The sequence below is a fragment of the Malus sylvestris genome, chromosome 5 (genome assembly GCF_916048215.2).
Source record: "Malus sylvestris chromosome 5, drMalSylv7.2, whole genome shotgun sequence".
Lineage (NCBI taxonomy): Eukaryota > Viridiplantae > Streptophyta > Magnoliopsida > Rosales > Rosaceae > Malus > Malus sylvestris.
In genome coordinates, this window is record NC_062264.1 from 8,095,379 (window position 1) to 8,165,617 (window position 70,239).

A 70,239-nucleotide genomic window follows, 5' to 3' on the forward strand; every position below is an offset into this window, starting at 1 on the left:
CTTTCCCTTTCTCTCTCGATGTAGGATTCAGTCTCAACAAAAACAATTTTAGGAAAGCCAAGGCAATTTATGGGCAAGCAAGGCAACTATTCTTCAAAGTCATTTATAATTACGAGACTTGCTTGGTGAGGTTGTGAGAGATTAGAACAACTTACATGATACAAACACATCGCTACTGGTTATGTGCCAATAAAAAAAAGATATGTTCACAAAACTTACACGTCACAAGGTGCCATCGTGAGCGTATCCATACCGAGTAAGTCCTAGGTAGAAAAGGGTCTCCCAACACAATATTCCCCCGTGTGAGATTGACAGATCTAAACCTCCCCCAAATAAAAGGTCCCTTTGCCATTTTACCTTTCAAGCAAGAGGTCTCAGCGGGACTGTCCGGTCACAGATTCCACAATGCATCAGGGGTCGTGGACCAACCCACTACATCTTACTGGTGTACAAACTAAAAATAGACCCGCAAAGTCAAATTGCAGCATTCGGAGGGTGCATGCAGATTGTAATCTAACACAAAAAATTCAAAAATAACAGAGCACATTTGCAACCATTATATTTCATAATCACAACAGACCGGATAATCGTTATACATTACAGTAAAGTTATCTAACCCAAAAACTTCTCCTCTATAGTCTGTACAGAGTCGACGAAGCAGAAAAACTTTCCCTTTCAACTCACAGTGGTTGTAGTCTGGTGAATCTCATCATATATGCCAGTTTCCTCATTGAACGAGTACCTATATTTGACAGAAACACGTATCAGGTTGCAAGACACATCAATGGCAATTACATGAACCAAGCTAACTAACCCATTGACCTCCTCTCACTTCTATTCCAATCATTCATAAGATTGTGCTTGGTCAAGACAAACTTTCATTAAAATCAGATTAAAAACGATGCCATCTTTTACTATTATTCCCAACATTATCACTAAATCCAGAAAGTTGCCGGTTGCTATGTCATGTCTTGTGTTGTTATAACTTGTAGTTGTTAAGCCATGGTCTGACCAATACAACCAACGACATATAAAGATATTATTCAAATGGAATTTACATCACATCTCAGACGCTGATGGCTCGTTTGGTGTCTAAGATTGGAGTGGATTGGGCAAATCTCAGACACTAATTGGGCGGTTTAAGAATTTAACGGACATAAGCGAGAAACTTTTGACACTTAATATACAGACTATCTAAAGATATGAGAATGAACCGGGACACATCCAAGTAAAAGTAACAACCAGTACAATGAGTTATCCACCAAAAAAAGGACACTGCGCAAAGAATAGAGAGCAATATATACAAAAAATTCTATAACACAAGGATAAATTTTATTTACCATAGCCCTGATGAAGCGGAGCAATAGAGTCCTGTAGATGGGTCATAATAATATCCCAAACTGCTGCTGTAATAGTACCTAGAAAGATTAAACGAACTCGGGTTATTCCAAAATACCCACAGAAAAAATTATTTCAAAATATACTGTTCATATAAGACTCCCAGTTCAGATAGCTATTTGCAGTCTTACTGATAAAAAAAGGAAAACTTAACTATTTAGCATCACGGAAAACCAACTGAGCAAGGGATCACTAGTGGGACCAGTGGGCCAGTTGTAATCAGAACATTATGTTTTCAATTTCATAAACACAAATAATGGCATCATTATATAAGAAGTAAAATTTGAAATTAATTAATAGAATAAGAACTCTTAAATACACAAGTGAACAACAAATAATATTTAGTAACCAAAGGATTACTAAAACACAGGCTTATGTACGCAATAGTTATGCTACTATCATTAATTAAATCATATATGGTGGAAGTCAAAGGATCCGTCATTGTAAATTTTTCTAGACTGCACTACAAACTTCCGTACTTGAAGTCCTCCGCATATATATTGACTTCTTGAGGTATTGTTTATTCATGTTTCCAGACTCTCCAACAAGAGAACAATTCCCTACATACAAAAGAATAAATGCCATCTAGCAAACCATTTCAATTAGTCCCCAATCCATCCCTCACAGAGAGCACTTCTCCACAAGGTCTACTTAGAATAGATGACTACTGTATATCTATTATGTGAGAAGTAGGGTATACATATTGCATATACACACAGAAGACAGAAAACAATATTTGGGAGAGGAGAGAGAGAGAGAGAGAGAGAGTACCCAGAAGACTCATCAAACACATAATCATTTTGCAAAACTCCATCTGGAAAAATGTAAAATAAAATTATTAAGCAGTTGCTATGCCAATATGTCAATTTTCCAAAATCAACATTACAAAGCTTACTCTCTGAATAATTGTTTAGGTTGTTCGATGACGGTGAGCTGACACAATAAGAATTAGGGCCAGAAATCACATTACTTCCTTCAGAAGGTTTAGCAATTGCATGTTCATCATCTTCTGCAAACATATCAAATGCATCATCACCATTACTTGAGATTTCTACAGTGGTTGCGTTGGAACTGGATGTGGCCACAGCAGTTTCCGGTAGTATTGAAGAGGGTGCTCCAGGATTTGTTACATCAGAGGAGGACTCCCACTCCATGCTGAGAACAGATCTCTCTTGATATGCACTAATAGATGTGGGTTCCCTTCTTGCCCGAGCTAAACTCTCATATCCTTCTGAAAAAGAGAGTTGGAAATTATAATTACGAATAAGTAGCATAGCTAGGTTCTAATAGATTGCTGGTTATTTTAGATTCAGTTATTTTAGATTCATTCACATAATGTGTGACTGTTTCATGATTTTATCACTTTGCGGTTGCAGCTGTGCAGTCAAGTTTGTCCAGTGGACAACTTGGCCCTTGTGGTGTAATGTTTCTTTAATTAACAAAAGCTTAATTCTTATATAAAAAAATAATAATGAACAAAAAAGGAGAAGAGCCCACCCCCTTTCTTTTCTTTTATTATTACTTTTCAAATTTTTACATTTGTATTTTTTTTTTTTTTTTTGCACATAGAACTAATGTAAAATAGAATTAAACAATGAATTCAGGGTTTACTGGTTTAATATCAATGAATAATCTAAAACCCCAAGAAAATCCAATCCAAGGAAATATGTATGTATGACCTGGTGACAAATCACCATAACATGGAATGTGCACTAGCATGCGCTAAAATTAGACAAGGAAGCAGACAAGGATTCATAGCTATGTTAAGGCACGCAATCACCCAACCAAAGTCACAGCAGAAAGAACGCAACTACAACCTCTCCTCAAAATTGAATTAAGATCGGAAAATGGAACATGAATCCAAGATTAAAAGTTTGGATAGAACAAGAAAATTCATAACTAACTTCAGAAATGTTAAAGGTGAACCATTTACAGACCTGCCTCACGCTCAAAAATCTCCTTCTTCTCATGATAAACATCTGCAGAACAAAACTTTAACAATAAGCACTTGCAAAAGAAGACACTGGTTCCTTACTAAAGGTTTATGGACTAAATTTGAGGACTGAACAATCACGCATGACAGATTGTCTAATACTTATGCAATTTTTATCTAAACCCAGAAGCAAAATGAACTTAACTGGATTCACCGTTATCCATCAGGTTCATGGCATCTTCAGTTAACTGGTCAAATACTATCTTCGTTTCAGCTGACATCTTCTCCTTCTTGTTTTTAGGTGTTCCCTTCAATCTTCTCAAAGCGTGTAGAACCTGTTGTAATAGAAATTTTTACTTTAATGATGCTTCCAGTGCTGGGGAATCAAAATAATAACTGTCATTTTAGTGCAAATGAAGTCGCCAAAACCAATGTGAATTATTTATAACAATCTTTTATGCATTTCATACAAGCACCCCTACATATTCCCATCTCCACTTCTGCATGTGTGCTGTAAACGTACCATTTCCTAGAACCTGATATTACCAAGCATAAGGCCCCTACATTTGAGGACCAACTTTTCATGCTTTACAATGTGTACAATATATATAACTGAGCACCAGATTAGTAAATAGTAAATAGTAAATTCAATTCATAGCTATTTGATTTAGATTTACTAATTTGTAGCTACTGATAAAAATTATATTTTTTGTAATTAATGTTAAAACCATAGGATCAACCATATAAAGTGTTATTAGCCTTGGAGTTGGCCAAATGAACTTAGGCCTGGGCTTCCACTGAGGATACTTGTTTTCAAACTAAGCTATAGCTACTCTATCAAAAAGCCCTAAAATTGAACCTGCTCATAAAACAACTGCATTAAACCAGAACTACCCAACACAAATCCTAAATAATTCAAAAATAAACTTTGTAAATCCATCAAGTTTTCCATCATTGGTCTTCAATTTTCTACGAGCATGTATGCATCAGCTTTATGCAACAAAACGATTAGTGACCAATTAGAGCAAGTACACATACAAAAGAAAATTGTACTTCTCATAGTGCATCATATTTCATACACCAAATGCATGTGTTTAAATGCCAGGATATGGTGCGAAGATACACAAATGCTCAAGCTACATCAATTTAGTGATTCGGAAATTTCACCTTTGTCAAGTTAATCAATTCCAAAGCTAAATCAGAAATTAGAACAGAATAACTCATAAAATAGCACATCAAATAATCAATTCTCAAATAACACAGGCAATGTTAGATTTAGTAATACACAAACTTAAAATTTTAAATAAAAAGCTTAATTCAAAGAACTAGTAAGATGAATGAGAGTTTACCGTTTCTCCTGGTTCAAGCACATCAGCAATACGTCTTTTTATCTTCCCAATGTCATCAGAAGATAAATCTTGGACATCATCATAATCTTTTGTTACTACAACGTCTTTTCCAGCATATTTTGTAGCAACTTCAACACTATCAAGCCATGCATCCTACAACATTAAGATATAGAAACTGAAGACATAACTAAATCTGTCCTTCACACTAAAAGTCAGCAACCCACAGTGCAAACCCTATTTCATGTCATCGATCCAAAGCCAAGGACTGGTTCGATGCCATCGATCCAGGACAATAGCTTTGGATTGCAGTTGAGCTGTTACAGCTTTGTTAAAGCTTTGTTAAAGATTTGTTGTTTGAATGTTTCTTTTACTGAATCAAGTAATTCAACTGAATTAATCAGAAAGAGATGAAAGCCAATAAAAATACTTACAGGCATAGCAAATCAGTAAACTCCAAGAACCTAATTGTACGAGATACCCCTCTAGCATTAACTACCCAGAGAATGTTTATTGCCAAAAATGATAAACATGTTTACCTTGACTTCATTTTTATTGGCATATTCAACGAAATTTCCATTTGCATCAAAATAACCTTCTTCCCTCTCCTTGTTCAAGTTGAAAGGTTCAATTCGAATCCCATCCTCAACAAAGTCCTCATAATCCTGCCAAAATATACCCTAATCATTGGCTATCGTTTCCATTGATCCAATTAACAGAAGTATCCGGCAATCATCTCGAATGACAAAAGTGCTGCCAATTAAGAAAAGAACCATTCCAAATTACAGATGTACTCAATTAATTTAACCAAGAACACGCATGGCACCGCCGCTATTAAGAAGCAGCAACATATAAAGTTTCCACAAATCAGTTAAATTGCGTGATTCGCATCTTAAGCCGCGACACTGAACAGTTGCTGCATCAAGCAAAAATTTTAGCCGGAGTAGCCACTACACAAATGAAAATTCGAAACTCATTTGGGATGCAACCAAATGTAGTTGATACATATTAAAACTCGAAAACCCGAAGCAAAAGGTGAGTAATTTGTGTAGAGCGTGGTGTGTGTGTGTATATAAATATGCACAGAAAGCTGAAAGAATATGAAAGAATCGAAAGGAGTGGAGGAAGAATGGACCTTGTAAGTAACTTCGGCAGCAGAGACATCGCTGACAACGCCTGCAGCGTCTTCAGTGAAGAGCTCAGTTGTGATTTGGCTGCGGCGCTTGGCACGCTCTTTGGCGGCGGCCCGAGGGTCCGTCGCCGCCGCCGCCGGAGTCGGCCCAATGGCCTCAGCAGGTATGGATTTGAGTGCCGTTTCATCTTCCGGCCTCGCCTTCTTCCCCTTGGGGAACCTAACCCTCTTTCGCCTGCACGCACATTTCCAACCTCACTCAGAAACAACACCCGCAACTAAATAAATAAATATTCCCTACGCCTACGCTTACGCCGGAGGTTTGCCGGAGCTGTCGTCTTCGAAGAAGGGACGTTTCAAATTCCGATTGCCTTCCATTGAAATTTGAAACCGAACCCTGCCAGGCCAATCGATCGTACGAGCCAAATTACGGTTACCTGGGTACCCACCCAGAGAGAGCGACACGAGGAGGGGGGTAGGGTACTGACTCGGGTCGGGTTTTCCCTACTCGGACTCTGGGCTGGTCGACAGGATTAATACTGCTCCATTTTTAATGGGCCAAGCCTTGCAGCCCACAAATGTGCTCCTCTAATCTCTCTCTCTCTCTCTCTAAAGTCCTCTACTCTCTCTCTCTCTCTCTCTCTCTCTATCTCTCTCTGTGAGTGAGTCGAAATGGGAGCATTAGCTGGTTTCTCAGCCCCTCTGAGCTTTTCATTGGCTTCTCGCCGGAGTAGTAACTCATCATCTCTTCCTTTATTGCCTCTCAGTCGCAGGTACGAACAACCAGTTTTTCAAAAAAAAATTTAATGCAAGCGATATTCTACATTAATTTACGCTAATTACTAAAAGGAGCGGAGGGTTTGACCTCGGGACGCAGTTTAATCTTCAGTTTTAATTTTCGTTTTTGCATAGTAATATTTGTTTATTGGTTGTTCATGTTTTGCTGGTGGTGGTGCAGAAACTCAACGCCCAAGTCCACAGTGTCTGCCTTGCACAGTCCGTATGGCGATTCTTTAGCAACTGGTAAAAATTAAATTCCATACCCAGTTGTTCAAAATTCAGTTCAATGCTTGAGCTTAATCCGTAATTTCGGTCATTTTTTTTGAATAATTTATGACTATGTACATGTATTTGGCTATTTATTTAGAGTTTATATTCAGTTTTGCAGACTAGTTTAAATTCCAAACGTATTGCTCTTTCCAGGGTTATCTAGCAGCACTTGTGGGTCACCTCTAAAGCTTGACGGCAACGATTTTGGTGATACTAGTACAAGGTCTATAACTTTCTGCCCTTTTGCATAACTTATAGAATTTGTTTTCGATTCTATTTCAAGTGTGTTTTCAGACTATATTTGTATTGGTTTTCACATGATATTGTTTTTGTGACCCGGTAATTTTATCTTGGAAAATGATTTTCACAAACCCCATTTCAATCCGAAAATAATCCTATCAATCTCTGTCCTACTTAAGGCTGTTGAATTCTACTCCCCCAATATGTTGCATGATGTTTTTTTATTATGTTTAGATGGGATTTTAAGTCTATGAATTTTTTTTAGTTATGGTGCAATAGAAGCCAAAAAGGGGAATCCACCCATACTCCCAGCTGTGATGACCCCAGGTGGACCATTAGATCTCTCGTCTGTATTATTCAGGAACCGTATAATCTTCATTGGGCAGCCAGTCACTTCAGCGGTGGCTCAACGAGTCATATCCCAGCTTGTGACTTTGGCTACTATTGATGAGAATTCAGATATACTGGTGAGCTTACACTTTCTCCGCTCCTCTTCTCCACCCCTCTTTCAATTGATTCACCATGGCTAAAGTTTTAATATGTCAAAGTCAGTTTCTTTCAAAGATTCTGACTTTGTTCTGTATCATTTCAGGTGTATTTGAACTGCCCTGGTGGGAGTACATACTCTGTTTTGGCAATTTATGACTGCATGTCTTGGGTAATGTCATGAAGCTTCGTTATCTTTCAGGGTTTTTTTGTTCCAATTTTATCACATTTCTTTGCTTGTGGATAAAAAAAAACAATTTTATGGCAACAGAGACAATAAAACAACATAGGAAAAGGAGTGTTCAAGTACAATAGTAAACAAAATAACAGAAATGCAAGAGGGAATCAAACCCCTCCTAAATTGCAAAAACATCTTCCAGGACTCTCTAGGACTTATGCAATGAGCAAGTTAATAGCCACAGTTAATGGATTTTGAATATCAAGAAATTTAAAACACCCAAGTCCACAACAACAACAACAACAACAACAAAGCCTTTTCCCACTAAGTGGGGTCGGCTATATGAATCCTAGAACGCCATTGCGCTCGGTTTTGTGTCATGTCCTCCGTTAGATCCAAGTACTCTAAGTCTTTTCTTAGAGTCTCTTCCAAAGTTTTCCTAGGTCTTCCTCTACCCCTTCGGCCCTGAACCTCTGTCCCGTAGTCACATCTTCGAACCGGAGCGTCAGTCGGCCTTCTTTGCACATGTCCAAATCACCGGAGCCGATTTTCTCTCATCTTTCCTACAATTTCGGCTACTCCTACTTTACCTCGGATATCTTCATTCCCAATCTTATCCTTTCTCGTGTGCCCACACATCCCACAAAGCATCCTCATCTCCGCTACACCCATTTATGTTCTTGGATGTTGAATATAGTATAAATTCACTGTTCATGGATGTTGAATATTTCCTCACTTGGTTACAAAATCATGTTGCTGCAATCTGACTGGTTATGTTCTTCTGTATTGTATTGATAACCTAGCATATTGGGACATTTAATCTGGTATTGGATCGAGCTATTATTATATTTTCATTGCAGTTAATGATGATACTAGCATAATATAATGGTAGTTCAGTCCAATAATTCACAATTAAAAGTTCCGAATCTTCTGTGGTTTCGAAATCATGGAGAAATTATAAACATAGAGTGCACCAAAGAAGAAATAGTTTTATTTATAAATTAAGTTCCGTTTGCACTAAATAATTTTTTTATGTTATCAGATCAAACCTAAGGTAGGAACGGTATGTTTTGGAGTAGCGGCAAGCCAAGGAGCACTTCTTCTTGCTGGGGGAGAAAAGGGAATGCGCTATGCAATGCCAAATGCACGGATCATGATACACCAACCACAGAGTGGATGTGGGGTATGAATCAACTTTTTTTTGGTATAGCTTGCCTATTTTGTTATAAGAATATGCTTATAATAGGGTAGGATAATGTGAATTAATGGGCTATATGATAAGTAAAAGTGCATTGTATTTTGATGGTCTATTATCCTAGTTGGCACTAAAGTCCTTCCTACCTTGTGCTGTTATCAGTTTTGGTTATGGAGAAGACCTAACTTCTTTTTGTACCATATGGTAATTAATTCTGTAGTATCATTAAGAATATAAAATTCAAAGTTTGGTAATGAATAATGATATAGAAATCTCAAAGTGCAGTTACATGAGAGGGATTTGCAAATCCCATCTTGGAAGTTGTCATTTACAAAATCCCTCATGTATGCCTTTGCAATGTTCATGTCGTTTTTTTCTTTCTAATCCCTTCTATTTAACATTTTATGGTCCATTCCTTACTAACTTCTCCATCCCTTGGGAATTGGAAATCCCTCACCTAAATACAGTCCAAATGTTCTTTTCGATCCTTGCATTTGCATCACAACATTAATTTAGCAAGCATTTTGGTATGTTGGATTCAAGGACTCTAGATTACTTGTAAAACATTTTTTACATTTTCATCACTCCACAATGCATGCATTTAAGAATATAGAAATTGGAATGGCTATGGTAGGTTGGATTCTAGGATTGTAGATTGCATTTCCACCGTTCCACTAACTTTTAGTATGGACATTCGAGAAAATGGAACTTGATTACATTTCTTTTCATATTATACTGATCAGGAAAAAAAAAACCGATTATATATTTGTGTTAAATTGAAGTTCGAGTAAAATGTTTTCATATTAACAGATCCCTTAGAATCGTGTATGCAATGTGGCCCAGGTTTCCATTTTTCTTATGTTCAATTCTGATTGATATTATTGACCATGAAGCATGTTATTTCTTAGTCCTAGAACTAATGCCTTTGAAAATTCTTAAATGTTCTTTTTTATCGTTGCATTTGCTTGAGATGATAAATATTTTGGTGGCTTCAGTAGGCCCTTAGATGATGATGGAAACACTGAATTCTGTATCCTCTTATTATTGGTTCTACCAAGCGTTTGGTTACGTATGATGGTTCAGTACTAAAGGTGTTTGTGAGTTTGACCAAATTGTTCCATCAAAACGTAGATGTATTTTTGAAAGTGTGAAGGTCTCCAACAAAAAAATAAATACAAGTGTGAAGAAGGAATACTACCGTGAGAACATAACTTCTTGTTTTAGTTTCTGTATTCAATCTGTTTAAATACCTCTATATTATGTTACATAACCAGCAAAGGTCTCATAACTGCATGAATTTTTGGTCAATAATCTCATATCCAATTTGTGACTTAATCTAGTTTTAATATCCGTTTTTGTTTCTTGCCCTATTTTCTTCTGTAATCATAACTGCATGAATTTTCATAGTAATATGCTAATTCATGTATTTATGGTTGATTTTTCCATGTATTTTGAAACAAATTGAAAGTATGAGACATTAACACTATTAGTTTCAAATTCTTAGATTGTTTGTGAATTATTTTCCGTAAATTAAAATAATTTCTTATATACTAATTACTACATGATCCGTTTTGTTTTAAATCCATGGATTGATTTTTGCATTATCTTATTGTAGGGCCACGTGGAAGATGTGAGGCGGCAAGTGAATGAAGCAGTTCAAACTCGCCATGTCAGTCTCTTCTCCTCCTTTAGTTATATTCTTGAAATTTTTTCTGGATATATATTAATGTTGCAGCCTAATTGATTTCAATCAAACTGAGCAGAATAATCAATTCTGTTATAATAATTTTTCTAATCAAGTCAAAGTTGAAATCTTATAGACATTTACAAATTGAAGGTGTGCGCTGAGACCTGTTGCTGCACAGGGCTACTAGGGAAACTTGAATTAGATTCAACCCTATTCGGGACTGGGTTGTTGCAAATAAATTAATTGCATAAGTTGCAACTTCATTTAATGACATACCAACCTTAGGATCCAAGGAAATCTCGTTTTGTTGGTATTTCCTAAAATTTTAATATTTTATAGTGTTACAAGTTGCATGCGGGTGTTGAGAGCTGTTGATTCGCAGTGCTACTTGGACAACTTAAATTTAGGTTCAGCCCTGTTCGAGGATTCACTGTGCCATTAGTTTAGTCTTCATTTGTTGACAGACAAACCTTGGTCATCAAGGGCTGTTAATGGTAGATAACAAATCCGTGATCACCTTTTTGAATATGCATGGATCTATTGTCAGCTAAAGCACGTACAATAAAGAGCGTCTCTAAGAACACTTACTGCTCCAAAAACTCAAAAAGCGTTCTCCGAACCTTTGAGAAAATATGTACTACTCAGACCCTGCATGGGCAGGATCCTCATCCACTGGACAGCTCCTTTTAATGTTTCAAAGAATATGCATCTGTGATTATTGCTTTTCGAGTTCCAGGAAATTGAGATTTAGGGTTCTATCAATACCGTGCTCAACATGCAATCATTACAGCTATTTGTTCGTTTTATTCATGAAATTTATGACTTCCGTCTGCTCCAGTATAATTCTTTTAATTGGTCTTGTGTTGTGATAAATTTGATGCAGAAAGTTGACAAAATGTATGTTGCATTTACTGGACAATCTCTAGAGAAAGTACAACAGTACACAGAGAGGGATCGTTTCTTATCTGTTTCTGAAGTAACGTTGCTAACTCATCTCTCAAATTTCTTGTTCTGTGTATCGAGTGCATAATTTGTGACCCGTGTAGAGTTACAGAAGTACCATAACCCTCTTTTAACCAAATTACCTTTTCAATTTCCCTCAGTTAGTACCTATATCGAGCTTCAACTATTATTAACCCTTTTATTTATTGTGTTTTAAATTGCAGGCTATGGAATTTGGGCTTATTGACGGCGTGTTGGAAACCGAGTATTGATTCCAAATTTGTACCGTATGTTTTGAGTTAAAATTTCAATGTTCGTTGTTAAATTGCTCATGTGAGCTGCTGCTGCTGCTGCATTTGCAAAACGATCAGTCATCGGTTATCCAATTGATTTGGTTCCAATTCTGCTTCACTTCACTTGAGATGTTTTGGAGATCACCCCTCTACTTCCCACTTTCCCCTTCTATATATTCTGTTCACAGATAAGAGAGAATCTGTATAAAGAAGGAGCCAGCAGGAATTGCGAATTGGTAAAATGTTGATTCTGTTAATAACGTTAAGAAAGTTGAGGTTCCATATCATAAAATCAATTGGTAACGTGGAAAGTGGCTCAAATTACTTAACAGGCACATACAAGGTACATTCTTTTCCCGGTAAGGGTTTACACTCTTAATATCGCAACATGATGGATGTTTCCTGCTCGCTTAAAGACTTGGTAAGTCAGTCGTACAAACGCATAGAAGGTTTTTAACATGCAAAGATACTGTATAAAAGGAAAAATTGAAGGAATTAAAGATGTATATCTTTATATATCGCAACATAATGGACGTCTCCTGCACGGTTAAAGACTTCATTTCCTTCCGTGATGGGGATTTATACTCTAAATCCGTCCTCTCACTCGTGATGAATTTTCATATGAAAGTTGAGGTTCCACCGTACTTAAAACCAGTTGGCAATAAAGCCAATAGCCAAACTCGTTAAAAGCGCATGCAAAGTTCATTTTTTCTCGATGCGGGATTTATACTCTCAACCCAACTAATTGTGTATCATCTAAAATGCTAAGAGAACTCCGTGTGTGCGCGTGTGTCTATATATATACAGAGAGAGAGAGAGAGAGAGAGAGAGAGAGAGAGAGCAACCAGGGCCAAGGCATTTCAAATTCCTTGCAATAAATTTTAACAAAACACACAATTTCCTCTCCGTTACGAGAACAAAAATGGCTACGCTTGTAGTACCACAACCGGTCCCTCCGGTGGCTGAAGACTGTGAGAAGCTTCATAGAGCTATGCAAGGTCTCTCTCTCTCTCTCTCTCCCCCTCCCTCCCTCACATTGGCCTTGAATGTGATCCTACAAACATGTTCTACATGGAAGGATCCAAAGCATTCCAACAAAAATTGATTGTCGACAAATACCGTGGTTAATTGTGTTGGATCTGTTTCCTGTCGATTTTCTATGTTAATTATACGTCCAAAGTCAGATTTTGTTTTGATCTATGTTATTTCTTCTTTTATTTAGATCCAAGTAATTTACTTCTCTTTTTGTTTTCTTCTGTTCATTATACTCCAGCGTTAATTGGGAATACGATAACTTTTAATGAATATACAAATTAACTACATAATGAGTCTTGGCAAAGGACATTCTGTATTAAATAGGGAGCATCATCAAACTAAATTATAGATCGAGATTAGTGAACATCTAATTCAAAATTTCGATTTATATCTCTTAACTACTTATGAAAACATTGTCGAGCAAGCCAACATGAGTAGTTAGTGTTGTAATAAGTTACCAATTGTTTAGCGCTTGAGCACTCCTATATATATATATATATATATATCTCGCCTTCAATACATTGTGGATCGATATGTTTGTCAATAAAACTGGCTAAAAGTGCAGTACATTATTAATTTTAAAAGAAATAATTTCTGATATATATCCATGCTGGTGCAGGATGGGGAACAGATGAGAATACTGTTATAAACATATTGACTCATAGGAACGGTAAGCAACGTTGTTTGATTCGACAAACTTATGCTGAGAAATATGGAATGGAGTTATCCAAAGCTCTAGAAGACGAACTTTCTGGGGACTTTCTGGTGATGACTTGCTAGCCCTCCATACATGCTTTCTCTCTAGTTCAATTAATGGGCTTAATCAGTCATTAACTTTCTAATCAAGTAGTTGTGTGGCTATATATGCAGAGGGCAATGCTTCTGTGGACACCGCATCCTGCTGAACGTGATGCATGGCTAGCTAATGAAGCGCTAATCTTGAAGGACAACTCCGGCCATCGTCACTATGTAATAATGGAAATCGCTTGTACAAGAACATCCCGAGATCTTTTCGAGGTGAGAGAAGATTACCATTCCCGCTACAAGAGATCTCTCGAAGGAGATGTTGCTTTTCACACAACTGGAGACTTTCGCAAGGTAATTGTGTTTACATTTAAAAGGTAACACCAACCTACGATTGCTAGCAGTTTGACAACATAAGATGATAATTCTATACATCATACTACGCGTTATTGCAGAATTATACTAATTTTTACAGTTTTACCCTGGTGGGCAGCTGTTGGTACCTCTTGTGAGTGCTTACAGGTACGAGGGAGCTGAGGTAGATATGACATTGGTAAACCTAGAGGCTACCATACTTCATGAGAAAATATCTGAGAAGGCTTATAATCATGAGGAGATCATCAGAATTCTAACCACAAGGAGCAAGGCACAACTGAATGCAACACTCCAACACTATAACGACCAATTTGGCCATCCTATTAACAAGGTACATACGTGTGGGTACATATATAGATGGCGGATCTATGACACCGCAAATTTAAAACCAGTTATGACAGAAGTATTCAATGAATGATTGAGAATTAAAAACTGTAACTTTTTCAAACTGAAATAATTATATGTTGATGATAACTTATAATTCACTTTATCATTCTACTTTAGTTTTTCACATTTTCCTTAATTAGCAAGATTTTTTATATTGAGTATTACCCTAGCCATTCTATAAGCACTATATTTTTCCTTTCTACTACACCATTTTCTGTGTGGTGTGATGGGAGCAAAGAACTCATGTTAGACTCCATGATTCTCACAAAAGTCTTGAAACTCTGAAATTTCAAACTCAGTTCGATGATCAGATCAAATTCTACCAAGACTGTTATGACTAGACACTTGTTCGTGCAAATAACTTTAAACTGATCAAATGTATCATTCTTTTCCCTAAGAAATTCTACCCATGTAACTCAGAGAAGTCATTTACCGTGACGCAAACATACTTCTCTACTTCATTATAGGTTATTGTTATATGAATTTGGTTAGGCATTTGTATGATAGATCATTGTGTGGGATACTTTGTTGGAAGCTAACCAGCTCCTGGTGTCGGGGAGTCGAAGGCAGCAAGATACTCCCGAGCAAAAGGATGTCATTTGCATCGAAGAAGAAGAAAGAGAATGAAGGGTTCTAGTCTCCAACGGCTAGTTTTGTTTTTAAATGTTTGTGTAAGTGTGTGAGTGACAAGTGTACACTCCAGATTAAATCACTTAACCCCAAATGAAGGGTTAGGATGTAATCTGGAGTAGTAAGGCTTAATGGTTGTTAAAGCCTCTTGTCAATCACCTTTTTAGATAAGTATGGGTGATGGAAATGCACCATACTCTTGTGTAATGTACACACTACTTATTCAATCAAGTCTGCTGCATTATTTTGCACATCAGAAATCAATCTCCAAGTTCTTTTTCAATTCTCTACTATCCTACCCAAGAAACCGATTCAAACACTCAATCAAAAACACAAAATAAACAAATTTTATCATGGCCTCAGAGCTTTGTTACTGATCTTACAACTTTCGGGGCGTAATCTGTGCAAGATAAGATCTTTGGGAGCACCAACGTAGTGTCTTCTATAACAACAATCAACAAACAATTCTGGAAATGAAAGGATCCAGCAGTAGCAGTGAGCTAAAAGCTCCAGTCTTTGATGGGGAGAATTATGATTTTTGGAGAATAAGAATGACAACCATTTTCAAATCCTATGATCTATGGGATATGGTTCAACATGGGTATGAACTACCTGAGATGGAGATCGATGCTCTAGAGGAGGATCTCACAGAAACACAACTCAAAACACTGAAGCAGAATCGGATGGAGGATGCTAGAGCACTTGGAATCATTCAAGGTGCTGTCTCAGACACCATTTTTCCGAGGATAGCAAATGAAGAGACTGCAAAGGGAGCTTGGGAAGTTTTACAGCAAGAATACAGAGGAGACACCAAAGTTAGAAAGGTAAAACTTCAGTCCCTTAGAAGAGATTTTGAGTATACAAGAATGAGGGAAAATGAGCTGTTAAAAGACTACTTCACTAGGCTGTTTGATGTTGTAAACAAGATGAAAACATATGGTGAGGAACTGCCTAATGAAAGAATTGTCCAAAAACTGTTGATTAGTTTGACTAAACCCTATGATTCAATAGTGAGTGTTATAGAAGAAACCAAAGACACTGAAACTCTCAGTGTACAAGATGTGATGGCATCCTTAAGAGCTTTTGATCAAATGCTCGAGAGGCATGCTGACTCTGCACCTGAGAAAGCCTTTCAAACACTCAATGTTGGATCTAGTAGTCAAGCCAGTGCAAGCAATCAGAAACCACAGTGGAAGGGCAAAAGCAAGAAATGGGAAGGAAAAGGGTATCACAACTCAAGACCTAACCAAGGCAGCAACACCAATGTAGGTCCAAGAACCAAGCAACAATGCAAGCACTGTGATAAATTCCACCTTGGAGAGTGTTGGTTCAAGGACAAGCCTAGATGCCACAAATGCAACAGGTTTGGGCACATTATGAATGACTGCAGATCAAAGAATGTGCAACAAGTAAACTGTGCAAATCAAGTGGAAGAAGAAGCAAATGTGTTTTGTGCTTTCAATGCAAAAATGGAGAGAAACAATGAAGTGTGGTACATTGACAGTGGCTGCAGCAACCACATGACTGCACATGAGTCTTTACTTATTGACATCGACACAAACTTCACTGGAAAAGTGAAAATGGGAGATGGAAACATTGTCAAAGCCACTGGAAGAGGAACTCTGGTTATCAACACCAAGAAAGGAAGAAGATGTATAAGGGAGGTGATGCTAGTGCCTGGATTGGATGAGAATCTACTTAGTGTGGGTCAAATGATGGAGCATGGCTATTTCCTACTCTTTGGGGGAACTGTGGTTGAGATCTATGATGACAGATCCCTATCAAACTTGGTGACCAAAGTGGAAGTGAAAAACATAAGCTTTCCACTTGTGCTGAAGTACTTAGAAGAAGTGGCAAAGAAAGCAAGTGTGACAAGTTCTATGAAACTATGGCACAAGAGACTTGGTCATTTAAACATGACAAGCTTGCAAAATCTGCAAAAGGATGAAATGGTGCAAGGTATACCAAAAATGGATCAATGCAATGAAATTTGTGAAGGGTGTGTGTTTGGCAAGCATCACAGAGATTCATTTGAAGCTGGAAAGGCTTGGAGGGCAACAAAGCCACTCGAATTGATTCACTCAGATGTGTGTGAACCAATGAGAACAACAACAATCAGTGGAAACAGGTATTTCCTAACCTTCATTGATGATTATTCACGGATGTGTTGGGTGTATTTCATGAGGTTCAAGTCTGAGGTATTCACAATATTCAAGAAGTTTAAGGCAATGGTGGAATTGCAAAGTGGATACCAAATCAAATGACTAAGAAGTGATAGGGGAGGTGAGTACACCTCACATGAGTTCACTGTATTCTGTGAAGATGTAGGGTTGGAGAAGCAACTCACTGTGGCATATTCACCACAACAGAATGGGATTGCAGAAAGGAAGAATAGGACTATAGTCGAAATGGCTAAGTCTAAGATGCATGAGAAGAACATGCCTTATAAATTTTGGGGTGAAGCTGTGAACACCTCAGTGTATCTGTTGAATAGGTGTCCTACTAAGGAATTGGAGAAGAAGACTCCATTTGAAGTGTTCAGTGGAAGGAAGCCTTCTGTGAAGCATCTGAGAGTGTTTGGCTCAGTGTGCTACAATCTCATCCCTCATCAACTAAGGCACAAGTTGGAGAAATCAAGTAACAAGGGTGTTTTTGTAGGCTATGGTACCAATGAGAAAGGATACAGAGTTTATAATGTGTTGACTCAAAAGATAATCCTATCAAGGGATGTTATCTTTGATGAAGACTCAATGTGGAACTGGGATACAATGGTAGAGGAAAATGACAGTGTCTCTTTACAAATTGACCTAAACAAAAGGCAAACAAGGGAGCCTATAGAGACCTCAGTTCAAGAAGAAGTCACAGATAATGGTGACATACAAGGGACTCCACAGCAAGCTACTATGAGTCCACAATCAAGTCAATCACAGACAACAACTCCTAGTTCAACTCCAGTAAGATTGAGAAATCTGGATGAGATTTATGCTACATGTAATTACTGTGTAGTAGAACCAGAAACGTATGAAGAAGCTGAGAAAGGCAAAGCTTGGAAGAAAGCAATGAAGGAAGAGCTTGAAATGATAGAAAAGAATGACACTTGGGAACTTGTAAATCGACCAAGTGAGAAGCCTGTGATTGGTGTAAAATGGGTGTACAAAGTGAAGCTAAATCTAGATGGTTCTGTGCAAAAGAACAAGGCCAGGTTAGTGGCCAAAGGTTACTCACAGAAACCTGGTGTAGACTTCAATGAAACCTTTCCTCCAGTAGCAAGGTTAGACACCATAAGGACCTTGATAGCACTAGCAGCCAAGAAGGGTTGGAAGCTGCATCAATTGGATGTTAAATCTGCATTTCTAAATGGAGTGCTAGAGGATGAGGTGTTTGTGGAACAACCTTAAGGGTTCACAAGTCAAGAGTTTCCAGAAAAAGTGTACAAGTTAAGGAAGGCTCTTTATGGCCTAAAACAAGCTCCAAGAGCTTGGTACAGTGAGATTGATTCCTATTTCATTGAGAAAGGATTTCAGAAAAGTCCTAGTGAAGCTACACTCTACACCAAGACAGAAAGCAACAACAAGACACTCATTGTCTCAATCTATGTAGATGATGTTGTCTACACTGGAAATGATGCTGCAATGATGGAAGAGTTCAAGGAAGAAATGATGAAGAGGTATGAGATGACTGACCTAGGCCTCTTGCATCATTTTCTTGGCATTGGGGTAATTCAAAAAGCAAGTAGCATCTTTATTCATCAAAAGAAGTATGCTGAAACTTTGCTTGAGAAGTTTGGTTTGAAGGGTTGCAAACCAGTTTCTACACCCTTAATTGCAAATGAGAAGCTCAAGAAGGAGGATGGAAGTGAACCTGCAGATGCTAGTCTCTATAAAAGCATTGTTGGCAGTCTATTGTATCTAACTGCAACAAGGTCGGATCTGATGTTCTCAGCAAGCCTACTTTCTAGGTTTATGCAGAATCCTAGCAAGATACATATGGGCACAGCTAAGAGAGTGCTAAGATATGTACAAGGAACTCTTGATTATGGGATCAAATATGAGATGGGAAAGTCATCTATTCTAATTGGATTCTGTGACAGTGACTGGGGTGGCAGTGAGGATGATAGTAAAAGCACATCGGGCTATGCTTTCACTTTCGGATCAGGGGTATTTTCATGGGCCTCTGTGAAGCAACAAAGTGTTGCACTGTCCACAGCCGAGGCAGAGTATGTGAGTGCATCAAAAGCTACAGCTCAAGCTATTTGGCTAAGGTTCATACTTAAAGATTTTGGCGAATTGCAAGTTGAAGCCACACCACTTCTGTGTGACAACACCTCTGCAATTGCCATGACTAAAAACCCAGTATTTCATCAGAGAACAAAACACATCAAGAGAATATATCATTTCATCAAAGAAGCATTGCAGGACAACACAATCAAGCTAATCTATTGCAGCACAGAAGATCAGATCGCAGACATATTCACAAAAGCACTACCGAATGAGAGATTCAATTACCTGAGGGGTTTGCTCGGATTGACTCCCAGAAGCAGTTTAGAAGGGAGTGTTGGAAGCTAACCAGCTCCTGGAGTCGGGGAGTCGAAGGCAGCAAGATACTCCCGAGCAAAAGAATGTCATCTGCATCGAAGAAGAAGAAAGAGAATGAAGGGTTCTAGTCTCCAACAACTAGTTTTGTTTTTAAATGTTTGTGTAAGTGTGTGAGTGACAAGTGTACACTCCAGATTAAATCACTTAACCCCAAATGAAGGGTTAGGATGTAATCTGGAGTAGTAAGGCTTAATGGTTGTTAAAGCCTCTTGTCAATCACCTTTTTAGATAAGTATGGGTGATGGAAATGCACCATACTCTTGTGTAATGTACACACTACTTATTCAATCAAGTCTGCTGCATTATTTTGCACATCAGAAATCAATCTCCAAGTTCTTTTTCAATTCTCTACTATCCTACCCAAGAAACCGATTCAAACACTCAATCAAAAACACAAAATAAACAAATTTTATCATACTTGGGACCTGGCGAATAGACGGTTTCGATCTTCAAACTTTGCAATCCCTGATATAATTGAGTATATGCTTAATCAGTTAATTGCATGCATGTTTGGTTATAACTAGCAGTATTTGACTGTTAATCAGTCATAGAATTAAAATTAGAGGATCGATTAGATATTAATATGGGCTAGCTGCATATATACGCATCCATGCAGGACCTGAAGAAAAACCCAAAGGATGAATACCTTAGGTTATTACGAGCCAGCATAAAATGCTTGACGTGCTCTGAAAAGTACTTTGAGAAAGCTCTGCGACTGTCAATGAAAGGCCTTGGAACCACGGAGGAGATTCTGACGAGAGTTATAGTGACTCGAGCAGAGGTCGACATGAAGAAGATAATGGAACAGTACCAGCTCAAGAATGGTGTCTCCTTGGCTCAGGATATTAAGGGTGATACTTCTGGTGACTATTTGGCCACCTTGCTTTCCTTGATTGATCATCATGCATGATACAGATGCCAACCATGGACCGCTTAACTTGCATGCATACTTGAATTCTGTTGATTAAAAAATAAATTATAATTATTATTTATTAATAAATGGTGTAATAATGAATAAGTTTTCAAAACGCAAACATTGTTACTTTTCTATTAATATTCTTCTTCTTTCTATTCTGAATGAAGCTAAAAATAATTGTGGAAACTGATTTCCATCATCCAAGGAGGAAATCAATCGTGGATTAGAGACAAAGCCACATGGACCGTAGGAAAGATAAAAAGTTTTTAGAGTTTGTAGGGTGAAAAACAAAATTTTTACGGACTTAAAACATGCAAACAACCTTCCTTCGAGATCTTTAATGGTTTGATGTATTCACTTGTTTTTAAAATAAATAATTATACCTCTGGGAGCACTACCTTGATTTTCATCACTTTTGTTCACCCTGAGTGAGGGTCTTCTTCCTTTCTTTGTATGCTCCACCACCAAGGACCACAAGACACCCTTTGTAGATTTTCAATTGCACCAAGTTAACCCATCGATGGATTCGGTTGCCTACGTACTTCGTTTTCAACAAGGATCAAACGCCATAGTTCACCTCTAGAACTAAGGTGAGGGTGGAGAAAGAGTAAGAGTGTAAGCTAGGACATAGTCAAGGGAAAGGAACAGCTATAATGTTGGTGCTAGTGTTTGTGTTTTCTTCTAATTTTCTCTCTACTTGGGTCTTAGAGAGAAAACTCTCTCTCTTTTCTTTCTCACTTAGTCCATAAGGTCTAAGAGAAGTGTGCTTCATAGATTTAGTGATCGTTTCGTTTTTGTGACATATCCGATATTTTAATAGATCGTGTCGTGTCAAAGTCGCTAAAATGAACAGGTAATATGATCCGACCCGAACTTGACCCGTTAAACTTAACGGGTAATATGACCTGACTCGCTTCCCGTTAAAGAAAATATATTTTACTTCAATAATCAAATGAACACTTCATACTAAATTAGTATCTACTTACCCCATGCATTGTCACATAAATATATTTCAAAACATAAAAATACATTTGTATTTCAAGTACATACCTCAAAATAAGAGTCTCATGAAAAAACATTAGTACACTACTACAAAATATTAAATGTACATGGATATGGATATGCAAATTGCAAATGATGTGGAGCATTTCTCAAAAGTCAGAACCTTGACAATGGCAACCCTAAGTTCTAAATTCTAAATTCTAATCATGAAATACCAAATTTTACAAATCTTAACTTGAAATTATACAATCCTAAAATCTACGAAACCCTAATTTATTCTTGAATTGGAAGATATTACAATCAAATTCAAGAAATTGCTTGAACTTAGGAGGATTGGTGGTCAAATATGAATGTTGGCTGGGAATTTGTATCTCGATTCGTAAACCTTGCAGTTGGGTTATGAGTAAAATCAATGGTGCTGGTCGTGATTCATCACTAGTGTGGTGGTGCATGATAATAGTGACTTGGATGACGAAATTAGATACGCATGTGGTTGTTAGGACCACATGGTTGGGCCTATCATCCACCATCAAGCCCGCTCTTCAAAGCCCTTGACTTGGTTTTGTTCCTTTTGGCCCATGCCTCTTTAGCTAGGGTTTCTCTTCTAGCTTGAATATAAATAATGTAATGTGTTTGTTGAAAGGATATGAATGAATGAACTTTCCTTTCCTTTTCTTTGATTTCTCATCCCTTCCCTTCCCTCTTCAAGCTCTTGAACTGATTGGGCCTACCAATTAGTATCAGAGCCTATCACTCCATAGGCAAAAACACGTCTGCTACTACCTCTGACCCCGACGCCATAGCAGCAGCCATGGATGTTCAGCACGAGCACCTTCGTACCTAGGTTGAGGATGTTTGTGATGCTCTCTTCTCCATGGAAACCCAACACGCCTCCTTCCAAAAGACAATCGACCAGATGAACACCTCCAACACCGCATTTCAAAACGCCATGACCACATAGTTTGCAGCCTTTCAATCCTTGCTGCTGGATGAACTGCATATCCTCAAATCTGCCCACCCACCTCCCCCCACCTCTACCACCACCTCACCCAGTAACCTTATTCCCCCGCACCCTACCACAACCAACCCTCAGCCTTCCTTCCGTTCCCTCTTCACCTCACCTATACTCTCCAAAGCCTAGTCACAGTTCAACCACCCTTCCAAGGCTACCACTCACTGCAACCCACACTCCCCCATACTGGCCCTAAACCCATCCACACACCAACCATCCCTACTTCCTTGTCCCTACTTCTTAACACCCACCCATCCATTATATCCCTTTTGACTACCTACCAACACCTTTTCTCCATTCTCTCGGGCCTTCCCCCACCATGCCCAATCAACCAAAAAATTACCCTTTTACCAAATACCACATCCATCAATGTCCGGCCCTACCAGTATCCCCATTCCTAAAAAGTAGAAATTGAGAAGCAAGTGCAAGAACTCCTCGACTCGAGTGTCATCCGTAACAGTCACAGCCCTTTTTCCTCTCCCGTCCTCTTTGTCAAAAAAAAAATGACGATACTTGGCGCCTCTGCCTTGATTACAGAGCCTTGAATGCCGCCACTATAAAGGACCATTTCCCAATCCCGGTTATTGATGAATTGCTTGCTGAACTACATGGTGCAATAGTCTTTTCTAAGCTAGACCTCTGCTCCGCATACCACCAGATCTGAATGCACTCTGAGGACGTTGCCAAGGCAACCTTTCAAACTCATGACGACCATTTCGAGTTCTTGATCATGCCATTTGGTTTATCCAATGCCCCATCAACTTTTCCAGCATTGATGAATTACATCTTCAAACCTTACTTGCATAAGTTTGTCTTAGTGTTTTTTTTTATGATATACTCGTCTATAATCCTTCATTGCCCACTCACCTCTCCCATTTGGAGACTGTTTTTCAAGTCTTGTCCACTCACAACATGCACGTCAAGCTCAGTAAATGTTCTTTTGGTCAAGCTAAGGTGGATTATTTGGGACACTTTATTTCGGGAAAAGGAGTAGCTGTAGACAATACCAAAATTCAGGCAATAGTTGATTGGCCTTCACTAGCCACCATCAAAAGCCTTCGGGGTTTTTTAGGTTTAACTGGCTACTATCGGAAATTCATCCGTCATTATAGATTAATAGCCAAGCCACTTACCAATATGCTCCAACAAGGAAATTTCTCGTGGACTAAGGACTCATTGGGTGCCTTCGACAAGCTCAAGCACGCTTTAATCTCAACATCAGTCCTTGCACTGCCAGATTTCACTAAGCAGTTTGTGGTGGAAACAGATGCTTTAGGACTTGGTATAGGGGTTGTCCTATGTCAAGAAGGGTATCCCGCTTCACCTCTCTACATATGACAACGAAATGTTCGCCGTCGTATTCGCTATGCAAAATTGGTGACCTTACTTACTTGGTCAGCAGTTTCGTATTGTCACTGATCACAAACCACTTAAACACTTTCTTAAGCAGCACATTACTACCCCCCAACAACATAAATGGCTTGTGAAGTTATTGGGGGTATAACTATTCTGTCGAGTATAGGCCCAGCGCGCTGAATAGAGGTCTAGATGCCCTCTCCCGCAAGAATGAGTTGTTGTTACTCATGGGTTTATCTTCTCCCATTTTTTATTGCATTCCTGACCTGCAACATTCATATGACATTGACCCGCAAGTCCAAACCCTCTCGTCTTCTCTGAATCAGACGCCCAACGTTGTCATACGCGGTTTTTTCTCGAGTTAATGGAGTGCTCCATTACAAACAGCGTGTCTTTGTCCCTGCTGCATCCAGTGGCGTCCACAGATCCTACAAGAGTTTCAATTTTCCTTGCAAGGGGGTCACTCGGGTTTTCTATGCACTTGCCACCGTGTATCGAGGAACTTCCTCTGACCTGGTGTTCGTAAAGATGTCAAGACCTTTGTTTCCTTCTGCCATGAATGTTAATGACAAAACAACGAGACGGTCCATCTGCCGAGCTTATTACAACCACTGCCTATTCCCAATGGGATTTGGCAGGATATAGCTCTTGATTTTGTGGAGGGTTTGCCATTTTCTAACGGTTACACCGTTATCCTAGTAGTCGTCGACAGATTGACTAAATATGCTGACTTCCTAATCAAACACCCCTATACTATAACTTCCATTGTAGACACTTCATTAAAGAGATCTTCTGTCTCCATGGCATGCCTAAGTCTATTGTATCTGATCGTGATCCCACATTCGTAAGTCACTTTTGGCAAGAGTTTTTCAAGCAACAAGGCAGCAAACTCTGTCACAGCTTAGCATACCACCCTCAATCTGATGGCCAATCAGAAGTTTTAAACAGAACTTTAAAGCACTTCCTCAGGTGCTTCTCGGCTGATCGACCTCACTAATGGGCATCGCTACTACCTTGGGCTGAATGGTGGTACAACACTACCTTCCAATCTGCAATCAAAATGTCACCCTTCCAGGCGTTGTATGGTATGCCTCATCCATCCATTCACACCTACATGCCTGGCACTACCGCTGTCCACTCTGTCGGCCAAGCCTTGTAGGACCGTGACTAATTACTCCGTCTCTTATGTGCTAACCTGCATCTAGCACATAATCGAATGAAACAAACTTACGATAAAGGTCGTACAGAGCGAGAATTCAATGTCGGTGAGTAGGTATACCTCAAACTTTAGTCGTATCACCAGCAATCAGTTGCTACTCGGCAGTTCAACAAGCTTGCACCAAAATTCTATGGACCATTCCAGGTACAGGCTCGCATTGGCTCCGTCGCGTATTGCCTCACTCTTCCTCCTGACTCCAAGATCCACCCTATCTTCCATGTGTCTCTGCTCAAGAAACAAATTGGCATTAACATCTCCCCTAACCTCACTCTGCCACCCATTGATTCCACAGGCTTCTTGCATTGGCAACCCGAGAAAATTTTGGATCAAGGCATGTACAAAAAAAGGAATGCCGCGATAACGAAATGGCTTATCCAATGGTCAGGTTTTCCAGTTGAGGATGCCACCTGGGACGAAGCCGATGAGATTCTCGCCCGCTACCCACAATTTGCGACCTGAGGACAAGTCTTGTTTCAAGGGGGAGTTGTTAGGACCACATGTTTGGGCCTATCAGCCACCAGCAAGCCCGCTCTTCAAAGCCCTTGACTTGGTTTTGTTACTCTTGGCCCATGCCTCTTTAGCTAGGGTTTCTCTTCTAGCTTGAATATAAATAATGTAATGTGTCAGTTGAAAGGATATGAATGAATGAATGAATGAACTTTCATTTCCTTTTCTTTGATTTCTCTTCCCTTCCCTTTTCTAAATTTCCTGCATTATTTACAATTTTTACCAATTCAAGATCTTGAACCGATTGGGCCTACCAGTGGTCTTGGTAGTGGCTGGACGGAGACAGAAAGATGGCAATCGGAAAGAGAGAATAAGCGTCGAAAGCTGAGACAGAGAGAATACAAAGAGAGTTGGTACTAGGAGTTTGGACACTGGCTGACAGAGTTATGATATAAAGTGAAAGGTATCAAAACAATTCAATGGTAAGGATTTAATCTCACTTATATGAGATTAATTTTAAGGAAAACTAATGAAAATGACTTGAAAACTTTGAGTTTTAACGATAAGGAAAAAATAAAAGGTAAAATGAATAGTACCAGGATTGACTTTTTAGTGTAAAAATGTAGTTTTTCGTTAAAGTTAACAGTACCGGAAGCTTTTCATTAAAATTTCCTTAATTTTATAGGTATTGTAGTTAAGGTCTTTTAGTAGCTGAAAGTTACCAAATTAACATATCTTCACAACTTGAAATAGGTAACCCATATGCATGTGTGGATAGGGTGTTGGATTAACGAGTCGTAGAAAAAGTTTCCCAATGTCTCAACCTCTATTTTAAGATGATTGGAAGACATCTTTTAATGTGAGTCTTGCCAGCAAAGAAAAATTACAACTTCCACAAGAAGTTGTAACTCTTCTAAGCTTCCCCCATGCATGTGGTCTCCTTGTGGATAGGGTGTTGGGTTTTCACCCATGCGTCCCGGATTCGAAATTACAACTTCTTGTGGATAGGGTGGACTGACATGGCGAAACAAACAGTTGGTCATTTTTGTAAATACGTTTAACTTTGGTAGCATTCAATTATTTCTTAATACAGTTTGACCTAAAACAACTACGAAACAGTTATTAGGGCCACCAAAGTTCAACTTATTTATAAAAATGTCATCGCCTCTTTTTTTTCCTTCTTATTATTAGTAAAAGTTCATCAGGTATTTTTGGCTTAAAATAAAGTTTGAGGGTCTATTCATTAGTTTTCGGATTTAACTTGGCTCCTCAATGGATGAGGAGTTCCTCCTCAATTCACTACGTGACCGATTTACAAACTTCATACTTATGATCAGAACTGTTATAATATAATTCACTTTGTAAAAGTCATCTCTGCAAAAAATCAATAAAATATGAGATCGTTTAGTCATCAAACTGCATAAAACAGATGGACATATTCGATAAAAGAATTATGAACTATCAATCTATTTGTTACAATTAATTGACTAAACAACCTTCATTTTTAAGGAAAACTAATAAAAAGTCTTGAAAAGTTTTAGTTTTAATAAAAAAAATCATGTTATAAGTTTTGTTTAATGATTAGTACAAGGCCCATTATTAAAGCAATCCAACTAAAAATGGCCCAACTATAATAAATTATGATTTGTCGATTTTACCTCTAATTTTTTTAGATTGAGTTCCAAATTTTCGTCATTAATGGAGTTCATCGTTGTTTTGCAGACCTTCTTCTTTTTCTTTGAAACAAAAATATAGATTCTCATGCTATTTAATTTATATTTTGTATTATTTCGTTGAAAAGTGATTGTCATTATTATTCATAGTGTATTCGTGGTACTATTTTTCAATTTTTTTTCGTCAATGGAGTTCATCGTTTATTTCTCTAGAAAATAAATTTGAGATATGCATGCTATTCAATAATAACGACAGGTCACTATTTCTGGATTGTAAAAATAAACTGTTTCTGGATCCAAATGAAATAGACACATTGTTTCTTAATTGTAAGCTAGAAAAGAAATAGTGAAAAATTTCTGGATTGTAAAAATAAACTGTTTCTGGATCCAAATGAAATAGACACACTGTTTCTTAATTGTAAGCTAGAAAAGAAATAGTGAAATTCACTGTATTTGGATTCAAAGCAAAATAAGCACCATGTTTCTTAAATATAATCAACTAGTGTATGAAAGAAAATAAACAGTCAAAGGTTAAAACATAGACTGTTTTTGGAATCTAAGTCACTATTTTTGGAATCTAAGTCATTGTTTCTGAAATTTAAGTCACTGTTTCTGGATTTTGGTTATTTTCTTTCCAGATACAATGTATGTTTGTGCACAGACAAAACAAACACTGTATCTAATTTTTTTTTTTTCCAGAAACAATGTTATGTTTTGGGTTCTCCGGAAACAGTTTTATGTTTTGGTTCTTTTTTTGTTTTTTTCCGGACACTTTTTCGCCGATTTCTGCCATTAAACTTCTGAACTTGTTTTGGCGGCTTTGTTCTGATGAATGCTTTCTTTTTGAACTTTGATTTGAACTTTGATTTGGTTGTTTTTGAAATTGGGGAATTCGATTTGATAGGAAGACAAGAAGTTATTATGCCAGTTTCGTGCTGAGTTGAGGTTAGTGAAGAGTCAGGACAATATCGAATCATTTATGGGTATTTACGGAAATGTAGATTTGTAGCGGGTTGGGCTTGTAAGTTTGACCCGTGGACAATAATCTTTGATGATTTTTTATTAAACTTTGGGCCCTTTTGGTTAAAAAAACATTTTGGGATGGTTTTTTATTAAATATTTGTTGGCCCAAGCTCTTTTTATTAAAGCTCCCTAATTTTTATTGATTTTTTTGTCGAGATGATATTTACAAAATAATAAATAATATGAACGATTCCGATTATAGACACGAAATTTTGAGAATCAACCACTAAATGAATAGAGGAGGTGGCACTCCTCATTTTGAGGAGCCAAGCCTATCTCTTACTTTCCTATAAATTCTAGGCTTATTTATTGATTTGATAGTTTTTGAAATGGGAGAATTCGATTTGATAGGAAAACAAGAAGTTATTATGGCGGTTTCATGCTGGGTTGACATTGATGAAGAGTCAGGACAATATCGAATCATTTAGGGATATTTACGGAAATGTAGATTTGTAGCGGGTTTAGCTTGTAAGTTTGACCCGTGGACAATAGTTTTGGATGGTTTTTTTATTAAACTTTGAACCCTTTTGGTTAAAAAACATTTTGGGATGGTTTTTTATTAAATATTTGTTGGCCCAAACCCTTTTTATTAAAACTTCCTATTTTTTATTTTTTATTTTTTGTCAAGATGATATTTACAAAATAATAAATAATATGTATAATTCCGTTTATAGACACTAAATTTTGAGAATCGGCCACTAAATGAATGGAGGAGGCGGCTCCTCATTTTGAGGAGCCAAGCCTATCTCTTACTTTCCTATAAATTCTAGGCTTATTTATTGGTTTGGCCTGAAACTAGATTTGTCTCAATTGCCTCATGGATTCCCAAAATGGAACCATTTCACCCCATTTTTGTCAATGTTGTCTCATCTCATGGACGTTAAAATGAAAGGGCAGTATGGACATTTCACGGGAAAATCAATAAATAAGCCAAAATTTTATGGCTGGACGAATTTGATGGTTCCACATGCAAGAAAAAAATCAGTTTGTATAACTAGTAAGTTAACTTGCAAAAAGCTAAACTGAACAAAATGAATCTACCATTACACCTTACTAATTTTCACATATTTGCCAATAATCTGTGATCACGACAACACTTGAGAGAGAATAGAGAGAAACTGATTCAATGACCATCTAATTGTCAACCATGTGTCCCAGAATTGGAGCAGCAAATATCCAAATGCCCGATTTCACCCAAATTTTCCAGCTTCGATCTTTTTCTTAATTGCTCTTTGACCATAATATATAAACGAATCTATAAGTCCTGCAATGGTAAATATACCTAGAACAAAGTCGAGATTTTTATCACTCGTTAGAAGTCTTCAAGTATAAACATTACCACAAAAAGATTGCACAGTACTGTCATTACATACATGCATATATTCTGAACTTTGAACCAAATGGTTATACTAAGTGCATAATGGTTTTGAGGACTTTGTCAAATACTGTGTTAATTTCTTCGACATACATCAATGCATGTCAGAATGGACTAGATTACCTCCAATTATGGCACAAATATGGGTCATGAAGTGTAAAAACGGAACATGTTCTTCTTTGAATGTGACCTGCAACAACGATAAAACGTAAGGATGGTTTGCAATACAAGGCAGCTCATACTAGTGTTCATCTCGGTAACATGATTATGTGCTACTTTTTAAACTGAAGATATAAACCTGACAAATTGTGTTATTTTTCACAGTATGTACACTCTTCTTCTTTGTTCAAATCTAGATGAGGTTGATTTTTTAGAGGCTAAAAGAATATGCTCAATGTAAACTTACACTAGAAACCAGAAGTTCCACCCCCCAACGTATTCGGGGAGAATAGTTCAAATGCACTAGATATGGTGCATACATAGGGTTCCACACCTCTAACAATCCTACAGGTTTTTGAGTGTGGCATGACAGCCATTTTTATATTGCTTCATCACTTATTTTGAGTCTTGTCGATGTGCTCGCATCTCAATTTCCAGTCCCAGTCTTATCCTTAACAAGGAAAAGAAAAACCAACGGATATATTTTCAGTTAAGAAAATAAATTAATAATAAGATGAAGGGAAGAGCATTCTCAGGATAAAAAGTATATTTTCTGCAGGGGTTCATCAATCAGCCCATAGTTTTTTCCCCATACTCGTAGATTCTCCATCTAATAAGTTAGTCCCAGGTATGAGCTTCACCTCTTCACTTACGTCACAATCTCTATTAATGGTAATAGTTGTTGGCCTAAAAGTTGTGATTCTCGTTAAAGAGTTATGAGGAGTTCCATAGATAAGATACCCCTCGAACAAACTAGATACAATTTCCTTGTTGCTCTCACCCTCCATGTCTATATATTACTATCATCAATATTCCTCTCCTACTAATTTTGCATTCTACTCCATGGGAAATCGATCAAGACTTGAATTCTCATTTGTCGTTGACGTGCACAACTAACCAGAAATTCTGTTGCATCTTAAAGTTGTATGCACTGCCATAACTTGCACATACAGAGGCGCCTATGGCTTTAGGACATCTACATCACTTTAATTTTGGTTCACGGCTAGAATCCCTATTCCTTTTGTCTATTAATTTGTTGAGCAAATAGATAATACTCCAATATATTTAACACCTTCACATTTATTAAACCCAATATCACCTCTCCCGTTCTAAAACAATGAAAATCATCATCTCCCAATAAACAAAGGTGAAAGGAGTAACTTGCACATGAGGCTCACATGATGCCTTTTGGACGAAGAATCGATCAAAATTTTCAAATTTTGGGCTAAATTTCTAACTGGCTTCACCGCAAGGGTTTAATGTCAATTGTTTTACCACTTGAGCCGTCTTCAGACCACAAGGAAGGATTATAAACTTTGACCTAAGTTAATAGGGGTGACAAGACAAAGTTAACCTCAACATGAGGCTCACATGCATCCTTTAGATGAAGAATCGACAAAAATTTCAAATTTTGGGCTAATTATTGACGGGCTTCATCACAAGGGGTTTAAATGCCAATTTCTGTACCCCATAAGCTATTTTGAGACTAGAATATAATCACAGGGATGACTTATGCAATTTGGCCTTTTTGTTTTCATGGTTAACCCTTCTTGCTTCCACAAACATAGAAGGTTTTCACCATGGAAGTCTAAATTTTCATCTGACTGCGAAAGAGATTATTCTATTATTTTATGTAATTACCGGAGAGAAGGAAAGCGCAAAAACACAAAAACCCAAAATCTGACCAAGAAAAATGGGCACACCAGTATAATTATCAACACTAATCCGATTTAGAACAATACACTAGATGTGGACCAAGAAACACACCTTAATTGGAGAAAGATCATAAAAGAAGAAAACTCCTGGAAGCATTTGAGAGTGTCCCAGCTCCGAACTCTTATAATGCTCTGTCACAGAGTACTATACCATACAAATTCAACTACACATCAGGGCATGATTTGTCATCGGATCAAAGAGATTCAACAAGCTTAAAAGTACCTGATTTGAGAAAATTGTACGGCCTATAATATTGGTGTATATCGTAGGGACCACCTGAAAAGTAGAAACTAAGTGTCTTAAATATCCTTGCTGATTGATAACTACTTTTAAAGAAACAGTACAAAAACTGATTCCATAAAAGATTTAGTCTGAGAAAGCCATGAAATTCCAGAAGTCATTCAAAACAGTTCCTGGTAAGAATAACCATGTAGCAAATGCCGAATTAATTTACTGATAATACCAACCTTGATGAAATACTGGTATACACCACTTGGTCTTTCCTGCGTCCATTGTACACTGAATATGCAGTAAGAATATAACATAAAAGATTTGAATTGCAACAATATTTCACTACTGAAGAACACCCATTCCATAAAAATCAATCAAGTCTTGCAATAGTACTTCCCTCTGCAATATATGGTATTATAGCAATACCATATGATTTGTATTTGACAACAAATTAACAATATCTATTAAACTACATCTTAAAAGAAATTCCATATTTTGAAGTTGATGCCAATGAGATTTCTTCAATTTATAAATAGCTAGGGACGGGAAGAAAGAAACAATTACCCATCAAGGGGATTTTGCACGCCAGGAAAGTAGTCACCGAAAGCTAATCTGTTTATCTTGTGACTTATCTGTATCATGAAAAATGAATCTGAAATTGTTGGCATATGTTTATTACTTGAAAACAACAAAGAAAATTAAAACCATAGAAAAATGGCAAAACTTATATTATTTTCTTTGCTACCAAAGGAAATAAAATGTTCCTTACATTGTAACTATCTGTCGGGAAAGCCAGCAAATCATGCAAATGAACATTAGACTGGTGAAAACTCTTTCCAGGTATAAAATGAAAATTTCCAGCCACTTTGTTAACTTCAAGGGATCCTTCAATATTACATCCTTCACCATCTTCATCTTTGACCTTTTGAATAAAACCTTCCCGTTCGCACTGCAAACAGAAAGGACATTGAAGATTAATATCAACATAATGCCACAGAAACATCAATATCTGTCCAAATTTGGGAGTAAAGGTGTTCAACAGATGGCCGTCAAGACCAGCCCTATAGTTCTTCATGTCCTGCTCGGGCCAGCTTTTAACAATGCCCGATTAACTTACACCTAAAACCTAGCCCCACCTGCGGCCCGGTTCAATCCGGGCCGTGCTGGCCCTTAAAGAGCCCGCCTGTTTACCTGTTAACTTAAAATATTGATGTTAAAACATTATCTAGTCTTAATGAGAGATAAAGTCTCTCATTGCTTATCCATATTAAATATGTTATATAAATTTTTGGTGGATGTCAGTACAGACTACAGATATCGAAGTTAATTCAATGAATAAGTGCAGTGCGGGTGTAAGACTCATTGTATTCGGTAACTGACACAGTCAGTTAAGAAACAGGTTGGAAGCACAGGTTGAAGCAAAATCAACATGCCACCTCTAGAGAGAAAAAGTAACTTCCAACTTTGTGACCTTTTCTCAAACTTTTCGCCATGGATCCGACAACCACACCCACCCAACCCAACCCTCCCCCGACAAAGGGAGTCCCAACCGCTTTATCAGCCAAGAGCCGACACCACACCCCCAGGAAGTCACCCACCTCTCCACCTTACTATGATCAACAATGAGCACTTGGCTTTATTCACCCTTAAGCCTGAGTTCCCACAAAAGCTGTCCACAACCAATAAGAGATTCTCCCAGACCATACCCTTGGGAGCAAGAAAAAAGACCATGATGTCCTCAAACTATCCCCTCAATCACTTGAGACTCCAACTCTTTGAAGTAATCTACTCATAACATCTGCCATAAGGTTGAACAATAAAGGGGACAAAAGGTCCCTCTTGAGGTAAATTTTGAATCTAAACATCTAAAATTCTTAGTGTTACAGATCAAAGCACTTAAAATCATAAGGCATATTTTCTCCCTGCGTATCTTCTTTCTCTTAGTCTTTCTTCTATCTCGGTCTTCCTCTAGATTTCTGTTCTAATCCTCTGTCTTCTCTTGGATTGTCCTCAGCCTTTCTATTTATTTCTATCCTCTAGTTCTAAATTCTAAATTCTGGTTAATTGTTCTACATGAATGGCATTCAATTTTTGGAACACGAATCACACAAAGAAAAATCAGAAGTTTCTATGACCTAACCTGGTCTATCAACTCTGCATTCGTCAGTGCCCAACCTTTTTTCCTATATGCATCACGAACTTCATCGCACGAGTTGCAACAATCATCATCAGACTGCATAAGAAAGAAAAAGGAAGAGATTAAGGGACAATGGAAGAATATACTTTGCTCGTTGATGCATGCTTCAAGATTACTAATTCTCTAATCAGTTTAACTAAAACAGACCTACAAAAATATGAAATAACAAAACAAGAACATTTGATCAAATGTTAATGAATCAAGCATGTAGGAAATTTATGAATAAGGCAATAATTTGCATTCATGTACATGTGTTAAGGAAGTAAAGTTGAACAAAACCAACTTGTTTAACAGATTTGGTAAGCAATGCCACCTTTCTGAATCTACATCCTCTACACTAAAAAATAAATTTACTGGTCATGCTAACTCCTAAGGACTCGTGCACATATGCACTCTTCCAACATGGCATTATCGAAATGAATTTTCAGTTTGCAATATAGAATCTTTATAACTTGCATTATGATTAGGTTTCATAATGGAGATTTAACAGAAATTGAGCTTTTGAACAGTTCCTTAGGAATACATTGCCCCCTGACAGCTTTCACAGTATTGGAACTGGATCCCAAGGTTAATGGAATTTTCTGGAAAAAAATATTTAGAAGGAAAGAACAAGTAGGAAACACTAGGTGTCCTATGAAACCACTAATCACACACACAATAAGCCTGTTAGGCACTCAAAGAGTTCTCTCTGGGTTTGTTTTTGCACTTCTTTCTGGGCATCTGTACCTGCAGAGTGTAGAGAGCTTCAAAATTGGTTGCAGATCATCAGCGACCTAATATGGTGTCCCTAGCATTATTGTTCAAAATAAAAAAGAACTATTATTAACACAAGGAATGGAAGAAAATCATTTATACCGTTTCTGCTCCAAAGCACGATCCACAATATTTTTCATTATGTTCAAGCCTTCCACCATGCCTTTGCAAGGGTTTCTCAATCTGCATTAGAGAATGAAAATGAATAAATAAATAAAAGGAACAGTGAATCCCAATCAAACAAGGAATAAGAAACATAATATTCTGTTTCGTACCCTTATTTGCTTCCCACCCAAAAAAATTAACAAGGATTGCAACATAAAATAGTATGTATTATCTACTTTTATTTCTTCCATTTATGAAGGGGTGATCAGGTTCTTTTCCTCTTCTTTCGTTTTCACTGATGGGTCTTGTTGCTATGGGTCTGTTTTTAGCTCTCTTTTAATAGGTGTTTTCTTGTGCACTAATCATGCAACAAAGGTGAACAAACTTGCAAAAGCAGTAAGTTTACCAAAAAAATGGGACATGAGTGCCAGATGCGTTACTAATTCAAATCTGTAGTTCACATGCTTTGTCAAACTCTACCCAACATAAAAGAACCTAAAAATTCAAACATCAACATAAAAGAACCTAAAAATTCAAGCAATGGTGCACTAGCACGTGCTATGATGAAGGGATATACGGAATATTTACAAAGACAGCCAAGCATCTACTAGAAAGCTGTGTGAAAGTATCAGAATCACATGATTAATTAAAACTATGGCTGATGGTGAATGCCTGGTAATTCTGTTCTAGCTGCAGCCACAAAGAACCATGCATCCAAAGACATTATACTCAGATTATCAGAAATACGGATAAAAATTTTGTTTTATTTGTATCTGTGTGAACGTTATGAAAAGCTTTCTGTACGTCTAGTCTTCTACAAGTTTTTGTCAAAAGCACAAAACCTGAACAGAGAGTAAAAACCAAGTCATACTATTATGTTTACCAAATTATTTCCCAGAAAGAAATAGGGGTTCAAACATGTACTATATGCAACCACTACTTTCTGAAGAGAAATGGCACAAAATGTGTTCCACAAACCTTTGGTGCACCAATTCCATCCTTCTTAGCTTCTATTACATTACCATGCGCATCAATTCGTTTCTTGACTATATGGTGTCGCTGCAAGTAGATGCACAGTAACTTGTAAATTAATGAAATAAATGAGCATGACATTCAAGAAAGCTGGTCACTAGCGCTATGATTGTGATAAAAATCAACGATAGGCATGTTCCTAACACAATTGAAATTATCAAGGAAAATCAATTATCATCAAGAAGCAGCTGCCTGCGGTACATACTATGTCAAAATGCTGCTCTCCGCTAATATCCATTGTGTCAAGACTGAGTAATGAGCATCGGATAGCAGGAAAAGTTACATCAAACTGCAGTTTCAAACAAGAAACAGAGAATTAATAAATCTACAACCATTAACAATTATGCGACTATATTTTACATGCAAAAGAACTACTCCATGTAAACCTAGGACAGAGGTAAACCTATGAACATAACATGTAAGATGGTGTTCTACAAAACTATAACTAGCAAAAGAAGCTTAATTTAATCCCTGAAGTTATTGAAAATGAATATTTTGACATTTATCACCCAAGAAGAGAGCGGGGAGGAAGAAAGGGAGGATTACATTGATATGTAGGGTTTCTCCTCTTGAAGCATCTACAAGAAGCTTTGACTCTGTAACAGTGTGGAGGTATAGTCCTGCAGGCACAAACAAGTAAAAGATTTTATATAGTTTACAAAGATTGAAGAGAGCAGAAGGCATGATCATAATAAGCACTCGAGCATTCGCATACACTAGAGCAGTAACACGATTTCTATCGTGCTGTTTTTCTTATATACTTTTGATCCGTTGATTCATCACTGGCATTGGGTAGTGCTTACTATCAAGGAAATCGACTTGCGAGTTAAGAAAAATCACAGGAAGTATGAAAGGTTATATTAAGGCGGTCCTCCAGCATCATCTACTTCATCAAGTTATCAAGAAATCTATTGACGGTGGCGACGTGAGGTATAACTATGAATCCATTAGCATTATCCCCTAAGTTTTATGCTCTACAAATCGCATAAATCAAGTGAACAAAGTATTTTCTTTTTGTTCTAACGCAATTGAATTGTCCTAAAAAACCCCAAAACAATATCATTCAAGCCAACAGATGAAACCCAAAACAATACAATTCAATTTCTGAACTTGTAAAAAAACAGGAGAGAAAAAGCAAAATGAAGAAAAAGGGTTGGTTGAAAAGGCATAGAATTACATACTGAGCTCGGAGAAGAAAAGGAAGAGCATGAGGAGGGAAGAGGCGAGGGTAATGATGCCACCGGAGAGTGTACGGCTGAAGAAATCGTCATTGATTTTAGGGTAGGCGTCCAAACTCCTCAGCTTCTCAAGGATACCACCGCCCCTGCCCATTCGCTTCTCTCTCTCTCTCTCTCTATCTGCCTGCCCTGTCTATCACGCCACAACAAGGAAGGAAGGAAGGAAGATGCGATTCGGGTATTTTGGTTGAGCAATTCAATTCAGCAGAGGCGACCGGACCAGAGTCAGAGAGAGGGCCGGTTGACAAATTTTAATTTAAATTGTCCCCGGCTATACGTATGTTTGTTGACCAATACAGACTGCAATTGTTCGAAAGGTTTATATTTTCTCGTATTGCCAGACGATAACATGTTAGAGAGATTCGAACTCACATTATATGGTGCAAGAATAATACTCATGTTCAACATTGTAGTAGAAGGCCCTTGTGCCAAGCCAATATAAATAAATTGAAAATCATTCAATTTAGGTAAATGATTTTGAGTGATTGTATAATAATTCATTAAAGGTGAAATTCTTATCTTGCACTCTAAGGAGGGTGTATTGAATTGAGAATTTGAGGGATTTTAATTTTTTTTAATGAATTTAGGGGTATTCAATCAGAATTTTAAGCAATTATCTAAAATTCAACATGTATTCAATCAGGAATTTAATATAGTTTATTAAAATCCTTAGAAATCCAGCTTTATATGACAAATCCCAACCCAGAATGTCCACATGAACTCCGAATCGAACTATGTTGGCCGACACCAGGAGGATGACGAAGCCATAAAATGTAATGATATGAAAAATGTGAATAAATTTAAACCTAAAAGTGCCTAAATATTAGAGTGCGCTTGTGAGCGGGAATAAACCCATTTCACACGTGATATCAGAGCATACGTAAAGTACAGTAAAGTAGGATTAGAATTATACCATCCAATGTAACCGCCTATACCAAGATTTGCCAAGAATCCTCGCCAACACGAAGCTCAGCACTAAAACCTAGAGGGTTGAAAAATAAGGGTGAGTGAGCCTGAAAATAAAGTTTTGTAAAACCTTTTCGAAAACATAATAACCCCTCACTGTAAAACAAGTATAGTTTCCAAAATATACATACTAAGTATAGTAAGAAAATACTTACCAGAGCCAACATTATCTCAAGAATGCAATACTTCACAAACTTTCATAAAATAAATACATGACATCCGTAATCACATATTCTCACATAAATAAACATATCATATCGAGTGCTCATTGACAGATGATGACACACGAGTTCATGCAGAGATATTTTGACATGAACAGGATTGGGTGTAACAATGATATACGCTTTAGTACTACAGTCATGTGAAGACTGGCGTTGCATAGCATATACGAGTCCTAATGCCTATAGCAATCTAGGATAAGAATGGCACCTACAATGGATCCAAAGTGAGCGTACAATGCGATGTGCACATACAAGTAAAAGTTTGGCCCTGACCCGAGTGAGTAATAACACTGGTGCAGCAAATGATGAGTAGATAACGCAAATATAATCATGCAATGATAAATCGATAATTCAATAATTCAATAACCCTAGTCAATGAAATACTATTCATAACCGTAAATACCATTAAAGCATCCATACTAATACGCATATCTATGCATCCCGTAGGACATGGCATAACTCCATAATTTATGTCAATGTGCTAAATCTTATAAACATCACGCTAATCTAGGTGTATTGTAGAAAACTGATGCGTAAAATAACTAAACACACAAATTAACCATCTTGTTGACAATTGTAGTATGGATAAGTAGGGATCGTTCTTAAACCGGGGATTAGGAGGGATTGCTAAAACACTCTAAACTGACTCAAATCTGTAAAACAAAGTTTAAAATACTAAACTAGACTCAAAGAATGCAAAACTAAACTCTAAAACACTAAAACAAACCAAAAGACTCTAAACAGCAAACAAACACTCAAAACTGCCTAAAAACCACTTTCTGGGCAGTTTTGGGACTCTAACACAACTTGGACAAATTTTGGTTTTCTAATGACCTAAAACACCTAAAAACATATTCTAAGACAAGTTCTAATTAATATGACTCAAAGAAATAAGATGGGGTTGATTTTGGACGAAAATAAATAAAACAAAGCAAGAACAATGTAAACAGATTTTTAGACAGAATTAAGTAAATTGATGGGTGATAGACTAACTAGAGGGTTCTTCTCCACACATGATACACTTGCATTCAACTTTGATTTCCAATTGCTTCTTTCAATAAACTATGAATCTCAACGCCCTAGGTTAACTGTGATAGCACTTTTTTAACCTTCAAGTTTTCCTAAAGTTAGTGAATTGGATGGGAATGCACATGCAACAACTCAAAACATTCTCTAAAAGTCCCTTACGTGAAAAGCACAATAAAGGTACAATCAAAGATCATTAAGCTTCATGAAAACTATAAGCATTGACGAGGCAATTGTTACTATGAAAAGCATGAAACGTTTGCCAAGAATTCACTTAACACGATCGTTTATAAGCGACCTACACTACTTGCAAACATAAGGTTGTAACTATTAGGTGAAACTTCCTTATGTTTTAGCTTTAAATTCCTGCATGAAAACTAAGTTGGCCACCTTAATTAACACACAAAAATAAGTCATCAATCAAACGGTTAAGCAAATTGCATTCACAATTCATGAAATAACAATTAGACGTAATCAATTCATCTTGCAAGCATAATCATGGTATCGAATAACCCCCTAGCCAAAAAGGCTTAGTTCCTCATGTTCACAAAACAAAGGAAAACAGATTTATACATTGTAAATATAAGAAAGAGAACACCTAAATATTCCAACGATTCGATGTTGAACAGCTAGAATCTTCAAGTACTTCTTCTTCCTCTCCTTTGCTGCGGCACAGGGACCTTGGGCAGGTTTTTGGGTTATTAACTGGTGTAGAATGGATGGGGGACGTATGGAAGTGTTTAGGGTTGATGGGTGATGCGGCTAGGGGTGATTTGTGGCAGAGATTTGGGTGAATGGTGGTAGAATGGTGCGGCTGAAGGTGGAGACTGGTTTCTGGCGTGGATGGGCAGTGTATGGATGTTTTGTGGCTGCAAAAGAGGAGTTTATTTAAAGGATTTCAGGAATTAAAACCCTAGGTTATTTATGTAATCAGAAATTAAGTCTAAGGCTTCTAGAAATAGGAAACAAAATCAGAAAATTAAAGGAAAGGCAAGGGAATATGCGGCAAGGTCCTAAAACACATTAGGAATGTGTTTTAATGCATAAAATCAGGAAACAACCCTCTCCCTTGCACGGCAAGGAAGAGGAAATGTCAAGGGGGTGCGGCAAGGGTTCATAATGTGCAAGGGATGTGTATTTGATGTCCTAGAATGCTTAGGATGCGTTCAAAGTTGATAAAACTTAGGAACATTTAGGAAAGGTCAAACCAAAGTAGGAAACCTTGGCTTAACTTTCCTATTTCAAGTAGGAATCCTTCTTGGAGTAGGAATCCTTGTTCTTCTAGGAATCCTCATGTGATTAGGAATCCATCTTCAATTAGGAATCCTTCGTCGATTAGGAATCCTTCGTTGATTAGGAATCCTTGGTTGATTAGGAATCCTAATTTCTTCAAGTCTTCAATTCATCCATTCCTTTTGCTCCAAAAGGCTCCAAATTACATCATTTTGCACACTTCGGCTTTGGAATCTGAAAACACACAAAAGTGACTTTAAACACTAAAATAACTAAAGAAACACAACGTAAATGCACGAGAACAAGCCAATTAAGTCGCATAAATATGCTCCTATCAAAAACTCTTCATGAAATGTATAAATAGAAACTAACAATTATATATATACTATATAAAAGATAAGACTCACTCATAGATACTTAGGAAGTCATAGCCGTTCGAACTAGGATAGCCAGAGTCTCTGATAGTAATCGCACTTAGGCATAATATTGAGACCCATTACTAAAACTTAATTAAAATGTTTGAATTTGGAGAAACGGATAGTAGATTTGGAATCAGAGCGTCGAAATACGCTAAGGAATGTCCCCGGCAAATTTTACAAAAAGTCAACGATCAACCTTAAAAAGTCAACCGAGATGCCACGGCAGTCAACTACATTAAAACTTTAGAATTTCACTAAATGGATGTCAAAAACGGACTCAGGACGTCGAAATTAGCCTAGGAGGGTTTATAAGAAAATTATGAAAAAGTCAACTAACTGTCAACACTTAACTTTAACAGAATATTCTCTCCTCAAGTTTGGCCGGAAAATTTCCAAATGCCAAATCTAGTTCATTTCTCAACCAAAATCAGAAATTCAAAAGCCAATATGTAGCTCAAGAGGTAAGGGTTAGAAATATACCAATGATGGACGGAGAGGTGGCCGGAGTTGATCGGAAAATGGCTCAAAGCCACCGGATTCTCACCGGAAAATTGGGGAGGGTTTTCCCCTTGTCTCTGCACCAAAAGCCACCAAAAAGTGTAAAAAAACATTTTAATCGTACTCCTAAACATGATCCATGAAGATCTAGAGTAGATTTCAAACTTACCCACACTGAAATTCTCAAGTTTCTCGCAGGGAACCCTGAAGGTCGCAGTCCGAGTTCGTCTTTACAGCTCGAGGTCTAAGTATGCAGTTTCACGGCTACAAGACGATGTGGGATTCGGGTTCATGGTCGTTATGCTCGTCGAAGAGGATGGTGGGTGATGGTGGTCCGGCAAATCTCACGAAAAGAGATAGGAGGTAGAGAGAGTTATCAGAGAGAGAGAGAAGGACAAGAGACTGAGGGAGAAGAGAGAGGGAGTGTTTCCTAATGTGCAGGGAAAAAATGACACGTGGCGAGGAAGGAGTTGAGAGTTTAGTGTGAGTGTGGGCCCCACAGTTCAAAAAATTAATAAAATAACTAAATTATCCCACCATAAAATATTAAAATAATAAAACACCCTCAAGTTTCGTAGTTTTGTAAAATCTTTATCGTAGCTCCAAATTCAATTTCGTTTGCGCCTACACGTTCGTATCGTCGAATACTTCGATAATACAGAAAAATAGTAACTTGTACGCGTTACAAAAAGACGAAACACGAAGATCAGCAATCTCGCGACATTTTTATCAATTCACTCCTTTAAAAACTGCTATTTAAAAATAATGAAAAGATAATAGAAAAATATGTGTAAAAAAGATATCAAGTTAGAACGATTGCATAAAAGAAAATGACATTCTGTCGTGATCTGATAAGCTCATATTTATATATATTTACATCAAATTCACTTCTCTTTTCTTAGTTAGTTCCTTATATTTTTGAGCTATTTACATTGTTTTTGTGTTTTGTGGGATTTGTCAAGCAAAGAAAAGAAAAATAGCACAAGTGGAATTTTAAGTAACAAATTCGTCAAAACTGCATGTGCAGATCAGCTGACTTTGGAAGCAAGTTTCGAACAGCTCAGAATGAATTAGAGAATGAGCCTTATATTCTTGGAAAGCTACGGATGTCTATTTTCTGGAACATTTCGCGGATTGTTAATATCATTTTTCTAGAAGAAGTTATGGTCATTTTAACACTGAAAGGTTTCCAAGACGCTGAGCAGTTTGTAACTGCATTGAAGGCAATAAATCCAATAAAACTAGCAGCCAAAACTGATGCAGCCAAGAACAAATCAGCTGACACCTATTCAAATAACAGGAAATGGAATTAAAAATGAGGATTAAGAGGGAGTAATTGGCATAAAGGCTACCTAAAGTGTTACAATTGTTTTACCACATTTCCTCTCACTTATTGTCATCACTAAATGGCTATTAGTGGGTGAGTTAAGGAGAAGAAAATGATGCAGCAAGAATTGGTTTAAAAGCAGCATTGGGGAAGGAAGGAAGAGAGGAGGAGGCCTTAGCCGATTTCTTTCGGTTCTATCTTCTCAAACTCATATCTATCTTTTGTTTTTATTTAAGGATTGTGTGTAACTAATTTTTTAGTAGTTAGGGGCTGTTTTGAAGCCCCGAATATGATTGCAAGTTTGTTATGACATTTCGTTTGAATTACTTTTATGAATGGATGAAAATTGGTTCACTACTTGTCTCATTGATGAATTCTTTATTTGTTTTCTATGGATGCATACGTAGTAAGCATATCTAGGATTCTAACACTATGAATATGTGTGTGCCTGCCCTTGTTGAATGAGGACCTACATATGTTCTAGAGTAGTACTTGTTAATTGCGATTAACATGTGAACCAATTTCTAGGATAAGTAAGACAACGCCAGTACTTACGATGCCTTGTGATGACTCAAACTCTTTTCGTTTTTAATGATTCCTACTTGTTAAATCTATGAACACGCCATTCTAGATTGCATGTTAGGGACTAAGTTAAGTTGAAAACGCCGTTCTCTTAACATACTATGTAAGAAAGAGTAATAGGTTGTGTTCTAATATTGAGCCAACTTGAGCATCTTCATCCGGAAGTAAAAGGAATTTGAATGAAACATAACATGTTTGCATGATTATTTGGTGGTGGATAGCAATTCCCCTAACTCGTTTTTCTTAATATGTGAACTACTTAAAATATGTTTCTGTCCTGTTTTTGTTTGATTTAATTTAAATATCAAATCTAATCCAAAAATCCCAAAAATTTGTAGAAGTGTAGCTATGTGTGTCTAGTGTTTGCTTATAAAATTTTGTAGACTTTAGATTAATGTAAGTCAGTCTAATAATTATTTTTCGATGGCTGGTCAGTAGGGACAGCAACCAATTTTTGTGACATTTTAAGTAGTTAGATAAAACAATCTTCTGCGGAAAAGACCCTTATTTTCATATGCTACAATTGACAAATCTTAGTGTTAATAAGGAAAATCAATAGGACATTTGTATGCTACTTTGTGATGTGCTTTTAATCCTATCATGATCAGAATACAATGATTTCTCTTTCATGCCTCCAAACTCATACTTTCCTTCTCCTTATGTACAAAACTTACAAAAACATAAAGTCAAAAATAGATATACAGTAACATATCATTGAAATACATATGTAATAAGGTGAAGTTAAAACAATTGTATCAAAATTAAAAATTAAAAATAGAAAAAATTTCACCTACGCATTCGTAGCATCACGTACTCCGAGAATAAGTGTAGTATCTTTGGGTCAAGCCCAAACAACAAATAAATAAACTAACATAAACGGTCTAATAGTCCACTTGCTTAATGAATCCAACAAATAAATTATTGATAGCTCGCAATACCAACAACTCACTGTTGTCACGAAAAACAAATCATCTATGTTTAACTCGACTCAAGTTCAGCTTGCAGCTAGGAGCCTTGGATCATAAAACTACAATACAAAAGGAAAATAAATAGTCCATCAACCGCATGCCAACCACCATAATCAGCATGAAATTGTGATTCTTGCGAGCCCTACGCATGCTGAAACCACGACGCAAAGCGGGTAGGGCACTAGAAATATTACAAAATGTTATTCTAAAATCTCCCTCTGCCCCTGAAGCCACCACGGTTACCACCCCTCGGAGGACCCCTTCCCCTTGGAGGACCCCTTCCCCTTGAAAAACCTCTTCCCCTCGGAGTACCCCTTCCACGGCCTCCGCCTCGAGAAAATGCTGGCTTCTGTCCCCTGCAGCAAAACCACCCATACATGTGTCACTTGCAAGAATTCATAATGAGAATAATATGACAATTACTTCAGATGAACAATGGAAGACCTTTCTAACACTACTAAAAACAGATTACCACAAAAAACCATGTTCATTGAAAGAACCATAATTTAACTTTTAGGGGGAGAAAAAAATCTAAATACATCAACAATGAAGCAAACTCACAGAGGGCATCTAAATATCACAAGGATTATTTTAAAAAAAATGAATATTTATTTATTGTACATCTGAGACGAAAGCTCCTCTTTATGGACAATTGGACATCAACGAGATTAAACATATAATTCGTGATTTTTCTTCCATGAGAGCATCATACCCTGCCAAGCATGAACTCTTCAAGAAGCATCTACTAAAGTAAACTGAAGGAAACTGTCCAAATTTTTAGGGACAAGGAATTGTCACTCAACACGGTACAAGGACAGGACCTGATGAATATGACTAAAAGTCTTTACCAAAATATATCAGAGACAAGATCACCCATAAAATTAGCTCATGTGTTCACTGAATGGCATAGTTAAGTCCATCGACAAGACCATTTCGAAGAGAATTTTCTGACGTTGTATGTCAAATAAAAATAACAGAGTTCACAATAAGCCTTTTGAAGGATCATACAAAAATCTTGAAAGTCATGCGTATTTTGAAATAAAAAACATTCCATCAGCCAACTCCTGTTTTTATCAAACATAACATTTGTACATAACAAAAAGAATAAAGAGTTCATCGAGAAACTCCCCAAGGAACCAATGGGATATCTATTATCTATAATAAGTAGAATTTGGTCTAGCAATGTGACCAAAACTAAGGTAGACTAATTAGCATTTCGCTTGTCCTAGCTTGGAAACAAAGCTTGACCTCAAGTTGACAGTGTAGAAGACTGAATTTGTCATCCTAGTAACAACACGAATTTATGCTGCCACACTTAAAAATAACTTACAGCACTGTCATCTTAACAATAAACCCCTTCCAAGAAAAAAGGGGGCACAAAGTAACACGGAATGATATTACTCTTTGCAGTTGTTCATTAGAAACCACGTGTTGTCTAATTAAAGTACGGAACCTTGTCATTATCTCAACTCAAACAAGAAATTCAACCTAAATAATGTGAAAGAGAACTCATACTTTGGCTGTGGAAGAAATCTTTCAAGAGGAAGAAGCTTCATTGGGTCAATATAGAACTTATCCCCCTGGGAATACGAAGTCGCCACAATGCCTTCCATAACTTTAACCGAAAAATACTGCAATTGCATCAAAAGAAACCATATTAAACATCCAAACCTAAAAACCAAGCTGCAATGAGTTGGCATCAAAAACATCGCACACGAGGACTCACAGATTCGTTGATCGGACCAAATATTTCATCAACTTTCCCTATCTGAGTCTTGTTTTGCAGATAGATTGGGGCATTAAAATGGGGTATCTTCGAATTCGTGAGCTTCGTGACTGCCTCACCCTCACATGCATGAACAAATGTTGAAACCTCTGCACACCAAAAAAGGCAACATTACAAAAATCAATAAACCATCTAATGAGCAAAAGTAACAGTATTCGAAATCTACATGCTTTCCAAATAACAACCGAACAACGCAAATATAAATCAGAAAACATAACATGTTGGTTGAGGAATTCAAAATACATAAATAAAATCAAACAAAATTCATCGCATTATAATACGTAAAACAGCAAATTGGGTGTTTTGTTTTTTCTTCTGCAGAGGGTGAGACATATTTCACCAACCAAGATTTCTGTTTAACTTAGAAATTCCATAGAAGTTGAACATATAGTTTCATGACAAACTTACCAAAGATTTGAAACCTCCACGGAAACCAAAATCCCCCACTAAAATGGAAGAACTACCCAAAAAATTTAACAAAAATCAATAAGTTTCCATTCAACGGAAACACAGAAGCTGAAATAAATAAGTTTTGGAAGAAAAATGAACAGACCTACGACTTCGGAAGGAGGGCCCTCATCGCGGAAGAAACCGCGACCGCCACTGTTAAACCCGCGACCGCCACCACTGCGACCGCGGGAGCCTCTGAACCCTCCGCCGCCTCTGGGAGGTCGCATGATTTTTTGGGTGATTTAGGGAGGAGGAGGAGCTTTCAGACAGAGTGTTGGTTTTGGCGGAAGAGTGGCTTCGGCTTCCAATACAACGAATGAGTGAATGACTTAGGGTTTTAGCATGTGGGTCTAGGGCTTTTCATGCTCCGTCTTCAAATGACTAAAATACCCCTGCTTTGACATGGCTTCCGCAGGCTTGGGTCATGTCACTCAACGGGCCGGCCCAAATTTAGTGTAATTTCAAATTTGTCTCAACCTTTCTGATCATTTTAAACAAGTACCTAATCTATAAAAAATGTCATATACGTTAAGCTCCAGTTAAAAATCTGTTATATTAACTAGGGGTTACTTTATCTCCAAAATCAATAGAAGTAGCCACTTTACAGTCCAGTGGTATTCTTCTTCACTTGTAAGTGAGAGGTCTTAGGTTCAATTATCGCCAAAGGCGAATTTGAACCATATTATTGGTAACCCATTGTGAGGCTAAGCCCACCCCCTCCCCTTAGACCATCTCCAATGGTTGGGCTAAAAGCCAAATATTTTAGCTCGAAAAATTTAGCTTTTAGCCCAAAAACAGCTTTTCTACTCCAACCATTCTGGCCTAAAATTTTAGCCTGGGATTATTAAAGAATGAACTTAGGCTATTTTTTTGTTAAATTAAATTTTTAAAAAAATTAAATATGTAGACTATCGTAAATTAATTTTATGAACATTTTAATCTAAAACAAATTAAATTCCGATAAATATTGAAAAATCACTAAATTTCCCACAAAGCAAGCCTTCAACTTTCACCAATCTTTTAACCCTGGGTGAATTTTGAGTTAAATAATTTTTTTTAATTATTTTAGCCGTTGGATTTAAATTTGGGCCATTAGCTCTTTTTTTTTTTACTGTTAGATTTGATTATATTCGATCTTAGTCGTTGGATTCAATAATATGTAAATATAAAAACAAAAAAAAATTAATCTAGGCCTTTGGATTAACCAACAGCCTGTAGATCGTGACCGTTGGATGGAAGTAGCCGTTGGAGGCGCTGTGGAACGTGGCCGATAGGCCCACGTGGGCGGGGCCCTCGCTGTCTGAGGCATCACGCGAGTTGGGCGAGTGGGTGGGATGCGTTTGGCGGACAAACGCCCCTTTTCACTCAATTCGGTGGAGCCCACTCCGATTTCTAGGCTAAATTTTGGGGGAATCTGGCCTTAGATTAGCATTTAGCATTTAGCCCAAATTTTCCTCTTGGATTTTGGGGGGAAATTTTGGGGGGTAATTTGGCTTTTAGCCCACCATTGAAGTTGATCTTAGGGTAGATAATATCGTTTATTCAAAAAAAAAAAAAAATAGAAGTCATGGAAACATAGCCTCCACCAATTGGCACCACCACCCCCACATGCTAGACAAAGCCACCAACTCCACCAAGGCCATTTCTGAGTTTTCAAATGCCCAGGGCAAAATTTATGGTGCCTTTTGTAGATTGATTAATAAACATTCTTTTTACAATTAATTAATTTTATTAACAATGGTACAATATCAGGATTAGAAAATAATATATGTGGACTAAAAAAGGATTACAATCGAAGGGAGGAAGGAAACCTATGCAATCTAGAGAGCACGACTGAATACATAAACAATGCCAACAACAACAACAACAAAGCCTTTTCCCACTAAGTGGGGTCGGCTATATGAATCCTAGAACGCCATTGCGCTCGGTTTTGTGTCATGTCCTCCGTTAGATCCAAGTACTCTAAGTCTTTTCTTAGAGTCTCTTCCAAAGTTTTCCTAGGTCTTCCTCTACCCCTTCGACCCTGAACCTCTGTCCCGTAGTCACATCTTCGAACCGGAGCGTCAGTCGGCCTTCTTTGCACATGTCCAAATCACCGGAGCCGATTTTCTCTCATCTTTCCTACAATTTCGGCTACTCCTACTTTACCTCGGATATCCTCATTCCCAATCTTATCCTTTCTTGTGTGCCCACACATCCCACAAAGCATCCTCATCTCCGCTACACCCATTTTGTGTACGTGTTGATGCTTCACCGCCCAACATTCTGTGCCATACAACATCGCTGGCCTTATTGCCGTCCTATAAAATTTTCCCTTGAGCTTCAGTGGCCTACGACGGTCACACAACACGCCCGATGCACTCTTACACTTCATCCATCCAGCTCGTATTCTATGGTTGAGATCTCCATCTAATTCTCCGTTCTCTTGCAAGATAGATCCTAGGTAGCGAAAACGGTCGCTTTTTGTGATCTTCACTAGATTGCTCCGGTCATTAGTGTGGATAAGTATATAAATGGATAGAGATAGGAAAACGAACACAAGATGTACGTGGTTCACCCAGATTGGCTACGTCCACGGAATAGAAGAGTTCTCATTAATTGTGAAGGGTTTACACAAGTACATAGATTCAAGCTCTCCTTTAGTGAGTACAAGTGAATGATTTAGTACAAATGACATTAGGAAATATTGTGGGAGAATGATCTCGTAATCACGAAACTTCTAAGTATCGGAGCGTGGTGTCGTCTTGACTTGCCTTATCTGTCACATAGGTAGATGTGGCATCTTCTCTGGAAGTACTCTTCCTCCATCCAGGGGTGGTATCTTTAACTGGTGGAGATGCACAAGGTAATGTATCAATTTCACTTGAAGCTTACTTGTAGTTTCAGGCTTGGTCAAGCGCGATACAAACCATGTAGTAGGAGTCCCCCAAGTCGCCGAGCTAGGGGGTCTGCTGAAAGAGGTGACAGACAAGGTAAGCAATCAGAGCTCCGACTGATTGTTCACCTTCTCCCCATCTTGCAGCAGCATGAAGGATAAAGAGAAGAAAAATGAGAAGAGATGATATGAGATACTTTTGCTTTTGAAGAAGTAACTTTCCACAGACTTATTCTTGAACTGAGCTGGAGGGTTTTCTGATTTCCTCCAGAGTATAAGGCCGACTGAAGAATTTGAGGGTCAAAACAAGTCCATCAAATCTAGAGTACGTTCCACCCTGCTGATATGGGATACTTTTGCTTTTGACAGAGTAATGGATGTATCGGCACGTGTGCTGTTACGCTTGTCTCCACATGCTTCCTTGTATCCTTCGCACTTGCCCTATCTGTTCCTCAAGCAGATGCGGAATCTTCCCTGGAAACATAAGATGTTGAAGATGAGTACTCGAGAGCAATGCCAGGTAAGTAATCAGGTAAGGGGTTCCAGGCAGTCAGTTCCTGGCTAGAAGCTTGATTCCAAGTGCTGACTGATTGCTCTCTTTCTCCTTGTCTTGCAGGTAAAAACAAGGCCAAAAGAAAAGACAGGGAAAAAGCATGATATGGGATACTCTTGCTTTTAACCCTAATGATATGAGATATTCTTGCTCTAGTATAGCTTGTATGCAGAGGTATTATCGGGGGGAAAGAAAGCTGAATATTTCGAAAGGCTTCGTTGGGAGTGCCCTCTCAGATATGATGAAGGGTTGAGCATTTTTGCAGGTCTGCCTGTCCGTTGGGGATGGAGGTCGACATATATAGGAGTCTCCCTAACAACAAGTAGTAATGCTATTCATTTACCCTGCTTGGTCATAGCACGGTAGTGGGAGCTGCCAGTTTCACATGTTTTAACTCTGTCAGAGCACTTTGAAAAAGTGGTCTGTGGTATCTGGCTCTCGAGATTCGGAGAACGATGCCTCTTCGATTTTTGAGAAAACAATCATGCTGGGGGTCTGGCTCTCGAGATTCGGAAAGCAATGTCTCTTCGATTTTTTAGGAAGTAATCATGTTGGGAGTCTGGCTCTCGAGATTCGGAGGGCGGTGCCTCTTCGATTTTGGAGCAAGCAATCTTGTTGGGAGTGTTGTCTCGAATGTGAGTAAAGGTTGGGCATGTTTGCTAGTCTACCTTGCCCCGAAGCACAAAGGTTGACACACAGGGACTTTCCAATTATCTAGCAATGGTACTGTTCCTTTACCCTCTCTTCGCTTTTGAGAAAGTAGTCATGTTGGGAGTCTGGCTCTCGAGATTCGGAGGACGGTGCCTCTTCGATTTTGGAGCAAGCAATCTTGTTGGGAGTGTTTTCTCGAATGTGAGTAAAGGTTGGGCATGTTTGCTAGTCTACCTTGCCACGAAGCACAGAGGTTGACACACAGGAACTTTCCAATTATCCAGCAGTGGTACTGTTCCTTTACCCTTGTGGGTAATAATATGGTAGCTAGACCTTCAAAATTTATGTGTCTAAACTTTGTTAGTGCTGTTTCTTTGCTATTCTTTTACCTTTCTTGGTCAGAGCGATGTAGTGGGAGCTGCAAGCTTCACGTGCTCAACTTTGGCAGAGAACTTTGGCAAAGTTATCTGTGGTACCCATGAGCTATTGTTGCGTGTGGGAAGTGGGTGATTGAACAGTAAGATTCATGTGCTTTCTACTTCACCAGAAGTCTTTGACAGAATGCCCATAATTTCTGCAAAGCTGAGTGTGCGTGTGACAGGTGCTGACAAGGCTAGAATAGTAGGTGCCTCTTCGATTTCTGAGATCGGCCCTCGTGGTCTCTGAGCAGCCCAGCTTTTGAGAAAGCGAGCGCCTCTTCGATTGATTCGGAGAACGATGCCTCATCAATTTTTGAGAAAGCAATCATGCTGGGGGTCTGGCTCTCGAGATTCGGAGAGCAATGTCTCTTCGATTTTTGAGGAAGTAATCATGTTGGGAGTCTGGCTCTCGAGATTCGGAGGGCGGTGCCTCTTCGATTTTGGAGCAAGCAATCTTGTTGGGAGTGTTGTCTCGAATGTGAGTAAAGGTTGGGCATGTTTGCTAGTCTACCTTGCCCCGAAGCACAAAGGTTGACACACAGGGACTTTCCAATTATTTAGCAATGGTACTGTTCCTTTACCCTCTCTTCGCTTTTGAGAAAGTAGTCATGTTGGGAGTCTGGCTCTCGAGATTCGGAGGACGGTGCCTCTTCGATTTTGGAGCAAGCAATCTTGTTGGGAGTGTTTTCTCGAATGTGAGTAAAGGTTGGGCATGTTTGCTAGTCTACCTTGCCACGAAGCACAGAGGTTGACACACAGGAACTTTCCAATTATCCAGCAGTGGTACTGTTCCTTTACCCTTGTGGGTAATAATATGGTAGCTAGACCTTCAAAATTTATGTGTCTAAACTTTGTTAGTGCTGTTTCTTTGCTATTCTTTTACATTTCTTGGTCAGAGCGATGTAGTGGGAGCTGCAAGCTTCACGTGCTCAACTTTGGCAGAGAACTTTGGCAAAGTTATCTGTGGTACCCATGAGCTATTGTTGCGTGTGGGAAGTGGGTGATTGAACAGTAAGATTCATGTGCTTTCTACTTCACCAGAAGTCTTTGACAGAATGCCCATAATTTCTGCAAAGCTGAGTGTGCGTGTGACAGGTGCTGACAAGGCTAGAATAGTAGGTGCCTCTTCGATTTCTGAGATCGGCCCTCGTGGTCTCTGAGCAGCCCAGCTTTTGAGAAAGCGAGCGCCTCTTCGATTGATTCGGAGAACGATGCCTCATCGATTTTTGAGAAAACAATCATGCTGGGGGTCTGGCTCTCGAAGATTCGGGGAGCAGTGTCTCTTCGATTTTTGAGAAAGTAATCATGTTGGGAGTCTGGCTCTCGAGATTCGGAGGGCGGTGCCTCTTCGATTTTGGAGCAAGCAATCTTGTTGGGAGTGTTTTCTCGAATGTGAGTAAAGGTTGGGCATGTTTGCTAGTCTACCTTGCCACGAAGCACAGAGGTTGACACCCAGGGACTTTCCAATTATCCAGCAATGGTACTGTTCCTTTACCCTCTCTTCGATTTTTAAGAAAGTAGTCATGTTGGGAGTCTGGCTCTCGAGATTCGGAGGACGGTGCCTCTTCGATTTTGGAACAAGCAATCTTATTGGGAGTGTTTTCTCGAATGTGAGTAAAAGTTGGGCATGTTTGCTAGTCTACCTTGCCACGAAGCACAGAGGTTGACACACAGGGACTTTCCAATTATCCAGCAGTGGTACTGTTCCTTTACCCTTGTGGGTAATAATATGGTAGCTAGACCTTCAAAATTTATGGGTCTAAACTTTGTTAGTGCTGTTTCTTTGCTATTCTTTTACCTTTCTTGGTCAGAGCGATGTAGTGGGAGCTGCAAGCTTCACGTGCTCAACTTTGGCAGAGAACTTTGGCAAAGTTATTTGTGGTACCCATGAGCTATTGTTGCGTGTGGGAAGTGGGTGATTGAACAGTAAGATTCATGTGTTTTCTACTTCCCCAGAAGTCTTCGACAGAATGCCCATAATTTCCGCAAAGCTGAGTGTGCGTGTGACAGGTTCTGACAAGGCTGGAAAAGTAGGTGCCTCTTCGATTTCTAAGATCGGCCCTCGTGGTCTCGGGGGAGCCCAGCTTTTGAGAAAGCGAGCGCCTCTTCGATTTCTGAGATCGGCCTTCGTGGTCTTTGAGCAGCCCAACTTTTGAGAAAGCAAACGCCTCTTCGATTTGTGAGATCAACCCTCGTGATCTCTAAGCAGCCCAGCTTTTGAGAAAGCAAACGCCTCTTCGATTTCTGAGCAGGCGCCTCTTCGATTTCTCAAGCTCCGTCGAGTGCAGATTTTTATAGGGGCTGGCATTAAGTTCCAAAGCACACTTGAATCTCCACCAGGAGAAGCTTCATTCTTGCACTTCTAAGATCTTGATTTGTCCGACCTCTTCTCTCTTCAACACCTTTGAAAATGTCTGGCCCCTCCGATCGTCGTTTTGACTTGAACCTTGTTGAAGAGGCAGCCCCGCCTTCTCCAGACAACATATGACGCCCATCCTTCGTCTCCCCTACTGGTCATCTTACCGTTGGGGATTCCGTGATGAAGAATGATATGACCGCTGCGGTGGTGGCCAGGAACCTTCTCACTCCCAAAGATAACAGACTACTTTCCAAACGGTCTGATGAGTTAGCTGTTAAGGATTCGCTGGCTCTCAGTGTTCAGTGTGCAGGTTCTGTGTCTAATATGGCCCAACGCCTGTTTGCTCGAACCCGCCAAGTTGAATCATTGGCGGCTGAAGTGATGAGTCTCAAACAGGATATTAGAGGGCTCAAGCATGAGAATAAACAGTTGCACCGGCTCGCACATGACTATGCTACAAACATGAAGAGGAAGCTTGACCAGATGAAGGAAACTGATGGTCAGGTTTTACTTGATCATCAGAGATTTGTGGGTTTGTTCCAAAGGCATTTATTGCCTTCGTCTTCTGGGGCTGTACCGCGTAATGAAGCTCTGAATGATCAACCTCTGATGCCTCCCCCTTCTAGGGTTCTGTCCAGTACTGAGGCTCCAAATGATCCCCCTCCGGTGCCTTCTCTTTCTGGGGCTCTACCGACTGCTGAGACTTCTCCTAAGCAACCTTTGTGAAGGCTCCCTCTTGTGTGTTTATTTTGACTCATGTATATGTACATATTTGTAGCTTATCGGGGATATCAATAAATAAGCTTTCCTTCATTTCAACGTATTGTGTTAAATACACCAAAGCCTTCTTCGCTAAGTTCTTTGAATTTTCTTTTGTTGAAGCTTGTATGTTGAAGCTTTCTGAGTGGAGCATGTAGGTTGGGGTAGTGTTCCCTTAATTTCCCGAGTGAGGAAAACTTCTCGGTTGGAGACTTGGAAAATCCAAGTCACTGAGTGGGATCGGCTATATGAATCTTAGAACGCCATTGTGCTCGATCCTGAGTCATGTCCTTCGTTAGATCCAAGTACTCTAAGTCTTTTCTTAGAGTCTCTTCCAAAGTTTTCCTAGGTCTTCCTCTACCCCTTCGGCCCTGAACCTCTGTCCCATAGTCGCATCTTCTAATCGGAGCGTCAGTAGGCCTTCTTTGCACATGTCCAAACCACCGTAACCGATTTTCTCTCATCTTTCCTTCAATTTCGGCTACTCCTACTTTACCCCGGATATCCTCATTCCTAATCTTATCCTTTCTCGTGTGCCCACACATCCAACGAAGCATCCTCATCTCCGCTACACCCATTTTGTGTACGTGTTGATGTTTCACCGCCCAACATTCTGTGCCATACAGCATCGCCGGCCTTATTGCCGTCCTATAAAATTTTCCCTTGAGCTTCAGTGGCATACGGCGGTCACATAAACAATGCCAAGATTAAAAGAAAATAAAATAAATTGGAGAGCTATAGATTGATAGATGAATACCTTCTAACACTCAAAACCAAGATTTGTACAAAAGATACAAGCATTTGTGCATATGACCCTTTGTTTTAATGTTGAATTTATGTGTTTATTTGTTCTTATGTTATGTGTCTTAAGTTGTGCAGGTGTTGTGCACATGAGTTTGAGCCATGTCAGATGCGTGAGTGGATTTGCAATGGTCATCTTACTCATTCCTATTTGTTGAGTAATCGAATCCAAAAGGAGCAACATACTCCATCTTCTGTCTTCATTGATCAGCTAAATCAATTCTTCTATGATTTTCAATTTTTAATTTATAAAATCAAAGCCTAATTTGAGTACAAAAATCAAGATGACAAGGTTTTGAGTTTGGATGTTAATTTGATGATTCATGAAAATAAATTGGTGTTGAATCACTAATGAGATGAAGAAAGAAAGTTTAAATTTAAATTCTTTTTAAAATGTGGCACTGTTCATTTACTAATTTTCTTAAAAAAAAGGAAGATTGTTCATTTGTTAGTTTTTTTTTATATAAATATTATATATGGACTGCAAATAATTTAGTGCCCAGAAAAATGCTCATGTGACTGTTAAATAATTAAAAAATAAAGAAAAGAGAGACATTCCAAGGAATTGAACACACAATCGCATACACTTTTTTTTTTTGTCAAACGATAAGATTTTGTTAGATTAGCCACCGACGGAGTTTAAACATACGTCGTCATGCAATTGCTCAGCACCTTTTTACCATTGTGGTAAAGGCCACTTGCACTAAAGAAACACTTTGATTATTATTATTCATCTTGTTTTCTATTTATACGAATATAACATAAACTCATATAAAAGTACTCTAATATTTTTGGTGTCCCCAATTTTTTGGGGTCTTGGACAGTCGCCTTGCTCGCATTGAGTCAGCCCCGACTATGAACTTTGTCGTACATCTCAAGCCTCCAACATCGAGAAGAAGGTCATGGAGGTTGTTTAAATGGTATGGACTATCATGATGCGGCCACCCACCGCCCACAAAAAAAAAAAAAAAAAAAAAAACTACAAGCTTTACAAGCCGAGAATCAACGTATGAGGAAAACACATAAGCATGAACCATATCTGAATTCTTAACCCTCTCCTTTGTTAGAAGATTGCCCTTCTGATGTAATTTCAAGTGGAGTCCATTTTTGATTCAATTCAATACCAATTTGATCATTGGGTTCTATATTATAGAATCTATGTTTGAAATTAGATATTGAGGCAACTACTATTAATATTGACCATAATATACCAAGTTGTTGGGTTTTGACTAAAATCCATGTTTCAAAAATTAATTGGGGCTTAATGAAAGTGACATTTTCAATAGGTTAGATACTTGTTCAGAATGTTTAAAAATGTTGAAACCAATTTGAATAACACTAAAAGGTTAGGGAATTTTAGGTACTTAATCCTTTTTTATTTGAACCTTTTTTCTTTTCAGTTGTTTCATTTTTTCCAAAAGATAAACTTCTTTTAAGTTAATTATCAAATAGTTTTATTCAATTATTAATAAATTATATTTTTTTGTGTCAAAATAAATTACTATTATTTTAATACAAAAGGTATTTCAGCATAATTGATGACAAATTAATCTTGCTTCCCATACAATCATGGTACCATATAAGGTGTCAACGTAATTTTGGCCTCTAGGTTAAACGGTGCTAGAGCATATCATTGGTGCCTCAAGGAATGCATCGTGAGAATTCGAACTAAGGTTGGGGATTCCAAATCTTTGTTTGCTTTTTACTATACTAGCCCCTTGGGGTTGATAATTATAGTGATTACCAGCCGTTGAAACAATTGCACTAGTTTGCTTCTTAAAAAATAAATTAAAAACTTTATGCAAGAGTGTAACTGGTGAGGCTAACAAAAGTTGAATAGATGAAGTGTTTGTCCTTGATGGATTTGGGCTTTGCAAACAAATGTGAATAGACACATGATTTAAGTTGTCCACCTCTCAAAACTGGGTTACATCCACTAAGTTGCTTTATAAATTAAGAATAAGGTTACAAATAGCACTTGGCTAGAATAGTACAATTTTTATCTCAATTCGTCCGACCCATTCTAAAAGAGTACTTATCCTTCTTACATGACACTTCCTTTGCATTTAATATGCCAAATCTAAAGATTAGACATGCTAGTTGCCCCTTTCATTCTTTGGCAGACACGTGGCATTAAGGGGGCATTGGAGCAGGTCCACATGTGTCCTTTTTTGGGATAATGCGGTCAAGCGCCTTGCCTAGCCTGGAGTTAGTGGGAACTTGTACCCAAGTGTCATACCTGTCAGCCTTTATGTCCCTTCATAGGCCTCTATTCTAGCTACCACGTGGTTAAAGGTTGACGTCTGACTAAGCTTGCCCTTTCTATTCTTGGGACCTTGTACCTTAAAGTTATCAATGGTCAACTTGTCTTTTGGTGCTCGGAAGACGCTTTATAGAGAAGCGCTCAGCTTGATTGTTGACAAGACACTTGGAGACCAATCCATGGGCCCCCTTGAAGTACTCGGTTTCACCTTTCTATACTCATCGGGCCTTAACTTTAGTGTTCCTTTAGGCTTGCGTTTATGCGACCTTGTCAAGGTTGGAAAAGACCCTACATTAATAGAGTGGAAATAGGAAAGTTTGAACACTAGACGCAGTAGGTTGAAAATGAATTCCCAAACCACCAGGGGTAATTCACCATTGGATTTTTCTTATGACTAGATCGAATATCATTATAGAGAGATTTTACTGTAATAGTCATTTGCTAATAGATTTCAATTTTTTAGTTAATTTGTATTAATCCTATTATAGCAAAATTAGTAATTTCGAAACCCCATCAATTTAAATCTCATCGCCAACTGCTAGTGATAGATTGCCTTGTTGGACACTGTTTTTTGCGTTCAAATCATTCCCAAAACAAGGAACTCCAAAATCTCATCGTCTTAAATCCCTTCACTCTCTGGTCCCATCATCAGCATATTCCTTAATATAAATCCTCCATCCAGGAGAACCTTCAGGGTATGTTTGGGTGAGATACTTTTAAACTCCAAGGAATTTGTAGAAAGAGATGAAGAAATGGAGCACAAAGAGTTCGATAGGAAGGAAGGACACCACGTGATAACTACCAAGGTATGCAAGAGTGATTCGTAAATGACGTCTTTCAAGCAGTCTTTTGCAAATCTCTTTCGCGTGTTTTTATAATACTTACATGGTGCATTTTTAATCTCTCGATACCTAGTTTTGCAAATCTCTTTGAACGAGGGAAATAGTTTTGCACTTGGCAATCAAAAGATCCCTTCGCGTCAACCCACACTTGCAGGGGGTCATTGCTGGATTAAACAAGGTTGTATTGTCCGCTCACCCGACCCTTCTTTGTCCCCTAACGATTTTGACTAATTTTTTCTCCTGCGTAAGTGGCTCTTGTAATCGATGAACCTCAGCATGCTCCTGGTTACACCGACATTCATATATTAGATATTGCATCAATAGTTCGTACATATTGTTATACCAGTACATGAGTATAACGTGTTAAATGATCTGGAAATTCAATTTCAATGGTCATTCATATCGTTCGAGTCGCTCCATGTAATGAATTCTGGTCATGCGCAGGAGAGAAAAACTCAGGATTCCAAACCTTTAGAAAGGTATGAAAATAACTTTGTGGCAATGCTAGCCCCCTTTTAAGTCCGGGAATGATGCTCGGAATCTCATTAACCATAGCAAGCATTTCACCGGAATTCCTGTTTAGATAGCGAGGAGCTCGAATAACAACATCAATATGAGAATCGGTAACCCATGATCTGGAAAAGAGCATGAACCATGAATGAAAGGTGACCTAAAAGTTTATTTTCCGATATGGTTAGATCCGAAACAAAACTTAACGTATAATACATGTGTAGTGAGACAAGCTTGGAGTAGAACAATAAAAGTAATTCTAAAGAGAGAATACTTCTACATAATTTAAACTGTGGCTAAGTAAACCTATGGTTTCACATTTTATTATCGGCTTCCGCCAAAACAATAGTTCACCTCTCAATGACGGCTGAAAATAATAATATAACAGGGAAGACCAAATAATCTACTTACAAGGAAACTGAAGAAAATCAGTAGAGGCCCAAAAATTTCCACCAGAAGGATCCTACTATTGCCCAGATGACAGCATTAACAAGAGCCATTATAAAGCCAACTTTGAACACATCAGGAAGATCAACATAACCAGCTGTTGGAAACAACAAACAACATCTTATCAGTCGTTGCCCGAAACAGAATCTGATAAAGACAATCCTTTTTTTTCTTTCATGTTCTTGGTTTCTGAGCGCTTTTGTGAAAATAATAAAGGGAGCAGGAGAGGGAGAGAGCGACGGTCAAACAAATAGAGGAAGGTAAATAAAATTTTTTGAGGCGATCAAAATGTAAGCAAAAGATTTCAATGTCACATCAACTTATACAACACGCCAATTTCATTTTGTAACCTCACGCTAACACCTTCAAACTTTCTATCCAAAAAATGAAACTGAGTCTTTTCACTACTGAATAATCCTAAAATTTGCCTTTAAAAAAGTAAAAAATATCCCTGAAAACAGGTCATGAGCGGCGCACATGCCATGTTATGAATGGAGAACTTGACAGGGTGAGGTTGTCATGGGTTTTGAAAAATTAATGGGACATCTTTCTTAAATTTCTTTTTCTGAGGTGACAATGAAATTTGTACATAAATTCAAGAGACGTACCAAAAATTTTCCCTAACTTTAAAGACCATAAAATAATAAAATGAAGCAACTGTTACGGAAAAGGAAAATGAACACTAAAGAAATGTAATTGTTTACGGAAAGAAAATTCCAAACTTATGAATGGGATGTTGGAAGGGGGTATGCATACCTCCATAGTATACAGCAGCCTGACCACTGCTATAATGCGTTAAAGCCCCAAACAGATTTGTGTTGTAAGCTAAAGCCAATGCAGCCAACACACCAGGTACCCCAGCTGCCAAGTTCATGGCAAGAAATGCAGAGTATAAAGCACCCACATGACCGGTTTGACTTGCAAAGAGGTAATGGATGAAGAAGTAAGCTGCCTGAAGAACGCCAAATGCAGCTGGCCAGCTTAAAGAGTAAGACTGAAGCGTCTTGGCTACACTACTAGACATCCAATTTACAATACCAAGATTTGTCAACTGGCCAGCCATACCGACTAGAACAGAAAACCAAGCCAATGTATCCCATGCTGATTTTTCACTTAAGCAGTCATCCCAATTAAGGACTCCTAACAAAAGGAGTATAGATAAGCCAATCATTGCAGTTACAACGCTTGCCACACCAAGAGCATCTCTGCAAGCGAACAAAGAAAGGAATTGGTGAATCAGAAGATTTAGAACCCTAGTAGAACAAAATGCATTCCCAGGGAAATCATGAGCAGAAGTTACACACACAGACACACATAATGTGTTTGCTACTGTCGACCATCACTATAAGAATATGTGGTTTGGTTGAAAATGTTGCACTAAAGGACTCTTTGGATAAAATTATATAACAAAAAATTAATAAACATTACTAATGACATAATTCTACATTGTATGGACTACATGAGGGCACACACAATACATCTATAAGTCCAAACAATCAAGGTCATATGGTCAAAACTACTAGCCATCATCCTTGAACTCACAAGTCAAATTCTTTAATAATAGCAAGCTTTGAAAGTAAGACATCGAATAGGAAACCATGGAAATACAGCTAGATAATGAAACTAAAGAAAGAACTGTGCATGCTTTCTTGTTATCTTCTGTTTTTCCCTTTGCTATATGTGAAGAATAGTTACAGAATATTCTACCCAATATGATAAGCAAGACACAAAAAGACATAGCTGGCAAAGTGAAATGGACAGACAAAATAGAATCTACGCATAAACACAGTATTTCAGATTTGAAAGAAAATTTTCAACAAGAAACTCTTCAAGGGTAGCTAAGTGCACCAGGTATGGAGAGGTCAAATGTACCCAACTTTACAGAGGCTATATCCTATTTCATAATGTTATGCCAAAGTAGGTAACATTTGAAGAGTCACTTTCTTAAGGGAAAACAACTATATTGATGGATGAAACATATTCAAGTAAGCACCTCAATAGGTAGGTTTTATCCTATTAAGAAACGTTACCTCTTTGATAAAAAAACGTTACCTCACCTCTGGTGACTACAACCAGCAACATTAAGGATGATAACACTTAAAAAAGTTCATCCTGTTCAAACTGTAAACAAGTTTGTGGAGATACAGGTCCAGGAAATTCATCTTCTTTAACCCCCAAAAGAGTCATATTTACAACATATGTTTGACCAACTAAAGATGCCTTTGAGAAATAACCATTGTTGGGAATAGAATCGACAGTTACAGAAATAGGAGATTAAATGAAAGATAAAAATCTCAATTAAAAATCTCAATGATTGTAATTATATAGTCCATGGAAACATCCCAGTATCCCAAGCAAAGTCCTATTCTTGGTGAAAAATTTATCAGATTGCAAAAAAGAAGGATATGCAATTATGGTCCACTGGACATGTAAAATTAATAGTAAATAGTCCAAAGCCACAAAAGCTACTTACCCGAAGACCCACAAAGAGACAGCAAGAAGCATTGTACCAACCATAATGAATTCATTCTTTGTGACGGGACCCATATTCTCCAATTTCTTTCTAGCCATGGCAGGGGCATCAGGTGTGTCTTTGGTTTCTGGAGGAAATAGCTTGTATAAGACTAGCGGAGTAGCTAGAAGGCAGACAAATGCTGGTAAACTAGCAGCCTTGAACCAAGAAACCCAAGGGCTTGAAACAATCACCCCAAGTTCCTCAGCTAATTTAAGGCACAACAAATTTTGAGCTGCAGCCGTTAAGAAAAGAGCACTAGAATTACCAGCGGACTGTCACCCATCAGAAAACACAGATGCATGAGTCACGTGATGACATAAATAACATATATTAATAGAGTCAGCAAGGAAAGAATATCTAATACAGTAATACATTATGCTGAATTAATGCAATAGAGAAAATATAAAAAACTGTTGTTTAGTACATTGGATCTCTTAATTCACACATGAGAGCTCCTACCTTTCTTCCAACAAACAATTGTACGGATAATAAGCAAGATTTAAATCCAGGTTTGAGTAGAGAAGCTAGTGTACTACGTAGCCGAGGTTTACTTCATAGTAGGCCCCAACTCAACAATTGCCCAAGAATTAGACCAGAAGTGGTTTTATTTATTTTTTCTTTTAATAGGACATCCACCATTTACGAGTCCAAAGAATAATTGAAGAGCGGGAGGACACATTTCACTACTGGCTACTAAGAACCTAACAGTACTCTTTTTAGGGAGAGTAAAGAAAAAGAAGCCAGAAGGTTATGAAATAAAGGTTAAAGGATCTATATTTTTAATACAATCCACTGATGTGGGACATGACTAGAAAGGGTTTTATGCTCTTCCATGCACTTCGGCTAATTACCAGGGAACTTAAGCTTTTTGTCTTCAACCAAACACACAGGAAGAGACAAAATTTAAAAATATAAAGCACGGTACAGCAACGAAGAGAGGGAAAAGGAAATTCTCGTGTATAATTCAGCAACGACTAGAGTAAAGGAGGTGGTAGCTGTTTGAAACGAAAGGCAGAACAATGACGAAAACGCTACTCTCGGGTAATTCAACAATAATAAAGTGAAGCGCAGAAAAGTTCTCTTCCTATCAAATTCAGCATAAACGAAAGGCAAAGTGCAAAGAACAGTTAGACGATAACCCCCCCCCCCCCACCCTCCTCCTCCCCCTGTAGAGCTCTAGTTTTCTTCTTCCTGCATCCGTGGGTATTGTAGATCAAGAGCATTTCGTTTTCCATATTTTTACCACAATTTTTGGTTCAAATAAAGAGAAGTACTGAATTAAGATATACAATCAAAAGGTTAAGTAAAAATGCAAAAGAAATCTCCTCCTAACTGAGTTTATCAAAGTGAGATCATTCACAATACTACAGGTATCCAAAGAGGCAATCAATGAAAGATCTTATCGAGTCCGTACCCCATATATGAAATACTGAAGAAATCCATTGGTTAAAGATGTAGAATTCATATATCTACAAATTAGGGAACTGAACGAGCACCAACCTGAAACTGAGACATAATCAGATAAGAACCAAGCTTTCTTTTGGAGGGGTCACCGGGTTTACTCCCGCCGGAGAGGGACAACGACTTGATAATGGGCAAAAAAACACCGCCAGCCCTGGCCGTGGTACTCGGCATTGCCGGAGCAATTAGTGCCTCGCTTATTGTCAGCCCATAAGACAATCCCAGTGTGCTCTTCCCCAACCACTTGACAAAGTAGGTGGCAATCCGATCCCCCAAGCCCGTCTTTACGAACCCGCGAGCGAAAAAGAAGGAAATGACAATCAACCAGATCACCTCATTGGTAAAAGCACTGAAGGCCGTCGGGAAGGACAGAGTTCCGGTCACAACGGAGGTGGTGAGGCCGAGAAAGGCCCAAGCGCCGACAGGTAACGGGCTCAGAACCAGGCCAGCAATGGTGGATAGGAAAATGGCGAGCAATTGCCAGGCTTGTGGGGTGACTTCGACTGGTTTGGGGACGAAAAAGCGGACCACAATGCCTATGGCGATTGATATGATGAAGGGGATGGGTTTGGCGCCTTCAAGCGGCGGTGCCAGCGGTGGTGCGAGAGTGGTTTGGGGCTGTGCGGATTGAGAGGCTTGGATTGGGAAATGGGTTTTTCTGGGTTTTGAGGAATGAGACAAGGAGATGAAAGGTTTTGAGGGCAAGAGGGATGGTGATCGGAGGGTGGGGAGTGAGGGAGATGATTGGATGGACGGTGGAGATTTGACGAGGGGTTTTGAGCGGCGGAATAAGGAAGCGCGGGAAGAGAGAGGGAAGGTGGAGGAGGAGTGAGAGTGGAGCGCGAAGCTCTCCATTGTCGCCAACTCTTTAGAGAGAGAAAGAGAAATGAATGAGAAATGGAATGAGAGAAAGAGAGAGAGAGAGAGAGAGAGAGGATTTGGCGTATTTTATGGGAGAAGGGCGGAGCTTCCAAGGGCGGGAGAGAAAGAGACGGAGACGCAGAGGATGGTGATGCCGATTGATGCGTGAGACAAACACTGCGTTTAATCTGATCCTCATGTGAGAGAGGAGGGAATTCAATGGAATTTTAATTTTAATTTTCTTTTTCTTTCTATTTTTTATTATATGCCTTTTTCTTATATGTAAAAGTTTAAAGGAGTCTAACCCCAAATCGAGTGGGCATCAATTGATTTCAACGGTTTTGATGACCTTGGTTTCGACCGTGTGGTTGGATTTTTTTGGGTTAAATTTTACAATCGATTAGTAATACTATGGTTTAAATTCATATTTGGTGAAAATCAAACCTAAAATTTTTCACTTATAATCGAAAAACAATACTACTAAACTGTAGTATTAAGTGACACTTTGTTGAGTTTTAATCTAGTTGAATAATTTAAAAATCAAATCTAACTGATTTATTTTAATTTGGTTCAATTTTGACTTTTGATAATTTTAAAATTAATTAAAATGAAATTGAACAATTATATATTTTTTAATTATTATTTTACTTAATCACTAATATTAATATATTGTAAATTATTTGAAGGGGCTACTACTATGCACATATTATAAATGTCAATCAGTTATACGTTATTTATAATAATGATTAATAATTAGAAGATTTGTTGATATTATATCCTTATGCAGGGTGGGCACTGTCCGGTTAGGCCTAGTTATCTCTCAAATTAGAACTCGAGTTGAAAAATATCAACGGTTCAGTTCGGCGTGTTCCGCTCAAATTTATTACTTCCCTGTTTTTATGCCCATCCTAAGTTAGTTTTACTCCGCCACTTAGTACTATGATCAGGTGGTATTTCTCTTCATTTAGAAGTGAGAGGGTCTAGGTTCGAATCTTGTGGATAGCGAATTCGATACCAAATTAGGTTGCCCATTCTGTGGCTTCCTCTTTCTCTAGTGTAAAAATATTGATGTACTCAAAAAAACAAAAAAGGTTAGTTTTACTCCATCCTAGTATTGAGATCGAGCATGCCATATGTACACAAATATGTGCCAGCAAGAAATATAAATTCAACTAATGACTAACAATACTACTTCTTGCGACACTCATAAATAAAATAAATTCTAATATGGGTAAACCATTAAAAAACATCAAGCAGAGCTTCTAAATTTAAAAAAAAAAAAAAAACTTTGGGATATTATGAGATGGAGGCTACGTGTTAGGATAATGGACGAGGAGAAGAACTGAAGAAAGAAAAATGAAGAAGAGAAGAACCAAAGAAAATGAAAAAGTGGTGCGGCACAAAAGAGAAGGGAGGAGGAGATGACAAAAAACCAATAATGCCAGCTTTAAACATTAGGGTATAGCTATAGCTTTCATGCTTGGACTTAATTAAATTTCATTTAGGTCTATTTATTAAATGGGTTAAGTGAATTAGGTACTTAAAAAGAAAAATAAATGGTTTGGTCTGGTTCTGGCGGTTATGCCAAGATAAGAACTGAACCTATATGAACAGTTCGATCCAACATTTGAACCTAAATTGACTTATTTTGATAAAAAAAAAAATATTCTTTCTGAAAGAGCACCAAACCCTAGTTACAATGGCGCCGCTGGCCCTTATTATGGCTTGGGCTAGCGGCACCCTATTTTCTCCTCCTCCTAACCTCTTCCCCACCCTCCTACACCTTCCACAACCGTCTTTCTTGTTGTCCTCTTCTTCTTTCTTCCTTTCCCCCACCATCTTCTAGCTCCCACCGCTATAAATCAGCTCTGCCCGTTTGTGGGTCCTTGGCATGCCTTTTCGGCGGTCATCGCTGCTCAGATCTCTCCCTACTTCTCACCTAAAAGCTGCTCATTGCCTCCCCCTTTTCCCCTCACCTTTGCACCCATTTTTCTGTCCTTCATCTTGCTCCCCCTCTTATTTTCCAACCCATAATCACGATTTAGATCTTGGAGTTTTGGGCTCTATTTTGACACAAGACTCAACCCTCCCAGCCCATTGCCGAACTGGCTTGCTGAAAATTTTGTGACACACCCCGATACTAAAATCAAGGCGTGCTGGCCGTCACGTGGGAGTGACATAACCAAAAGTGCGACGCGGAAGCAATAGATAAGAGCAATACGAAGAAATAAAAACCAAATACTAACAATAATAACCAAGTAACGTGCTAGAGTGAGTTTAGGTGTGAAACACACATATTCAGAGCATAAATACTAGGTGCAGTGTGGAACGATTCACTTCGGAACAAGGGTGTTTTACACACCCCCTTTGCCCCCCTTTCTCCTGCTTCCATGGTTTTTATATCCACCCCTATCCCTATGCGAGATTGTAAACTCTAAGCTCCAAACTAATTCCTTCATCCCATTGATACCCCAACCAAAGTAAACCACTAGATGTCAACTAATTATACTAGTAAACAAGGTACCTGCAACGAGTTAAGGTCCTCATTTTGAAGATTTTTGAAGACCAAATGCATATGAACTACAAAGTAATATTAATTTAGATTTAAAGACTTAAAATATTTGACAACTTATATTGACCGTTTCAGCCTACAAAATCAGCTTTGCGTTGCCGGCGGATGAGTTCGTGATAAGGTGTGTGCATACCTATTTATGAAATCCCGTTAGTGTATATATATATGTACACAGACACACTAGCCTTCATGTGCATAAGCCTTTTTTGAATATGTGCGACTTGCACGTATTAAGGGGGCGTAGTCAACTTAGGATTTGAAAAGATTTTAATAGATTTTGTTAAGTGATAGATTTCATAGAATTATGAGGCTTCTACAAAATCCATATGGATTTTGGAAGACTTGAGAAAATTCATTATAACAGATTTTTGTTCATTTTGATAGATTTTAGAAAGTTGAATCTTGACCGTCAAATAAATCAAATGGTGATAAATGTATCTAAGTCATGAATTCACCAAAATGGAGCTGAAATAAAAATTCAAGATTATCATATAAACCCAACTACTTAAAAGTCTCTAGTTGCAACCCTTTCCAATCCTATTTCCTTCCCACTTTGTTAGTTTGCTAGGTTTGAGAGTGTGGTGGTGGTGGAAATGCCGGTTGTGGCGGTGAAGCTTGAAATTTGAACTTAGGTTTGTGGGAATTGCTGGATTTTTGTGAGAGGGAGGGTTGGGCGAGTTGGGGATTACTGGGGAGCAAAGAAGTCCAAAGAGTTTCCATTTCCAAAACGAAAGAAATGGATAATGAAAGGATAACCCCGCCAAGTAAGAAGAAGAGCGAATGGATCAGGAGGACGAGAACTCAGCAATCGAGCTATGCGGTGCTCGCAAAGACATAAAGAAGAGGTGGAGTAATGTAAAAAATATTTGGATTTGAAATATAGGATTCTATTTGGTCTTATTATATATACTTCTGGCTCTCAAATTTCACAAAATCCATAACTTAATGAAATCTACAAAATCTTAAATTTTTCAATACACTTAGATTTGGATGGACTTTAAAAATGACTATTAAAATCTTGATTGACTACACTCAGATTTGCATGGGATTCTAAAAATCCTTTTAAAATCCTTTGGTTGACTACAATAGGATTTTAAAATCTTTTAAAATTCTTCCAAATCTGAGTTTGACTACACCCCTATAAATGTATTTATATGTGTAAATTGATAAAAAGAAAGTCAAATATTTGAAGTAAATAAATAATCTAGATCATGCTAGAAGAAATTCCTTATAAATCAATTAAAACAGCTGAATCTATGTAATAAAATCGGTCTCCATAGAATTTACATTAAGAATAGAGAAAATAATATTTAGGGGGTGTATTCAATTGAGATTTTGAGGGATTTTAATTCTTTTAATGAATCTAGGGGTATTCAATCAGGATTTTAAGTGATTATCTGAAATTTAAGGTGTATTCAATTAGAATTTTAAGATAGTTCATTAAAATCCTTAGACATTCGGGTGTATTCAATTAGGATTTTAAAAAAGTTTATAATATTTCAGGTGTATTAAATTAGAAATTGATTTTAAAGAATTTGAGAAAGTTGAGGAATTAGAAGGAATTGAAGAGATTTCGTAGTGTATTTTAAGCATTCACAAATCTCACATCTCCCCATGAGATTTCGAGGGAATTGAATAAAAAATTTATATGGAATCTCTACAAATTAATTAAACTCCATAAAATTCATGGATTTATAAATCCATTAAAGTCTCTCAAATTCTCAATTGAATACACCCCCCTTAATAAACAACTTATTGAATTACATTATTGCTAGCCCATTGTGAGACTAAGTCTACCGCTTTCTTCATAGTGTAGATAATATCGTTTGTTAAAAAAAAATTATTTAGCAACTAATTTAATCATATTATTATCCGTGTGCTAAATATTTTTTTATAATCGACATTACATGCCTATTAAAATGTTTTGAACATGTTTAAAAATAAAGAAAATAATATTTAATAAATAGATAATTGAATAACATTATTGCTAATGTACTAATTAAAAAAAGCTGTAAAAAAATTAATTATTAAAAAAACACTCTTAAAATGACGAAATACTCCTGTTATATTTGACACATTATTTTGGGTTGTTTTTGAAGTTTTTTGTTTGATGGGTATTTTTGTCCAATTACTTTTTGCAAAGCTTGTGACACAGAAAACACTATTCATTGGGCTTGTTGGCTTTATATATAAGATACTAGTAGAGAGCACACATTTTGTGTGTATGAACAATTTCTCTTAATAAGTGCATATTTTTTCTTAATATTGTATAATTACTGTTTTGTCATAGGAAAAATAGGTGTATGATTTCATTTTGTCAAAATGTACAAAATTAAAGCCTTTTCAACCGCCCACTTCCTCCTATGTTCTCCTTAAGCTCAACCGCTTCAGTTCATTCAAATTATCCAAAAAACATCATGATTTCACATACGTGTATGAAAAAATGATGGTGGGATAATTTCTTTTAATGAGTGCATATTTTTTAGAGAGTTTTAACGAAAAGCCGACGGTACTGTTCACTTTAACGAAAAACCATATTTTTACACTAAAAAGTCAAACTTGGTACTATTTACTTTACCCTTTATTTTGTCCTTAGCATTAAAACTCAAAGTTTTCTAACATTTTTCATTAGTTTTTTGATCTTATGTAAATATTTAGATTCAAATTACTATTTTGCCCTCCTTATGTAAATATTGTGTAGCAAAAGTGAGGGCAAAATAGAAAAAAAGGGGAAAAAGTTTAAAAGATACAAAATTATTATTTTGTCCTCCTCATGTCAACATTTTGTATTCAAAAGTAAGGGCAAAATTGAAATAAAATAGGGTAAAAGTTGACAAGCCCCTCTTCTCTTAATAGAATAAATAGATTAACAGAATAGATAGATATATGTGTATATATGTATGCTATAAATAGATTTTGCGTTTGAAAATCGTGTTTGGGAATTGGGGTTTCTGCAGCTTCTGGGAAAGGAGTGCTATGACACTGATATTTCCTTGGACAAGATGCCGAGGAGTGAATTTGTAGACAAGGTTCAAGACTACTTTGCACGTTGGGGAAGAGGCTCAGGGAATCGCTGTAATTCCATGGTATGTGGCTCTGGCCTTGCCATTTCTTATCTCAGTAGACTCCATTTCAGTGTTTTTTTTTCTCTCATAATTTGATGTAAAAATCGTTAATGTTTTAGGAATTTTCCCTTATTAGCTGGACAAACAGTTAGTGAAACTTGTTGAATCAAATTTGAAATCTAGTCTAGCAGCCTGAGGCGATGGCCTGGGCGAGGCTATCCATGGAACGCATTGGCTTTGCCTTTTAAAACATTGGTTCTTAATGGGATTTCCTCTTGTTGGACAGCTTATTCTACAATTTAAATACAAGCTCAATTGAAGATTATACCAAAAGAGGTTTGTTTTCTGCATATGGCGCGTTCTGTACCATTTTGTCCTATTACCTAGAATCGAAGTTATTTTGATGTTCATTTGTAATTTCCAGGAATTGAAGATCTTACATCTGGTGTAATAGTGACTCCTCTACCACCAAAAGGCCACATTTATGGATGATCCGCTACTAGTTCTTGGAGCTATCCGTTTCGGTACTTGTTTCTTTATCTTTTTCTAAATTTTCTGCACACTCAGCTCTCCATGGGTGATTTTTCAGATTTGTCATAAATCATTGGTCTTTTGCGCTAACCTTGTTTGGTCTTTTGGTATTTGTTGGTGTTCACTAGTCATAATAGAGCCTTATATGCTACTTTTTCTCGTCTTATCGTGCCTATATT

At 37.9% G+C, this 70,239-nt stretch overlaps 6 protein-coding genes and 1 pseudogene across 10 annotated transcripts; 3 read left to right on the forward strand and 4 right to left on the reverse strand.

Annotated features, from left to right (window-relative positions):
* Positions 1-526: 526 nt before the first annotated feature.
* On the reverse strand, positions 527-6,293 carry LOC126623166 (uncharacterized). Its single transcript, XM_050291965.1, has 10 exons — positions 6,123-6,293; positions 5,813-6,044; positions 5,217-5,342; positions 4,681-4,833; positions 3,537-3,666; positions 3,336-3,377; positions 2,294-2,629; positions 2,170-2,212; positions 1,341-1,418; positions 527-742 (listed from the first exon to the last, which is right to left on the reverse strand). The coding sequence occupies exons 1-10, from the start codon at positions 6,185-6,187 to the stop codon at positions 676-678; spliced, it is 1,272 nt and encodes a 423-aa protein (XP_050147922.1). The 5' UTR covers positions 6,188-6,293; the 3' UTR covers positions 527-675.
* A 115-nt stretch (positions 6,294-6,408) lies between these two features.
* Positions 6,409-11,988, forward strand: LOC126623170 (ATP-dependent Clp protease proteolytic subunit 6, chloroplastic-like). The gene is made up of 9 exons (XM_050291970.1): positions 6,409-6,582; positions 6,768-6,832; positions 7,013-7,082; positions 7,365-7,566; positions 7,692-7,757; positions 8,806-8,946; positions 10,574-10,627; positions 11,529-11,621; positions 11,812-11,988. The coding sequence occupies exons 1-9, from the start codon at positions 6,482-6,484 to the stop codon at positions 11,857-11,859; spliced, it is 840 nt and encodes a 279-aa protein (XP_050147927.1). The 5' UTR covers positions 6,409-6,481; the 3' UTR covers positions 11,860-11,988.
* A 703-nt stretch (positions 11,989-12,691) lies between these two features.
* Positions 12,692-20,717, forward strand: LOC126623168 (annexin Gh1-like). The gene is made up of 5 exons (XM_050291968.1): positions 12,692-12,878; positions 13,535-13,680; positions 13,786-14,013; positions 14,153-14,365; positions 20,263-20,717. The coding sequence occupies exons 1-5, from the start codon at positions 12,803-12,805 to the stop codon at positions 20,554-20,556; spliced, it is 957 nt and encodes a 318-aa protein (XP_050147925.1). The 5' UTR covers positions 12,692-12,802; the 3' UTR covers positions 20,557-20,717.
* Positions 20,718-29,199: 8,482 nt separating this feature from the next.
* LOC126623167 (uncharacterized) lies at positions 29,200-37,409 on the reverse strand. 2 transcript variants are annotated; one of them, XM_050291966.1, is made up of 14 exons: positions 37,044-37,407; positions 36,409-36,482; positions 36,068-36,151; positions 35,809-35,889; positions 34,828-34,908; positions 33,916-34,008; positions 32,545-32,724; positions 32,340-32,407; positions 32,012-32,063; positions 31,767-31,820; positions 31,596-31,688; positions 29,793-29,859; positions 29,336-29,576; positions 29,200-29,288 (listed from the first exon to the last, which is right to left on the reverse strand). In XM_050291966.1, the coding sequence occupies exons 1-13, from the start codon at positions 37,192-37,194 to the stop codon at positions 29,485-29,487; spliced, it is 1,170 nt and encodes a 389-aa protein (XP_050147923.1). In that variant the 5' UTR covers positions 37,195-37,407; the 3' UTR covers positions 29,200-29,288; positions 29,336-29,484. The 2 variants fall into 2 exon arrangements, with proteins under 2 accessions (XP_050147923.1, XP_050147924.1); XM_050291967.1 differs by lacking the exon at positions 29,200-29,288 and having other exon boundaries at positions 29,495-29,576; positions 31,596-31,707; positions 37,044-37,409.
* A 6,860-nt stretch (positions 37,410-44,269) lies between these two features.
* On the reverse strand, positions 44,270-46,907 carry LOC126623171 (putative H/ACA ribonucleoprotein complex subunit 1-like protein 1). Its single transcript, XM_050291971.1, has 4 exons — positions 46,680-46,907; positions 46,067-46,215; positions 45,856-45,971; positions 44,270-44,696 (listed from the first exon to the last, which is right to left on the reverse strand). Exons 1-4 carry the CDS (start codon positions 46,801-46,803, stop codon positions 44,546-44,548), a joined length of 540 nt encoding a protein of 179 aa, XP_050147928.1. The 5' UTR covers positions 46,804-46,907; the 3' UTR covers positions 44,270-44,545.
* Positions 46,908-58,051: 11,144 nt separating this feature from the next.
* LOC126623352 (dicarboxylate transporter 2, chloroplastic-like) lies at positions 58,052-64,074 on the reverse strand. Of its 4 annotated transcripts, none has more exons than XM_050292219.1 (5): positions 63,071-64,074; positions 61,529-61,842; positions 59,812-60,260; positions 59,020-59,152; positions 58,052-58,380 (listed from the first exon to the last, which is right to left on the reverse strand). In XM_050292219.1, the coding sequence occupies exons 1-4, from the start codon at positions 63,884-63,886 to the stop codon at positions 59,037-59,039; spliced, it is 1,695 nt and encodes a 564-aa protein (XP_050148176.1). In that variant the 5' UTR covers positions 63,887-64,074; the 3' UTR covers positions 58,052-58,380; positions 59,020-59,036. The 4 variants fall into 4 exon arrangements, with proteins under 4 accessions (XP_050148176.1, XP_050148175.1, XP_050148174.1 ...); XM_050292218.1 differs by lacking the exon at positions 58,052-58,380 and adding an exon at positions 58,385-58,673; XM_050292217.1 differs by lacking the exon at positions 58,052-58,380 and adding an exon at positions 58,385-58,733.
* A 3,170-nt stretch (positions 64,075-67,244) lies between these two features.
* The window catches only part of LOC126622521 (tRNA nucleotidyltransferase cca2-like), a 5,827-nt pseudogene continuing 2,832 nt past the window's right edge, over positions 67,245-70,239 (forward strand).

Excerpts from the sequence above, each read along its gene's own strand:
- LOC126623170 (XM_050291970.1), top strand. The coding sequence starts at position 6,482 with ATGGGAGCATTAGCTGGTTTCTCAGCCCCTCTGAGCTTTTCATTGGCT. Across the intron at positions 10,628-11,528 it reads AAGCAGTTCAAACTCGCCAT|AAAGTTGACAAAATGTATGT; the intron begins GTCAGTCTCTTC and ends AATTTGATGCAG. Across the intron at positions 11,622-11,811 it reads GTTTCTTATCTGTTTCTGAA|GCTATGGAATTTGGGCTTAT; the intron begins GTAACGTTGCTA and ends TTTAAATTGCAG.
- LOC126623166 (XM_050291965.1), bottom strand. The coding sequence starts at position 6,187 with ATGGAAGGCAATCGGAATTTGAAACGTCCCTTCTTCGAAGACGACAGC. Across the intron at positions 6,045-6,122 it reads AGCTCCGGCAAACCTCCGGC|GCGAAAGAGGGTTAGGTTCC; the intron begins GTAAGCGTAGGC and ends ATGTGCGTGCAG. Across the intron at positions 4,834-5,216 it reads CCAATAAAAATGAAGTCAAG|GATGCATGGCTTGATAGTGT; the intron begins GTAAACATGTTT and ends TTAATGTTGTAG.
- LOC126623168 (XM_050291968.1), top strand. The coding sequence starts at position 12,803 with ATGGCTACGCTTGTAGTACCACAACCGGTCCCTCCGGTGGCTGAAGAC. Across the intron at positions 14,014-14,152 it reads CAACTGGAGACTTTCGCAAG|CTGTTGGTACCTCTTGTGAG; the intron begins GTAATTGTGTTT and ends CCTGGTGGGCAG. Across the intron at positions 14,366-20,262 it reads TTGGCCATCCTATTAACAAG|GACCTGAAGAAAAACCCAAA; the intron begins GTACATACGTGT and ends GCATCCATGCAG.
- LOC126623167 (XM_050291966.1), bottom strand. The coding sequence starts at position 37,194 with ATGGGCAGGGGCGGTGGTATCCTTGAGAAGCTGAGGAGTTTGGACGCC. Across the intron at positions 34,009-34,827 it reads CGTGCTTTGGAGCAGAAACG|TCTGATGATGATTGTTGCAA; the intron begins GTATAAATGATT and ends TTTCTTATGCAG. Across the intron at positions 32,064-32,339 it reads GTGCAAAATCCCCTTGATGG|TGTACAATGGACGCAGGAAA; the intron begins GTAATTGTTTCT and ends CTGCATATTCAG.
- LOC126623352 (XM_050292219.1), bottom strand. The coding sequence starts at position 63,886 with ATGGAGAGCTTCGCGCTCCACTCTCACTCCTCCTCCACCTTCCCTCTC. Across the intron at positions 61,843-63,070 it reads TGATTATGTCTCAGTTTCAG|TCCGCTGGTAATTCTAGTGC; the intron begins GTTGGTGCTCGT and ends GATGGGTGACAG. Across the intron at positions 59,153-59,811 it reads GGCTGCTGTATACTATGGAG|CTGGTTATGTTGATCTTCCT; the intron begins GTATGCATACCC and ends TGTTTCCAACAG.
- LOC126623171 (XM_050291971.1), bottom strand. The coding sequence starts at position 46,803 with ATGCGACCTCCCAGAGGCGGCGGAGGGTTCAGAGGCTCCCGCGGTCGC. Across the intron at positions 46,216-46,679 it reads CCCTCCTTCCGAAGTCGTAG|AGGTTTCAACATTTGTTCAT; the intron begins GTCTGTTCATTT and ends TTTGGTGTGCAG. Across the intron at positions 44,697-45,855 it reads AGATTTCTTCCACAGCCAAA|GGGACAGAAGCCAGCATTTT; the intron begins GTATGAGTTCTC and ends GTTTTGCTGCAG.